Source organism: Oreochromis niloticus, unplaced genomic scaffold (genome assembly GCF_001858045.2).
Source record: "Oreochromis niloticus isolate F11D_XX unplaced genomic scaffold, O_niloticus_UMD_NMBU tig00003078_pilon, whole genome shotgun sequence".
In the NCBI taxonomy this organism is placed as follows: domain Eukaryota; kingdom Metazoa; phylum Chordata; class Actinopteri; order Cichliformes; family Cichlidae; genus Oreochromis; species Oreochromis niloticus.
The window spans coordinates 680-72,768 of record NW_020327780.1 but is presented as its reverse complement, the minus strand read 5'-3'; the positions used below and the strand labels follow the sequence as shown (position 1 = coordinate 72,768).

General features: G+C 39.6%; 1 protein-coding gene and 2 long non-coding RNA genes across 3 annotated transcripts; 2 read left to right on the top strand and 1 right to left on the bottom strand.

The window, feature by feature from the left end:
* Nucleotides 1-18,470: 18,470 nt before the first annotated feature.
* On the bottom strand, nt 18,471-48,268 carry LOC109200303 (lamin-B1-like). The gene is made up of 6 exons (XM_019355815.2): nt 48,213-48,268; nt 44,325-44,378; nt 44,117-44,170; nt 19,035-19,127; nt 18,706-18,810; nt 18,471-18,611 (listed from the first exon to the last, which is right to left on the bottom strand). Exons 2-6 carry the CDS (start codon nt 44,376-44,378, stop codon nt 18,471-18,473), a joined length of 447 nt encoding a protein of 148 aa, XP_019211360.1. The 5' UTR covers nt 48,213-48,268.
* Nucleotides 48,269-57,096: 8,828 nt separating this feature from the next.
* On the top strand, nt 57,097-59,869 carry LOC102077560 (uncharacterized). Its single transcript, XR_002060484.2, has 3 exons — nt 57,097-57,810; nt 58,969-58,997; nt 59,428-59,869. It is a non-coding gene; the product is annotated as an uncharacterized LOC102077560 (long non-coding RNA).
* Nucleotides 59,870-68,752: 8,883 nt separating this feature from the next.
* LOC112845099 (uncharacterized) lies at nt 68,753-69,598 on the top strand. Its single transcript, XR_003217905.1, has 3 exons — nt 68,753-68,866; nt 68,983-69,086; nt 69,191-69,598. It is a non-coding gene; the product is annotated as an uncharacterized LOC112845099 (long non-coding RNA).
* Nucleotides 69,599-72,089: the final 2,491 nt, after the last annotated feature.

Below are 72,089 nucleotides of genomic sequence, written 5' to 3'. Positions count from 1 at the left end.
ACAGACAAGTGACATGAGAAAACAAATAAGAGATGCAGTGTTTATGGAATAGTTTAATATGGGCTCATTAGCTGGCCACTACTGAGCTCATAGTGATAAAATGAGTGGAGTGACATTGCTTAAGGAAAGTCACCGATTAAATTGTGGAATAAATTGGGATGATTCATGATTTGGGACAAATTATGGCAATAATAGTGATTTAATGATTTGAGAAAACCTGTACATGATGCTTGTCTCTTATGCTGAATACTTTATTATTCTTATGATCTATAGTTGGTTGAAAATGTGAAGTTTGATTTAACAGATTTGTCTTCCAGGATATAGGCTCCAGGTGGAGCTGGGAGTTAGACAAGCTAAACATTTACTTGCTGACTGATGTGCTTACACAGGGTTACAGGTTGGAGTATGGCTGCTCCAACTGGGAAACCCTGGAGATTGTTTTAGGGAGACTGTGCAACATTCTATGTCTCATTGGGGAGTTGACACATGGTGAAAGCCATGTGGGGAGAGGAGTGTTATTTTTAAATCTGTAGATGTCGTGAGGTGCCATGACGAGAAGGAGTGACTGAGGAGATCGTCTACAAGATGGGAGCTGAGGCCAGGAGAGAGTCTTCAGGAGGATCAGAGATCACCTTCAGCACAGCAGACATCGCGCAGGAGATCGTCATGAGGAGACTCTGCACAGCAAAATTTTAAATAAAATGAAAGAGTGTCGACGTTGACGTTGAGGAAGACAACTAAGGTGTACGACGTGCTCTGCCTTAAAATCTTCAGCAGCGTTGGAACGTGAGAATCGAGGGATGGAGAGAGCGTGCCAAGCTCCAAAAGTGACAGCGCAGAGGAAGTCCAGCGATGGAATTGTGATTCTGTGAACAGCACAAATGATTTGATGCTCTGCAGAGAAGCCTTCTGCATGGGAAAAGATGTAAACAGACAAGTCTTTCATCTACATTTACATCATGTCAACTTGTCTAGGCTGGTTAAGGGGAAATTGGAGAGAAACGGTAGTGTTAGGTGTGATAATTGTTGCTATTGTAACTGTGATTTTTCTTATAAGTGAATTGCCCATAGACAGACCCGAATCCACTCCGGCGACTCCACCATCACAGGCCACGGCGAAGCGAACCAAACGTAGGGAAACAGGTAAATCAGATGAGTGTTTTGATTATTATGGCGGTATAGAGTTGGACAACGTTAAAGGGTCCACAGCTTCGTATACATTTGATCTTTGTGCTGTCATTAAATGTAAAGGTTTAAACAGTTCATGGCGGGGATATGGTGTCTGGGTAGGTTACAGTCCAATGGTAGATATAGAGTGTAATAATCAGAAGCTTGGCTACCCCTATTACACTTATTGGAAGGGCCCGTGTGAGTACTGGTCTACCATAGTGGAGTATTCTGGCACGTGGCGCCCGTACAAGGACACCACGTGGCAGAAGCTTGGGTTTCAGCGGGACTTCTCAGCTGGGCAGAACCCGTTGACCCTCTCATTGAATCGTTGGCATGACACTGTGTGGCCCGCTCGATCCGTGGTGTACTTATTCATAGGAGTAGACGTCTCAGGGAAGGACCCATACGGTCTGGTTAAAATTAATTTTAGAGATTTTGCACCTGATGTGGCTGAAATAATTAACACCTCCCCCACCATTGTCACTTTCAGAATCGGGCCCACAAATACTTGAGGTAGATTATACAAGACTCAAACCTAAACAGTTCATTTCAATGGCCACTGGCTACCGTGAAAGCAATCTGTGGCCAGACTGGCTCATCCAAAATGCTAGAGAACAAAATGTTTCAGATTGTGTGGCGTGCGCAGCGGCCCCCCAACATCTTTTCACAGAACCAGCTCCTCTATATCCCGAAGACCAGTGGGGATTTGAGTGCATGCTAAGACTCACCAGAGAAGCGGTTTCTGACAGACATGAGCATGAGGCCGGGGAGATTAACGCCGATTGGTGCACTGTGACGTACCTGGCCAGAGGAAAGGTATCAAAAGACACCGGCACCGAAATAGGCCTGTGGGCACATGCTGGTTTGTATTGTTATTGTGGTGGGTACATATTATGTTAGAATTCTTAGTGGGACTTCTGGTCTCTGTGCCATGGTGCGTTTAGGTGCACCTCTCGTTTTAGTAGGAGAAAAGGGGGTGCGGCTGGCTAAGCCTGGCACCGCTCAACTGACAGCCACGTGCAGACGTCATGTGTTGGCCAAACAGTCACCAGGATCGTTTGACCTTACAATAGGATCACCAACATACAGAGATGCTATTGGGGTTTCTAGGGGTGTGCCTAAATGAATTTAAGGTAGCGGACCAAATTGCTGGAGGATTTGAAAAGCTTCCCATAATTTCTGCATTCTTTCCAGTAACTCCTGGCAAGAATGTGGATCGTATTAATTATGTGCACTATAATGTCCTGAGACTGGCGAACCTTACCAGGGCATGCTGAACAGTTGGGTCCAACATCTTTAATGACAGTACAAATCAGATGGCGTTAGATATATTGTTGGGGGAAAAAAGGGGGCGTTTGCGCGATGTTTGGGGATATGTATTGTACTTTTATTTTAAATAACACAGCTCCAGACAGCTCTGGGACTCGAACTCTGGAAGGCCTAAAGACGTTGTCCACCACGATGTATGAGCATTCGGGATAACCTGTGGATAACCTGCTGGAAGCGTGGATGACCTCTGTCTTTGGGCAATGGAAAGGTTTCATTATGTCAATTATGGTTTCTTTGTCTGTTTTTACTGCAATATTAGCGACGTGTGGGTGTCGTTGTGTGCCTTGTATCAGAGCTTTGTTCGTAAGACTCATCAATTGTGCTGTGGGAGAATCTGATACAAAGTCCAACACCAGGAGACCACTTTTGGGAAATGGGGAGTCACAGTATGAAAACATTATGGTGAAAGATTTAGTGTAGTTTTATCTGCCATAGGGTAGATAAAAAGGGGGATTTGTAGAAATGTTTAGCTTATTTTAGAGTTTAGACATGTAGAAATGTTTAGCTTATTTTAGAGTTTAGACATGTAGGAATGTTTAGTTTGTTTTAGAGTTTAGAAATGTGTTAAGATAGAATGTAGAATTATGGTAGAGACACTGACACTGCCCTGGATATAAATAAAGGCCTGATTGTGTCATGAGCTTAGAAGTAGATTTGTAACTGAATAACCGTGGTCTGGAGGGGAGATGGTATTTATGGCCCCTAGGAAGAGACACACACCCACAGTGTTTTAACTGATATACTCCCACACCTATATGCACACTCACTCACGTGCACTCACACATACACGCGGGTACGCGCACACACAGGCACTCACGTGCTCGTGCACATAGACACAGACACAGAGTTTCCAGCACACCATGGGGGATTTATGATGGGGTCGCCTCTATAAAGCTGGCTGTGACTAACAAAGAGGTGAAGATGGTTTCAGAGGGACACCGGCCTCGTCTTCCCTTCTAGAAGTGCATGCTTAAATGAAGATGCATAAAGATGAATAAAGATTTTGTAAAAATAACTACTGAGTTCCGGTGCCGTTTCTGGATCCCTCGACGAATAAAGAACCGGGGTAAAAACTGATTTCGTAACATTAGCCACCACCATTTTGTCCGTCTGTATCTGGAAGTCCCACAGGATCTTAGCTCGGTCATTCTCCATCACCCTTGGGGGCATCTCCCATTTTGACCTCGGGACTTCCAGGTTATACTCGGCACAGATGTTCCTGTACACTATGCCGGCCACTTGGTTATGGCGTTCCATGTATGCCTTGCCTGCTAGCATATTGCACCCTGCTGTTATGTGCTGGATTGTCTCAGGGGCATCTTTACACAGCCTGCACCTGGGGTCTTGCCTGGTGTGATAGACCCCAGCCTCTATGGATCTTGTACTCACAGCTTGTTCTTGTGCTGCCATGATTAGTGCCTCTTTGTCCAGCCACTGGTAGGATTTCTGGATATCAGCCACCTCCTCTATCTGCCGGTGGTACATACCGTGCAGGGGCCTGTCCTTCCATGATGGTTCCTCGTCTCCCTCCTCTTTCTTGGGTTTCTGCTGCCTGAGGTATTCACTGAGCACGCTGTCAGTTGGGGCCATCTTCGTGATGTATTCGTGGATGTTTCTTGTCTCATCCTGGACTGTGGTGGTGACACTCACCAGTCCCCGGCCCCCTTCCTTCCGCTTAGCGTACAGCCTCAGGGTGCTGGACTTGGGGTGAAACCCTCCATGCATGGTCAGGAGCTTTCTTGTCTTTATGTCAGTGGCTTCTATCTCCTCCTTTGGCCAGCCTATTACCCCAGCAGGGTACCTGATCACGGGCAGGGCGTAGGTGTTGATGGCCCGGATCTTGTTCTTACCGTTCAGCTGACTCCTGAGGACTTGTCTGACCCTCTGCAGGTACTTGGTGGTTGCAGCTTTCCTAGCGGCCTCTTCATGGTTCCCATTCGCCTGCGGGATCCCCAGGTACTTGTAACTGTCCTCTATGTCTGCAATGTTGCCTTCTGGTAGTTCGATCCCCTCAGTTCTGACTACCTTCCCTCTCTTTGTTACCATCCGACTACACTTCTTCAGTCCGAACAACATTCCAATGTCATTCCTGTATAGCCTGGTGGTGTGTATCAGTGAATCGATGTCTCGTTCACTCTTGGCATACAGCTTGATGTCATCCATGTACAGGAGGTGGCTGACAACTGCTCCGTTCCGTAGTCAGTATCCGTAGCCAGTCTTGTTAATGATCTCACTGAGGGGGTTCAGGCCTATGCAGAACAGCAGTGGGGACAGAGCATCTCCTTGGTAGATCCCGCACTTGATGGTGACTTGTGCTATGGGCTTGGAGTTGGCCTCTAGTGTTGTACGCCACATCCCCATTGAGTTCCTGATGAAGGCTCTTAGGGTCCTGTTGATCTTGTACAATTCTAGGCATTCCAGTATCCAGCTGTGGGGCATTGAGTCATAGGCCTTCTTGTAATCAATCCAGGCAGTGCACAGGTTGGTCAGTCTGGTCTTGCAGTCTCGGCTGACTGTTCTGTCTACCAGTAGCTGGTGTTTTGCGCCTCTGGTATTCTTGCCAATCCCTTTCTGTGCCCCGCTCATGTATTGACCCATGTGCCTGTTCATCTTAGCCGATATGATGCCTGACAGGAGCTTCCATGTAGTACTGAGGCAGGTTATTGGTCGGTAGTTGGATGGGACCGGTCCCTTCTTGGGGTCCTTGGGGATCAGGACCGTCCGACCTTCGGTTAGCCATTCCGGGTGTCTCTCGTTAACTAGTAGGTGGTTCATTTGTGCTGCCAGACGCTCGTGGAGTGCAGTCAGCTTCTTCAGCCAGTAGGCGTGAGCCATGTCGGGCCCTGGTGCTGTCCAACTTTTCATACTGGAGACCCTTTCTTGGATGTCTGCCACTGTGATGGTTACCGGACCCTGTTCAGGGAGGTCGCTATGGTCTGCCCTCAGATCCACTAGCCACTGAGCATTGCCGTTATGGGTTGCATCCTTCTCCCATATGCTCTTCCAGTATTGCTCCGTCTCCAGCCTTGGTGGTGCTGTTCTCTTATTGTTCCCTTGCCACTGAGAGTACACCTTTGCTGGTTCTGTGGAGAACAGCTGGTTTATTCTCCTGCCTTCTATCTCTCTGGTGTACCTCCTCAAGCGGGTGGCCAAGGCTGTGAGTCTTTGCTTGGCAGTTTCCAAGGCCTCAGGTATGGACAGCTTGCTGTATTTCTTATGCACCTTCTTTGTCGCGCCTTTCTGCAACTCCGTTAGTTGGCTAACCTCCCTCCGTGCTACTTTGATCTTGCCCTCTAGCCTCCTTCTCCATGGAGGGTACAGCCCCTTGTGGCTGTTCAACTTGTAGCCAAGCATCTCACTGATCACTGCTGCCATATTGTAGATCAGCTTGTTAGTGTTGGTAATCGTGGTTGTAGGTATCATCCGTAGTGCTGCATTAACATCATCTAGCAGACCTTCTGAGGGTACTTCAAGTAATCTTGGTAACCGGCTACGGGGGATCCAGGTTTCAAGCTTGGCCATGATCCTATCTTTCAGGTCAGTTCCTCTCGCACTCAACGATCCTTCTCCTATCGCAATAGCTAGAGATTCTCACAGCTAGAGATTGACGAGGTACAACATATATATATATATATATATACGTATATATATATATATGTGTGTGTATGTATATGTATATATGTGTGTGTGTGTGTATATGTGGGGAGGGAGAGGGGTGGGGAGGGAGGGAGAGGGAGAGAGGGAGCACAAAGACACCTAGTTGTTTACATTGCAAAGAAGATCAAAAGCTCGTTCGACACAGGTTATAATGGGAGCATAAAAGTAATGAGAGGGACTTTAGGAATAGTTGCAGGATTTTTATGTTATGTAAATTGCCCAAACACAGTGTTCAGGCCGGATATGCGCTACCCGTTAAAGGGGGCGAAGAAACCGGGCCCAAGTTTTAAAGATGAAACAGGTTAACTCTATAGAGGATGTTTTCAAACGTTGACAAAAGAATCTAGGACATTTTACCAGAAAAGCTAATTGTATCTTTTAGGTCTGTCTAGCACAAACCTATTCGCTGGAACTTTAAGGACAATTTGCTACACAGCAAAAAGCATTAAACACCAAGTAGGCAAAGTTCTTCATGTTACTCATGCATGAGGGAGAGAACCACGACAAGCGCCGTTCCTTCGCTTGACCCCAGTCGCTCTCGTCCGCTCCCCCTTAACACTGCTCTTTTATTGAGGTTACATGAATATACATAGGTTCATTAACATATGACGTGCGGGGTGGGGGGGTGGGGGTCAGAGTGTCAACTTCCCTTTTTAAACACTTGATGTACTCAGCTGCATGAAGAGCATATGAGATTTTCTCTAACACAATTAAATAAAACCTGATGAAGGTCAAAGGTCGTCACTTGTATGTTGAACTACGAACTTGTCATCTGGAATTTTTTCACAGTTTTTTTTACACATAGTGTGTTATTTACCATAAAGTGATTCAGAGTTATTCATACCAGAGTAACCAGAGAGGATCATATGTTTTTAAATATAGAACTTTCTACAGGATTGAATATATTATGTTTATGTAAAAGTCCAGAGCCTCTGGGGAGTATCCGAGTATTTATAACATTACACAAACCAAAGGTCTCCATCACAGTGTTCATGAAATGCTGGGTTTATCCATCTCCTGGGGCGGGACTACGGAGGAGTGCTGAAGATTTCCCTGTGAGGGAGCTGCTGGTGAAGATCATGAGTCCTGCTTCATCAATGCCATGAGCTTCAGTGTTCCTGGTGTTTCTTAAATGAAGCCTCTCTCAGTGGGTCAACAGAACCTATGGCACAGGACAGCTGTGATGAAAGAAAGGGAAGAAGTTTCTCCAAACCTCTGGACTCAGGAAACCCAGCTTGGTCCTGATGGTCTGCCTCACTAGTTTCTCTCCAGGGTGAATGTAGCTGTTGATATAATATGGACGCTATTATTAAATGAAAAGAACAAATTAGACTACACTACTGAAACTTTCTGCTGATGTTTTAAAAGTTTCCATGTTACCAGGCTGTAGAGGGCTCTGAAGATTTAAACTGTTTTGGGTCCATTACACTCACAGTCTTATGTTAAAATCTCAAAGGACAGCATTATGTTTTTGATATTAACAGTAACTCTGGGCCTCTGTAGAGTGTGCAGATGATCTCATTGCTGTCTAAAAATGAATAAAAAAAACATAAGGAGTGCTGAATCATTCAATAATACAGATTATTAGAGTAACAGGTGTGTAGCATCGCTAACTAGCTAGCAACAAGCCTCCAACACAGTGCGTATGCTAGCGGCTAATCTAGCTAACGAATTAACAACATAGTGATTTTAGAACTATAAGATGATAAGCTGTGTGTCTTTTTTTTTATATAACAGTGACATGGTTGTATTTACCTTAATTAAACGAGACGTCAGTCGCGGTAAACCAGCAAAAAACTCGATTCGCCGGGCTACGTAAAAAAGTGTAAAGGGGCGTGTTTGCGGTCACATCCAGCGGGTGTGTGGGCGGGAGCGTTACACAGTCGCTCCACCTCAAGTCACTACTGCACAGACTCTGGCTCCAAATTTGCAAGATGGCAGCCTCCACAAGAGGGGTATTTTGGCTTCATTTTTGCACAATGGTGTCGCGTCGTCCATCTTTTCTACAGTCAATGGTTCCTCCCTGTCCTCATCGTCTGTTGTCTGCATCTCCATTATCAGTCATCATAATTTTACCCTCTCTGTGAAAGTCTGCAAATTTCTTTATTAAATCATAAGATTCTTAAATTCATTAAGTCTCTCTGTGCCTGGGTCCTCGTCTCAAAACATGACATCACTGTTTTGTACATTTTAAAACAATTTAATCCCCACATTTGTGAAAGAAAAGCAAAACACTTTTTTTGAAAAGTCTGTAACAAAACCATCAAATCTGATAAAGGTTATTTAAATGCTGCTAAAGTCGACTACTGCCAAAGAAGAATGGATTGGAATAAAAAAAATACATATCCTAACCTTAATTACTGTGGGAGAATAATGAATGATGCTCACAGTGAGTAAAAAGTAAATTGAGTGCATTTTTTGGACAGAGATTCACTTTTAATGTGTATATATAATATAATACATATACATAAAAATACACTCCAAAAATATAAGAGTCCTTGAAATGTACAAAATATTATTAAAAAATTGGAAAAATTGAGACACCTTGGCCTATGGTACAATGTATACAATGTATGAAAAGATCTTTACTGCAGATACTACTATGGCTCTGCAGTTTTTTTTCTTTTCTTTTAACCTATGTCGCCTCACCTTGAGGTTGGCAAATCTGTCTACCACATTTTGGTGATCAAGTCTCTCAAGCATCTCTTTCTCAACTGGCATCACAGCCAGGTGCTGGAGTCTGCTTTGACCCATGGTCCTTCTCAGCCAGGTATGGAGCTGACTCAAGACACCTTTCACAGCTACAGCTGCTAACTGGGTTTGTTAGGGCAACCTGAATAACAGTTTTCAGTGTGGGGAAGATCTGATTATCCAGAAGATTGTACAATGTTAACATATCTGAAATGGCACCAGCCTCACTCTTGAGCTTCAACCGTGACTTCCTCTGACTGAAGCTCAATATGGTAATGCAGTGCCAGGCTGACAACCCAGTTTGTTTTGCAGATTCTGTACAGCAGCTTTAATATAGGGAGAACACAACTTCCAGATTGTATGAGTAAAATTAGTTGTTTTTTTCTTTGCCAGTTTAACAGTTTCTGTTTTGCCTGTTAGTATTCCCTGCCTGTTTTCTTACCTGGTTCTTCCTGACCTTGTACTTTCTCCTCATGTTCTCCACTTTCCTCTCTCCCTCTTCGGACCAAGGTTATTATCGTTAACGAAAACTAACGAAATAACGAAAACTAGAAGTGAAAAAACATTTTCGTTAACGGAAATAAAAATAAAAACAAAAAAAGGAAAACTAACTAAAACTGTAATGAGTGTTCACAAAACTAACTAAAATTAACTGAATTTATTGCAAAAATGCGTTTAGTTTTCGTTGATGTTTGCGTGTCATACAATAGTCAAGGGTGAAAATGAAGTTTAGTTTCCAGGTTTTTTTCTTGCTGTGTCTCATTATGCCAGCAGGTGGCAGTACGTTAGTCGAGTCGTCTGTGTTGGTGCTTCGTCCACGCGCAGAATCATGTCAGGAAAAGTCTGGAGAAAGCACCAGCTTCCAATTTGGGATTACTTTGAATATGACTGTGTTTTGGATAAAGCAAGTGTCTTGTAGTGGAAAGAGACAAATTATGAGGGACATTTCTAAAAGGAAAAAAATCCCACAAACCTTAAAGTGCACTTGAAAAGCTCACATAAGAAGGCTAACCTAGCTTACCTGGAGAAGGTAAGGGAGCACGCCCAACCCTCATCCCCAGAAACAGAAGCTAACCCCAGGCAAGGCAGCGTGATGCATCCCGAGACAACAGGACTGGGATATCTACATAACTGTGTGAGTCAATTGCCTTAACACCCGGTGCTACAAGAATTAATAGTCTCATTGGGGCCAAGATATACATTTTATAGTTGCCTGGTATCAATGGTTGTTCATCTGCCTTTATTTATTTATTTAAAGAACCCATAGGTGGGAACGTGAGTTGTCTGGCTCTGCGTGTTAGCCCTGCGACAGACAGGCGACCTGTCCAGGGTGCAGGGTATGGTAGCTGGAATAGCAACATACCCAAGGATAAGCAGAAGAGAATGACTGATACGATGAAACTGGGATTTTGTTACACTTTATTGCAAACACAACTAAAACTATAACTGAAACTAATCAAAACTAAACTGAAACTAAGGATTTTCCAAAAAATAAAAACTAAACTAAACTAAACTAGCAAACAATTGGTAAAAACTAATTAAAACTAATATAAAATTGAAAATCTGAAGTCAAAACGAAATAAAAATAAAAACTAATGAAAATTGCAAAACTATTGAAACCCTGCTTCGGACTGACAATCATACACAAATAGATTGTACTCAATTAGATTAAAAAAAATATTATTAAGATCACTAATAAAAAAAAGTCCTCTCTCAGTGTACTTTCAACCAAAGGGCAAATAACCAAAGCACATGTACATCCAATAAAGCAGCTGTCCCCAACCCCCGGGCCTCGGACCGGTACCGGTCTGTGAGTCGTTTGGTACCGGGGCGCAAGAGTTGAGGCTCAGGTGTGAAATGTATGGTTTTCAGGGTTTTTATCGGTTTTCAGCGTTATTTTGTTATCGTTTTTATCGTTAACTCGGTTTTCCTGGGTCTTTTCATGTGTTTTATGAATAAATCTTCTTTTTTTTTTTGTACCGGTACTAGTTTTATTTTGTTGTATTTATCCGCGACACCTAAAAGGCCGGTCCGTGAAAATATTGTCGGGCATAAACCGGTACGTGGCGCAAAAAAGGTTTGGGACCGCTGTAATAAAGGATATAAATATTGAAACACTGATCCAACATTATCCTTTATTGATGGATCATTTGATCTTACACTTTTACCTGAATGTGGCTCCTGTTTTTGAAAAAACTTCGTATCCAATATGAAGCTGGCTGTCTCTCTGTACACACACACACACACCAGGAGTTATAAGGTTAATGGGCATCCAGTCAGTTAGCTAGTTAGTACTTTGGGTTCAATATGCACATATGATAAAATAACCAGTTTCTGTCATTACATTTCAAACAGGACAGTGGTAACAGCAGCAGGCTACGGATAATGTTAAGTTTTAGATTTTAAATAGGCTGTATAAATTTCAATGGGAGCAACATGACAGTCAAATATCGCTTATTTTACTACAGAGTAGGACGGATTGTAGGGTAGCAAACATAGTCGGGAAACACGTTTTCAACACAGCAGGTTACCTGGGTGTAATGTTTTTCAGCTAAAAACAAACATGGTCTGACTCCTACCTAACTATATAAAGAGTAAGTGAAGGTTAAATGCAGCTAATATGTCCTGTTTTAAGGCAGGCGATTCCACATCCGCTCCGCTGCATCTCAGACACCATCGCTCTGGCAGCAGCAGCGCCAGAGCCAGAGCAGGGGAGAGGCGAGCTGGAACATACCATTTTGGGAGGGGGGAGGGGTTATCTATACTTTTGTTGTTAAAATGTTCCATCTCAATTAAGCACTGTATGCTTTTTATATTTTTAGTAGTGTGTCCCACAAACGGCAAATATTGTCAAAAAAGTTGCTTACATTATATAATTTATTGTGTTCAGTACACGTCACTACAATGTGATTTCAGAAATATATAAATATACGGACAACAGGCTCTTCCGCAGCAATCTCTTGTCGTCAATGAACAACGTTTAGGGAGCTCTATAGTATTCAATAGGAGGACCCTGCACGTCAATTCTCGACGCGAGGGAGGTACCCTGCGCGTCGATAAGTGAAGCAGAGGGAGCCTGACCACGTGTCACACATTTGACGAGTTGGGAGTGACTAGTATTGAAAAAACACTAAAGCTATTCTGTTATACCTGTATGAAAAAAATACACTGCACCCAAAATATTTCATAGTTCAGCAATACTGATCAATCTAATAAACTTAAACCTACACCATCCTCCCTATTCTGGTATTTTAAAGAGTAAACAACCTAACTAATATGGTTCTAAAACTCCCAGCAAAAAAAGAAAAAAAACACCCCCCACTCTCCACCTCATGATGCTTAATTGACGTAATCAACTTTAATTTTATGCAGTGTGAAAAAAAATGCACAGAAATCAATTATTTTTCAAGAATAATTAAATAGATTCAACATCTTTCTTCAACAGAATTGCAGACTGCACAGATGGTATCTTCCCAAAGGAAAAAGTACTATAGCTTACTAGGGTATATTAGACTTAACGGTTACTATATACAGTAATGGACTTCTATACATTTTACATCAGATTAAAACTTTGGGTGTTAGATTCAGATAATTATTTATTAAAAGCTAAACATTTTAAATGGGAATAAGAAACAAAAGTATTTCTTTGTGCCCCCTTTTCCCTGTTCATGCACTATCGGCCCCCCTGGCTAAACTTTGCTAGATCCGCCCCTGCACAGTTACCAGCCGTCAGCTACGTAGAAAAGGATCCTGGGGTCCGTTCTTCATACCTCGCTAAGTAAGTTAGCCGGATTTGATTGTTGACGATTTCGCGTGATCTTGGATCATTCGGTTCTCCGAAGCTCATCCGGGACTTGCTGTCATAGCAACAGATCCGTAAGCGTAAACCTGCTTGGGAGCAGGCTTACTTTATGTAAACAGGATTAGATCGCGGCCACTCAGGTATGTCCGCTTCATTTATACAAAAGCAACAGCGATATTTCGCCACTGTTTTACCATAAATAAATATTATCAATGTAACTAAAGATAATGCAGCATTTGATTCTTTTATTGATTTCATACAGATACATACAGGTCATTTCTGAAAAAAAAGGGAAATGTACTATTAATCATTCTATGTCATGTAGTAGATCATATGTCAGATGTAATTCATATTTTAGAGTAGTAATAGTAAATTACTTCGTGTAATCAAGATGAGAGACCACGGCTATAAAAGCGAAGGTGGATTTGGGAAGTCTGTCGCAGCCATGTCCTGTCCGTTTGTACGCGAGCAACCCATTGCGGAAGGTGCAAGATTGATAAGGAGAGTTTTCAGAATTCAGCGTATATTGCGCGATAGACAGGATCCTTTAGCTCAGCGCGACAGTGTGCTCATAGAGAGAGATCGATTTTCCCGTGAGGGTATTATTTACTTTCTTTCTTTCTTTCTCTCTCTCTCTCTCCCTATAGATATATAGATATAGATATAGATGTATCTCCCAACTTACTGTGGATGCTTCAGTCACCCCTTGCATGGGAACAGGTAAAAGTGTAAAGTAAAGTAAAGTGTAAAGTGTGTTGTGTTAGTCCCCGAAGGGAAATTACTCCTCTGCATTTAACCCATTCACCCAGTGAAGCAGTGGGCAGCCACCAGTGCAGCGCCCGGGGAGCAATGTGTAGGGACGGTACCTTGCTCAGGGGTACCTCAGGGTAGCCGTTCAGTGGGGTCGAACCCCCAACCTTCCGATCATGGGGCAGACACTCTACCTACTGAGCTATCCCTGCCCCTGTGATGGAGTGTTATGTAAAACTACACACATAACATTTTTGTGTGTAAAACTACACACAAAAAACCCCACAATGTCAATAAATGTCACAGTACAAAAAGCCGGGGTGTGACGAGGGGGTGCAGGACCACCACCTGTCTTTATTTGCTCTGCCCTTTTCTTGGTTGCTGTTATAAACAAACAAACAGATTATTTCAGGGTCTCTTTTCAAGAGACTAAAAGCAATATAAGTGATAAATATTACCATTCTGTAGAATATTCTTATATTTCACTTTTACTTGTTCCCATGTTAGTGGGTCCTGTTGTGGCTCTAATGTGAAAGAGGATATGATGTAATATAATATAATGTGGTATAATATAATATCACATGATATAATGTAATATCATGGATCACTTACAAGTTTCATTTGTCAGCAACTTTCTGCCAGCCCTCTCTCCTTGCTTTTGCAGCCTTTGCAGTGTTCCCTTGCGTTTTAATTAAACTCTGAAACTCCTGAAATCCCTCAATCAAGAGTTCTTGCTCTGCTGCCGAAAAATACTGAGCGCGCTCCTTCGACATCTTCGCCGACCAATCAAAGGGTTGCTGATCAATGTTTCTACTATCGATGCGTAGCCCCTTTTAAGCCACCCAGTGATCTCAGATTACTTCATCCAGCTATACTAATCGTCAACAACAGGTGTGTTCGGAGAACCGCATTAGCGAGCTCAAAGTTAGCGCGATGATTTGATCTTGGATGTGTCATTTGATCTTGGATGTAGTAAGCGAGGTACGAAGAACGGACCCCTGGTCTAGAAAGTAATATTAAATAAATTCTAACAACAGCTTATCAAGCTTAAACGTGCTGCTGTTGTTCAGCCGCTGGTTTCCTCTTTCTGGTGCAAAGTGAGCGATAAACAAACAAGAGAGACGGACTCCCGACAGAAACCCGATCAGCTGATCAGTTTCATGATTGAAGTATCAACAGGAGAGGGAGAGAGAGAGGCAGTCGCTCCATATATCGGTTGTTAAGCTTAACGTGGGAATGCTTTACAAACATTCAGAGATGAACTTACACACTTGCTTTACTTCTCTCTGGGATAACTTCCTCGGAGATGAAATGCCGGTTTGGTAGCGAGCAGTGTTGGGCAAGTTACTTTGAAAAAGTAATTCAATTATAGTTACTAGTTACTAACTGAGTTAGTAACTGAGTTACAATATTCTAAAAGTAATTAATTACTTGAAAAGTAACTATTGCGTTACTTTAAAAAAAAAATGTTTAACCCTCTGGGGTCCAGGGTATGATTAGCCATTTTTTACTACTTTTGATTTTCCCTCCACATTTTACCTTTAAAAATTATTTACTTTGCCTTCTTTGGTATCATCCTTTTCAGCACAACCTCACGTCTCTGAATTTACAGTCATGTTTTCATTTTGACATACTGTATTAACACAATTGATCTAAAATCAGACAAAAACCATAAAATCAGAGTAGAAAAAGTTCATTTTTTTTACTGTAACAACCACAAACATGTTTAATGAATCATATTTCATAACTTTAAATGCAAATATAAATTGTCAATTTTAAAATTCTATGCAAGTTTTACAAACAACAAAGTTATTTGCAGCCATTTACCTTTTACCCTTTTTAAAATAACCATTTCAAAGTATTTACAGAACAATCAGCTGTTCTGCATTCAATAAGATGCCACACAAATTATTTGTGCCACTACAAGAAAATAATTTCTGTCCAGTATAAAGGAGAACATCACAGCCTGATACCTGCAGGTCTGACAGCAGCAGGTGTATCACTCCTGTTTCTACCTGGAGACAGCAGTCGCCTCATTGTTCTGACACGCAACACAAAACTATCCACAACACTACACACTAACTACACAAGACAACACATTAACGACACACTCCAAACACTGTGATCGTGATTACTGTCCGCGGGAGCGCGCAGCTGCTTAAAGCTGTACTTACGTAGTCAGCTACTTCTGTGCAACTGATATAAGATGCGGTAAGCTGAACACAGCTTCAACCATCTGTTTGTTGAAAAATAGTAACAGACCGTGTTTTCTTGTTAGTAACTGTAATGGCGTTGTAACGATAGGAGTGGTAATTAGTTAGATTACTCGTTACTGAAAAAAGTAACGCCGTTATTCCCATCACTGGTAGCGAGGCTCCAAATACACACAGCTGCACTATCACTGAGCATACTGCTCTGACATGCTACGGTTATGAGCCGAGTTACGCCCTGTCGCAAGTTTTGTAAGGTGCTTTTTTGATATTTAATGGATCGGATTACATTTTTTATTTCTCTCGATATCCGATCCAGTAATTTAGGTCAGTATCGGACCGATACCGGTACGTAATATCAGATAACTAATATCTCTAGTTAGTATCATGTTCCAGATTTTATGCCACACACACACACACACACATACACCTTCCAAATAGTTCAGCTTTTGTCTCATAAGTCCACGGAGTTTTTACCAAAGATGTTATCTCTGGCACTGCCCTTGAGCCTGCTGCACCACCCCTCCACTGCAAGTTAGCTATAGACCAAAAGTATTGGCCATACATACATTCAGAAGTTTACATTTTTCATGTTGGAACTCAGACCTCATACTGCAGATGAGGCCATTCTTTTCTGTCATGAATGCCAAGGGCCATTCAACCAAATTTAAAGTGCCAAACATTCTTTATCATACTATTTGAAATTGATTTTATATTAATGCTATTCTAAATAGTGGTTTGCAATTATTTCTTAGATAATCTGGACTGACTGGCAAAAATCAGGATGGTTTTGGAACAACTTCAGGGAAGGACATTGACATGGTTAACAACTACCTTTCTTGTTGGTCCATTACAACCAGTTACATGACAAAATCTGAAAATAGTTAGCTGTATTTTGTTCAGAAGCCTGACTTTTTTATTCTAAAATTACAATACTTTTTACAAGATTACATGAGAGGAAGCTCCACTGCAGTGGTCCCCAACCCCCAGGCCACGGACTGGTACCGGGGCGCAAGTGTTAGATTTGTATTGTTGATTGTCATTTATGCTTAGAAATATCTACTCATATATGCTTAGAGTTGTATAATCAATGATATGCTGGTAGAGGTTTGATCCTAAATAGTCTGCAAAGACTTTGTGTGCATTCCAGAGTGCTCTGGCATTCACACCCACATCCTGGGAGCATGGGAGAGGCCGTACCTTGTTTTATTGTTTTATGGCAGGATAAACGTATCTATGTCTGTTTTAGTCTAAGTGCCTCTTGTTTAGATGAACAGGTTTAGGGTCACACTCTGACCCCCCCCCCCCCCCCCCCCACACACACACCCATACTTACACAACGCACAGGCAAGGTACTCTTTGTGTGTATGTAGACGTCATATGTTAATGAACCTATGCATATTCATGTAACAACAATAAAACGAGTACTATGGAGAACCTGGCTGAGAGTCCGACGGAGGTCAAGTGGGTGGAACGACATCTGGCTCCGGTCGGTCTTCCTCATGCATGAGTAACACAAAGAACTTTGCCTACTTGGTGTTCAATGCTTTTGCTGTGTAGTTAAACTGTCTCGTTCCAGCGGTGGGCCTGTGCTAGACAGACCCAACAGCAAGAGTTGTGGCTCGGGTGTGAAATTGATGTTTCTCAGGGTTTTTATCATTTTTAAACATTACCTTTTTAAATAGTTTTTATCGTTAACTCAGTTTTCCTGGGTATTTAACCGTGTGTTATGAATAAATCTTGTTTTTTGGTACCAGTACTGGTTTTATTTTGTTGTATTCATCTGCAACACCTTAAAGGCCAGTCCGTGAAAATATTGTATTGACATAAACTGATCCATGGTGCAAAAAACGTTGGGGACCGCTGCTCCATTGTGTTGGTCTTAAGTTTAAAATGACTTGTCATGGATGAACTGAAATACCATGATTAATAATGGGACTTCCCTCTGTCATATAATTTATAATATTTATAATATAATCAGAAATGACTTTTTTTGATATTGGACAGTGGAAGTGCCTTATTGTTGGGTCTACTTTACATTATAAACCACCTTGACTGTTATTATGATTTGGTGCTGTATACATAGAATCGAATTCCACGGTTTATTTATGTATTTGTTTAATTGGGGGTGATTTGTTAATTCATTTAAATAATCTTTAGTAGGACTGTTACCACACACACACACACACACACACACAGTCTTATATACTGTTTATACTGTTTTGTTTTTGTACTACAGGCAGCAATAACATTTGACACTTGCGATGAAGGAAGTTGGCAGAGGAGAAGAGAAAACTCTTTGAAGCAATTAACCACTACAATGACCAGGTGCCAGGAGAAGAGAAGGTGGAAAACAGACTTGCTGCAGTGGGAGGAGAGTGTGGCACAGTCTGATATGGCCATTGGAGGCAGCAGTATGTAGCAGTTTCTCTCCAAAGTTACTGTAAGTCTGCATTATTGAAGCAAACTCATAATATGCTAACAATGCTAATATTTACAAATGCTACAAAGATCATTTTTTTAAATAATAAAAAAGAAACAGCCTGATGATTTTCAATTACAATCCAGCTTTTTTTTCATGTGAAGTTTTCACTCGTGTAGCTTCTGCTTAAAAACAAACAAACGTGATCTTCATCCAGGTCATTGGAGTTGAACTACTTTTGTGTTGCACCTCAAAGAATAGAGCAAACTTTTTGAAGATTTTACCTTTTTAATACGTTTTTAATTAAATGGCAAAAATGTTAAATTGATTTAAAATTATGTGAAAAATATCAAATATAACAACATTATGTTCTTTCATTCATCAAAAACAAAAATCATTCTAGTGAATTTGCATGATGTAATCTTGTTTGTAAAAAGCATCACTGTAGTCTGTGCTCTTCTCCAGTGCTGCTGATGAGGCTGATCTTCACCTTGTCTCCACTATTCCAGCTGCTCATGTCCGCCCACCTCAGGTGAGTGTTGTCAGGATACGGTCTCCTGGTTGCACCGAATCGGTTTAACTGTAAATGTAACCAATAAAAATGTCACAGATGACCAAGTGAAAAGTAATAATAAGAGAGACTGAGAGAAAAATCTAGTAACACAGAGACTCACAGTGAGTCCTTCTCCAGCTTTCAGAGTAAAGTTTTCTTGAAATTTGTATGTGACGGAGTTTCTGTCTTTGATCAGTTTTAGCTCCCAACCTGTCATCAATTTATCCTGTAAAAGGGAATCAAGAGAATGAAAAAAAGGAAAAAGAATGAGGCAATAATAAAGTTCAGTCTGTGTGAAATCCAAAGTGTTTATAAATGAATGTGTCAGTTACGTCTTTCTTGTATCTACAAGTGAAAAGGACCTTGTTTCAGAAATATTTCTGAAAACACAAAACATGTTGTTTGTGTTTAGGTAGTACTCATTGTTCATCAGCATGCAAGCAGCAGTACCTCACTGGAAGTGTTTCTCAGACAGATATAGTTGTAAGTTCCATTGACCTCGTCCAAAATGATGTCACCTTTCTGTGGTTTGTTCATCTGTTGCTGAGAGTAACACAACAAATACAGATTAATGTGTGTGACAGATCAGAGATATAAAATATGTGGGGCTTATTAGAAACAATGTTTTGCTAAATGCTGTTGAAAGATTTAACACACATTGAAAAAATTGATTAAAAACCTATGTGTGTAACAAATTAAGACAGTGACATGACATAATGCTGAGAAACAAAATGTCTTAGAACTGAAGAAGCTCCTCGGATGAGAGGTGAGACGTGTTCAAAAAACTTTAAAAAGTCCAGGTATTTTTCTTTCCAAGCTCTTTGAACTTTATTCTGTGTTGTTTGTCTTAATATGATTCAAAGAATTAGTTGAATATTTCTCCTCCTGCTGGTAAAAATTTTTTTTATCTTCCTCTTTCAACTTCTCTTCATCTTCCAGTGTTTTAATCAAACTAACAGACAAACAGATCAACACGAAGGTTCAGCCTAAACAAAATAATCTGGACTGTTAAACATAACAGTCTGAACATGTTTTCAAAACTGTTCACACATTTTCTACATCTTTCAAATCTCTCTTCCTTAAAGAGTTCAAACAGGGAATCAGATTTTTACCTGTGTCACAGCACTGGATCTGCAACCCAGTGTTTTAGTTTCATTCTTTCATCATTGTGTCTCTGTCATGGTGTGTAGTTTTCACTTCCAATGTGGCATTATGTTCATTCTAGTCAGTTGTTTCCACTTTCCCTGATCACCTCCTGTATGTATTTAAGTCCTCTGTCTTCCTTTTGAAGATATTTTAGCTTCCTTTAGGATTTAGAAATGTAGAGTATTGAATGTAGAGTATTGCAGAGACTGCTCTGAATGTAATAAAGGCCTAAACGTGTCATAAAGTTAGGAGTAGACTTTTAGGAGACCCTCCCCCACCTTGGGCTGTGAAAGTAAAACAAAGATAAGCTACAGCTTAGTGGAAATTCCACAAGGGATACCTGGGTGGAGGTCTCAGTGTTTGCAATCTGTTAACTATGCTTTGTAGAGGAATTTGGTGTAGCTTGGGTGAGGGGAGATGGACTTTTATGACTGGCAGGAAGTCACATATGCAGAGACACATATACACATGCACACACACAGGGACATGCACACGCACTTACATGCTCGCACATACATACACAAACACAGGGTTTTAGTTTTATGGCACATCATATAGGGTTTACAATTGGGGGTCGATTCTATAAAACTGTGTGAAACAGACAAAGGGTTGAGATTTGCAGAGGGACTGCCGGGCATGTACATCTCCCTTCTAGAAGATGCAGAAGTAATTGTGGATGAATAAAAGTTTGTGAAATAACAACTGAGTTCTGGTGTCGTCTCTGGAGGCCTGAGGAATCCAAGAACTGGGGTGAAACTGTTTTAAGGTGACACTTTGTTCAGTGTTAGGTTGACTGTTGTCCCTCCACATCTCGCAATAGTTATCAGAATTTAGTCTCACTTACCTTAGTTTTTCCTAGTTTAGGCATATTTTTGTGAATATGTGTAAATATGACTGTGGATTTATTTATTATTACAGTATGCTAGCTGGAAAGACTTTGGGGAAAAAAGCTTCTTATTTACATAAGAACTCTCGAGTCTCCTTCATGAGAAACAGCAGAGATGTAACAACATGCTTTACTAACAACAGACACGCCATCTTCATCATGGATTCAGCTTCATACTCAGCTTTCTTCTTCCAACTTGTGTGTGTGTAAACATGTTTTGAAATTTGACTTGAGTTACATATGAAAATTGCTGTTCAGTTTCCTACAGTGTGAGTGCTTGAGGTTAGGAAAGGTCACACTGTGATATTTTTAATATATGCAACAAGAAACATTAACACAGATGTATACATTTGACAAAGCACGCGACTGATTACTAAACACAGTGATACATTTTTTTTATCATAATAATAATAATAGCACACCATTTTTTCCCCTGAAGAGTAATCAGTTGCTGAGTCCCTTATGGACTGGCCTCTGCCTCCTCAGCTTTTCAGAAAATGATGGCTGAAATCCTTAAAGACCTCCCAGGTGTCCAGAACTACCTGGGTGACCTTATTGTCTACAGTGCTGCTGAACATGAACATAAACTTAGTGCTGTTCTGCAGAAGCTCAGGGATGCTGGATTTGTGCTTAAAGAAAACAAATGTCATTTTATCCTTATGCTTCTTAGATCATGTTGTCACTGCTGAAGGCATTCTTCCTGATGATCTTCCTATGTTGATGCTGCTTTGAGATCTGGTACTTCACGTTTTTGCCAAACTTTGACTGTTGTAGCCCCGATGTGTGGCTGTGCCAGTGACAAGAACACTTTCACATGGACTTCAGATGCACAAGTGAGCTTTGAAGAGTTAAAAAAGTGGTTTCCACTCTCTCTAATTGCCTCCTGTGTGTATTTAGTCTGCGTGTTGTCATTCAGTCTTTTTCAGGATATCTGTTCTTCTCGCCCAGTCATGTACCTCTTGTCATATTTCTCATAGTTTCACAGTCTCGTCACAGCTTGTCAGTTTTTCCCAGTATATTTTTATTTTAGTTTCGACTGACGTTGATCTTGCCTTGTATTTATGTTTCTTTTGTATCTGCCCAATAAAGGCTCGCCTTTTGTTCAAGCTCAAATTCTGTTCTCCCGTGTCTGCATTTGGGTCCTCCATTCACGCTCCATATGGTCAGCCGTGACAGTTACATTCCTACCACTAATGACTTTGCAAAAAGTGCATAAAAGCACACTCCAAAACAAAAACATTATACTCCAGAAACACTTTTGCAGATCTGATCAGCTGTTCATCACATTGGAATAAACTTCATAACACTGACAAAACAAACCATCACAGGTCCGTCATTAACTGCAGAAACCGGACGTGACGTCATTTTAAAGACAGCAGTTTTTCATCCCCTGTGGGGCCTTTCAAAATCTAGTGGTGCAATTGAGAGTCATGTTTGACTTTGTGCCTTTGTGTATAAACTTTTCTTTTTTCCTGGAACAGTTTATAAAAATTACTCTAAAGAATGAGATAATGGCGGCACTCAAAATAGCCTCTCCTCCACATTTTCCTCATGTCCTCAAGCATTTTACAAACCCTAAAATTATGATTAACAAGGTAACTTTCCCCTTTTAGTGACACCAACAACAAAGAACCCCTTACTGCTCAAGAGACAGAGAGTGAAAGTAAAGTATAGATAGTTTTTTTGTTTTGTATTGTTTTTTAAAACAGGGGCAGCACAACAGTGACTCTCTTAGACTGTTTTTAAGTGTTAATCTTTTTGTTTTCCTCTGAGATATCTGTTCTGTCACTAGTTAGCTAACAAAAACTAATGTAAGTTTATTAGCAGCAACCAACCACCTAACCAACCCAGCGATGTCACATTTTGTACTTGCAAAAGATATAAACATGCTCTAAAAACATTAAATTCTTATTTTTTTTAATCCAGCATTAAATTTATGTAAAATACAGTTGTTAGAGTAGGGCTCCATGGTGTAAATTTGCCTTGATACATAATTGAGTTAGATTTCATTTATAGTCCACCAAATCACAACAAAAATTGCCTCGTGGTATTTTATAATTAAGGTAAAGACCCTACAATAACAGAGATAAAACAAGCAACAACAACGTTTGTTTGGAGAGTTTTTGATATTCATTGGTTCTCAAATGTATTTTTATATCAGAGTTATTTTTGTTTTGTTTTTTATTTGTTTTAGACTAATGCAGTGTCAGGGTTTTGTATGTGAGAAAAATGGCTCTGTTTTAACCTGGCTAAATGCTGAACGCAAAATCTGAGCAGGAGCAGGTTATTCCCTGACTTTTGGTTTAAAATCAGTTTGGAGCATCTTATTTTCACTGATTTGTATTTACAGCATGTTTACAGCTGCATAAAACTGCAGTCATTGGAACACAGGAAACACATTAAGCATACATGTTCAATCAAATTAATTTCACTAAGAAATCAATACGAGGTAAAAAGAGTCATACTTGTTCAAACTTGTCTAATCTCACCCCCAACGGGTCACAGCACAGACCTGCCCCTCCCATTGTGATTTGGCGCTAATAAAATATAATTCAGCCTGTAAGATGATAAGCTTTAATATTTAATAGTTTAAATGACAAGTGCCAGAATAATGTTACCAGCGACCAGGTCTCTCTTGAAGATGAGATTTTGGTTTTCACTTGGATAAATAAAGGAAAATAACCTGATTGAGGAGGAGGGGTCCGACTTGCCCATCGTTACTTGCTCTTCCCTGTGTTGTGTCAGTGGTGTGCAGATGTTGAGAGGGGAAACCTAAGAGAAAACACACCTGTTGGCAATTGGTTTTTAACAATTTTGTTTGTTTTTGTTTTTTGTGGTTAACTTTCTTTCTTTAAGATGCCTTCACTGCGCACCTGGAGTCACATAGGACTGATTTAGCCGTTTGATTGAATTAAATAACATTTGGTCATTTCAAACTCCATTTTCTCTTTAGTCTCCCATCTTTGTCTGAGCTTTGGCCATATAATTATAACATAAACTAAATTATTTTCATTATTTTAATAATAGGCTCCTTAATATCAACATCAATTGGTGTACTGCTCAATACATTATATTATAATTGCATCACTGAGATGAAGTATAGGTACATGTTAATTATGGATTTGACATCAACTATAAAAACAATAATATTATTATGCTATAGTATATAACGTGTTAAAAACTATAATTTGCACCATCTCTTTCAGTGTATAGAATAGTTTGATTTACTTTACATTAAACTCAAAAAGCTATTTAGAGAGGCTGCTTTAGCTCACTTGTATGAGCAAGCGACCACATGCACTATGGCTAAAAGCTTGCTGCATGTCTTCCCCTTTTCCTCTTCCACCACTTTCCTGTCTTCACTGTACCTATCCAATAAAAGCCAGAAAAAGGACAAAAAAGGAATTCAGAGGGTTTATAATAGTGAAATGAACCTCCTGATCCCCGCGCTGTTCTTTCTTCATCGTCTCCCGTCTGTTGGCTTCTTCTCTGGTCTTTATATCCTACTGGAGCTTTGACCTCATTTTCCATATCCTCCTCCTTGCTGCTCTTTTCCAACTAGAAGACAGAAGTAAGATGAAGATTAAGATCATAAAAATATAAAATGGAACTGAAATATGTTTTTTAGTGGAGAAATTATTTTTGTGAAGATTCCAAATACTGCAATATTTGCATTATATACATATACATTTACCACAATATGTTCGTAAATGTACTGAATTGAATTTATTTGTTCAGCCAAATAAAAAAATCACCACCCGCTGACTGTTTTTAGGGTGTGTAACTTTTTTGTCAAATTAATATTTCTTATTACTATTATTTTTAAATATTTATGGATTCATTTTTAAGTTCAATTCAATGTTATTCATCTAGTTGCAAATCACAATAACAGTCACCTCACACCACACAACAGTAATACAAAGAAAACCTCAACAATCACATGACCTGCATTTGGAGCAACAACACAGGGAAGGAAAAACTCTCTTATAACAGGAAGAAACCTAGCACAGAACTAGGCTCAGGGAGGGGCTCGGCCATGACTGGTTGGGGGTGAGGCTAGAAATTAATAATAACTAATAAATAAATACAGGTTGTTTTATGAACATAGAATGTGAAAAAAGGGGTGAGTGAAGAAGAAAATTGATTTGGGTGACATAGATTAGTCTCTTTTAGCTTTTCCTCAGTTTTCTTCATCTCCTCGAGCTGCGTTAACAAGTAGAAGACAGAAGAGAGAGAGAATAAAAAAGATTTTAAATTTTCATTAATGATTCAATTCTGAACGCCCCATGGTTTAATATTTTGTGAGTGGTTTATGCCATTTTTCAGGTCTGCTTATAGAAGGAAAATGATTAAATCAACCCAGACCAATCATATCAGCTGCTGTGCTACCAGCCACTTCACATTAAACTAAGTCACAGAGAGGTAAACACTGAGTGTGTGTAGGTGTAGCAAATGTGTTAAATGCTTATGAATCACACCAAAACAACCTTTTTAAAAAAATTAAATATTTTATCTTGTGTTAATCTCCTGCCTATGTGTTTTGAGTCTGTGTGTGTTCGTGCGGTTGTGTATTAGGTGATCATGTAGGCACTGCATGTGTGCCCCGGTCACAGCTCCTTCCAGCATGGCCGGAGGAGAGCCAGCCTAGCAGACGCACAACACAGTGGTTGACAGTAAAGAGCCAAGAGATCCAGTGCTGGTTTCTGGCTTTTACTTAAACACCAGAACACAACACATCGACAGGCGTAACACACACAAACTGGTTACACAGGTCTGTGATCAGTGTCAGCATGACAGTGATTACATGTGTCCATGTTTATCTCTGTCTTCTGAGTGATGCTTTCACTGACCTTTGATTTGACTATTGACTACTGGAGTTGGGACTACACAGCTCTGAGTGCGTTAAATCCAGTTTATGAACTTGAACCCCCCCAAAAATACATGAATTAATTAATTTAAAAAAAATCGTGGTCCCACATAATTGGAAAACTTATATCTCACTTATTATTGTTGTCAATGTTTATAGAATAATAATGAATTTAAACATAACATAAACATTGTACATCTTTTACAAGAACACTCTAGACCGTCTTGATGCATGCTCAATCATCCAGGTAAGTAAACCCCAAAAAGTTGATTCTGTTCATCTGGACATATTGTTTTCAGTGGGAGAAACGTTTTGTCACACATCCAAGTGACTTCTTCAGTCTCAGGCTACGTCCATACGCACCCGGGTATTTTTGAAAACGCAGATTTTTTTATGCGTTTGCACCTTTCGTCCACACGTAAACGGCGTTTTCGGTCACTGAAAACGGAGATTTCTAAAAATTGGATATTTTCCAAAACTCCGTTTTTGCATTTACGTGTGGACGAGAAAAACGGAGAAAACGCAGCGTCAAAGGTGTGTGCCCTTTTTGACGTCACACTGTGCGCCACGTTATTGTTTCGGTGAAATGAATTTCTACAATACTGTTAATTGTACTCTCTGCAGTGTTTAAATGCTTACATATTCACACACAGTTACTGTCCCTCCACACATACAACTCGGTTCTGCTTCTTTGCCCCATCTTTGTTTACTATTTCCCACCGAGGCTTCTAGACTTCTGATTGGCCAACATTTCTACACGGTTAGGAATATATCACCACCTGTTGCTTTGGCATGTTCCTAGCAGCGTTTTCCTTCATTTCTGCGCTTACGTGTGGACGGGATTATTTTTTAAAACGAAAACGGAAAATCTCTGTTTTCAAAAATACCCGTGTACGTGTGGAGCTTCAGCTGACTGCAGGTTTCCCCAACCTTATAATCAGTACATTTGCATAATGACTGAAAGCAGCCCAAATGTCAAAGTTTCTGGCTTTGATCCTCAACCCGTTGATAGGCAGCTCTGAACATCACATCCAGAACAACTTGGATTTTGTTGAGAAGGTGAGCGACGTCATTATGGAGGCAGATGAGACAATGGTCTCGTACAATGTTACATCTGTTTTCACTAGCGTTCCAGTCAATGAAGCCTTGGAGGTATTTTGTAAGAGATTACAGGATGACCCCAACCTCAGGACGACTCTCAGCACAGAATGGTCCAATCCGTCCTCTGCTTCTCCTTCTGGAGATTCTGCTTTGACCCGCTGTTTTTCACTTTTATGTCTGTAGCCCACAATCCAATCTGCATAACTATTTTTAAAGCAATGGCTGCAGAATTGCAACCAGATAGGCTAGAGCAACAGTATTGTTTTCATATAAACACACAGAGGAGTTTTCCCAACTTATTCCCAGGTCACAGTTTCCTTCTACTAATGGCTTTGCAAAAATCTTGTTAAAAGCACACTCAAAAACAAAAATATTATAGTCCATAAACACGCCTTGCCGATCTTATCAGCTGTTCCTACTGTATCATAGCACCTCCTGCTTTGGAATAACGTTTTTATCAGACTCATCACATGTCCACCATTACCCGCAAAAAGGGAATTGACATCTCAAAAATAAAATTATGACGATACTCAAATTTCCTGTGGTTGGAAACTATTTTGTGCAACTATTTTGCATTTACTGATTTGACAGATGGCTCTCTGAAATTTAAAGTTCAGTACTCAAGCACTATATTTAAATAAAAGTAATGTTATTACAAATCCTGCTCCCCTCTGCCCCACATGACTGTATATTTACAGCAGTGTAATTTCATGGCTGAAATGATGATTGTACATTTCTCTGCTGCTATTATTTCTGTTCAGTATAACCAACCACCTAACCAACCCAGCGATGTCATATTTTGTACAAGCAAAAGATGTAAACATGCTCTAAAAACGTTAAACACTTATTAATTTTTTTTTTAATCCAGCATTAAATTTGTGTAAAATACAGCTGTTACAGTAGGGTGTAAATGGTGTAAATTTGGCTAGATACGTAATTGAATTAGATTTTTTTATAGTCCAAATCACAACAAAAATCCCCTCATGGTATTTTATAATTAAGGTAAAGACCCTACAATAACAATCTGACGACCCCCTATGAGCAAGTACTTGGTCACAGTGGGAAAGAAAAAAATTCCTTTGAACTCTGTGGGGTCAGAGGTATGACTGGCAGGTTTTAAATGCTTTTGATTTCACATTTATATTTTCACTGAAAATGTTTACCTTGCCATGTCTGGTCTCATTTTCTTTCACACCCCCTGCCCCCATCTTATTTTGACAGACTGTATCAACACAGTGAACTTGACATCACCAAAAAATGATCCCCAAAGGAACAAGTTAGGTTTTTCAATGTGAAAACCTCAAACATATAATTTTTCATAACTTGAAATGCAAGATGGAGGGGCCCACCAGCTCAATACCTCCAGGGTGTATGACTCCTCCTGTTGTCCACCTGGAGACAGCTTTTACATTTCAATTTGCTTTTGGTATCTTTTTGCCCAGCATCTGTGACATTCGAGAGATGCCTCATTATTTTATTTATTTATTTTTTATACACAAAGCAAAACAAAAAACAAAAAAATGACTAGACTACACAATAAATAAATGTTGCAATTGTTGTCTTTGCCGCCACTCCCAAAACTTACCCCTATTCCTAAGCAACCAAATGCATTATTTTTGACTGGTTGTTGTGGGAGTATGACAGTGAAAACAGTTGATTTGGCTGACAAAGAAGAGTCCAGATAAAAACTTTAAGACCACTTGAAAAATGGCAAATAATCACATTTGGATCAAAAATTTTGTTGGAACTTAACAAGGTTTTATTAATTATTACGTTATTTACCACCCAGGTTCTCTGAGCTATACAGCTGACTGTCTCGTCTGTTTCTTCCCATCTCACGTCAGATGCAAAATGGTCGCTCATATTTTCTGCTGCCATGTCGTCACTTCCAGTTGCTGATTTTGACTCTGCCTGTTCGACTTGACCTGAACTGTTTGCTTTGCGCTCACAAATACAAAGTGTTTTGCCTGCTGCAATCAAATCACTTGCACCTTATTACAACATCAATAATGAACTCTCAACTCTAAGTAATGATATTATGAGAGGCTCAAGGCTCACTGCATTGTGAACACAAAACACAGATTAAGAGACCTCTACTGGTGGCATTGACTGACTACTACTCCAAATGGCCTGAGCTTGCCTTTTCATGTTCTGCTACCACTTATGATGTTATTAAGCTCCTCTCGTCTGTCTTTAGTCGTCAAGGCAACCCAGAGAACATTGTAACAGAAAAAAGTACAAAGTTTACCTCTGAAGCGTTCGACTCATTCCTCCAAAATGAAGGCAACTCTCACAGCAGAACATCTGTCTACGACCCAGCTGTAAATGGAGCAATTGACCGATTTCATCGTGACCCCTGCACCTGCATCCAGACAGCAATCCAGCTGTGACAGCCATGGAAGCAGGCTTCAAGTTTATGGGACGACACTGCATATGACCACTTCCTTCTTTCCCTATAAACTCCTGCATGGAGAAAGATGCATACTAAACTGGACATACTCCCTTTGTCTTCTACTGTGTCTCCACTGGATGACTTTGCACCTCATTCAGTTAATAAATATAAGCTGGAAGTGACGGAAGTGAGAGGTAAGTGACGGCGGTAAGGTAAGGACCCATGTTGTAGGTGACGTCAGACGCCGGAGATTTGGCGGAAAAAAACAAAACAAACGAATGGTAGCCTAGAATTTAACAAAGTTTCTTTAATCTTCAGTATTGCCAAATAAACTAACCAACTGTCATATAACTAACAACATCTGTCCTATCATCTCTAACACCCTGGAGGACAACGAGGAGAGTTTAGACGCTCTCCAAGAATACATCGACCGGTGCTTCGAAGATTTAGTAATGAAGAAGGCCCAGAGCATGTCTTCCCCGGCCAAAACTGAGACGCCATCATCTAAAAGATATCGCCCGGCAGACTCCCCCGGCACAACATCGCCTGCCGGCAAAGATATCGTCGACATCCTGGAGTCAATCGATAAGCGATTGTCCAGTTTTGATGCGAGGCTGTCCCTGGTGGAGATCTTACATCGGGAATTTCAATCTCTAAAAGAATCCCTGGAGTTCAGCCAGAAGCAGGTGGAAACACTTGCTGCAGAAAACGCCACGCTACGGGACTCGGTCAAATCTCTAACCGAAAATGTGACCCAATTAAACATAGAAAATAAAAAAATAAAAGAGACCGTTATGGATTTACAAGCCCGTAGCATGAGAGATAATCTTGTGTTTTCTGGTATTCCAGAGTCTGCCGGAGAGGACCCGGAAACGACCGTGAGAAGCTTCATTAAAATCCACCTGAAGCTGCCGGAGGACACGGTGAAAAACATAGGGTTTGAAAGAGTGCATCGCATCGGGGCTCCGAAGACAGGAAGCGGGAGACCGCGTCCTATTGTGGCCAAATTCGGCCACTTTAAGCAGAAGGAGCAGGTGAAGAGTCGCGGCAGAGAGCTGAAAGGAACGGACTTCAGCGTGAACGACCAGTTCCCCAGAGAGATCCTGGAACGACGCAGGGTCCTGTTCCCAGTCCGACGTAGTTTTATTCAGAAAGGCTCCCGGGCTGTCATCGCCGTGGACCGGCTCTACGTGGACGGACAGCTCTACCGCGACCCCGGCATCACTCCATGGCTGTATTGACCGCACACCAGATAAGAATCCGCTACGCTATTCTCTTCACTCACACTCTCTTGTATTCAGGGGCGGATCTAGAGAAATTTTCTTAGGGTGGCATGAGGGTGGCAAAGAAATCAAATGGGGTGGCAAAATCAAAGCCTTTTTTTTTCCCCAAACACATATGCAGGTGGTTACATATGGTTAAAATGATTCAAATGCAGTAAGTATACACGTTTTTCATATAAATATAGTCTATAACTTAATTATTGTCTGTAGCCCACATAATTACACACTTTAGTTGCATAAAACATGTGAGTTTTGATGTTATGTACTGTATAGCCTGTATAATAAATAAATATGTAGCCCAATAAGTATGAAATCCAGAAAGCTACACAACATGGGGCGGTTCATTTACAAACACAAGTCTAACTTAAGTTTCACACTGTTTTTTGTTAGAAAACAATCACATTGTTACAGCTTAAATTACACAAAATGTCAGTAATCTGCACTGTCATGAACAAAAATTTAAACCTAATTTTTCATGATTTGTTGGATTAACCCACTGAGGTCTGAAATACAACCGGCCATTTTTGACTCCTTTTGAGTTTACGTTTGTATTTCACCCTCAAATTGTTTCATTTGATTTTTTTCCCCTTGCCTTGTTTGGTATCATTCTTTTCAGCTCAACTGAATTCAGTTGTTTTTTTTCACTGACATACTGCATTAGTATTACTGATCTGAAATCACACAAAGAACTTAAAATCCTAGTAGTATTTTTTACTGTAAAAAAAACAGACATGTTGAGTAAATTTTTATAACTTGAAATGCAAATATAAATTGTACATTTTGTAAACATATACAACTATTTATCTAAAAATGCAGCCAATACACCTGCCGTTTTTTTCATTTTGTACAACCATTTAAAAATATTACTAAAACTAAAATGAGAGAACAATCAGGTGTCGCAATAAGATGCCCCACAAATGATGTGTGCCAGTAAAAAAAAAGTTTGTCCACCAAAAGACAGAGGAGAACAGCACAGGGACAAACCTGCAGGCCTGACAACAGCAGGTGTATCACTCCGCTGGTTTTCTACTTAGTGACAGTGTTTACATTACAAATGTGCCTTTGTGACATTCATTAGTGCCCTCACTGACACACAAAACAAAACGACTACACAACAGAACAACTACACAAGACAACACAACACACTAAGTATACACTCCACACTAAACGTCACAAATCTCCCACATCTAAAAACTCTCTCTCTCACTCTCTCTCACTCGCTCGCTCTGTCTCGCTGCCGTTACCGTCACTCCCAAAACTCTCCCCTCTTCCTAAACAACCAAATCCCACGTGTTGACTTTTTTTTTTAATTGGTCGACATGGTACATTTTTCCACCGATAGGAAAGAGGTGGCTTGTTTTCCTTTCTTTACTGTTTTCGCGCTGTCCTTAGAAAACGCTTAAAACACACACACACACAAAAACGTGGCGACAGTATTTAGTAAAAAGCATGGCTTATATATATCATCATAACTCTGGATTTACTGGCCTGTAATTAAAATTTAAAAACTTTGAACTCCGAACTTTCAATATGGGCTGAAATAGAGACTCCGCGTGGCTGCAGCTTGTTATGTCAGCTTAAAACAGTCATGTGATTTGGAGGTGCAGCGTGTCCGTGGACCCCACAGGGTTAATAACACTCACCTTCCTTCCATTTCCAGAGTGTAACATCCAACCAAATGTGTAAAATCCGAAATTCCCATGGTGTTGTTCAAAATGTGCTCTGGCACAATCATAAGCATCGCTTGCTACTGAAAAAAAGAAAAAAGCCGGTCCTGCTATGGGCTGAACCATTTGTTAATGGTGGAGGGGGGGAACACTATGCAATATATTCAGTTTTAGCATTTATATTCACTGTTGACTGTAACTACGCTCAAACTGTTAATGCTATCTTATTTTAATAAACAACACTGTCATATGCAAAACTGGGGTGGCACTTGGGGTGGCAAGGGATCATTTTAGGGTGGCAGTTGCCACCCCATGCCACCCTTCTAGATCCGCCCCTGCTTGTATTAACTTTTGCTTAACTATGTAATATCAGTTTGCTAATTTAGTGTAACGTCACCGTCACTCTCGGCCAATGCTTTAATTGGAATGTTTCCGTTTTTATTTCTTTTTCCCTCTCTCTCTCTTGTCGCTCACCTTGCTCTTTGGTTTCCTTGCTTCTCTTTTCTTTCACTATGTCGATCACCTGTTTCCCTATCCATCCACAAACGACACTGTCTATTTCTACATGCTCACTCTGCACGATCACGCACACACATGCGTTTAAAAGCAACACATTTACAACAGCCACACAGTGCACACAGATATAGGACACACACGCACACATTTGCTCATTTTAGTTATTATGCACACACATAGTCAGACCTATGGAGCTTCACGCTGCGCATTTTCTTCTCTTTATTTACAAAAAAAAAAAAAAAAAAAAAAAAAATGATGTGTTTCCATTTTCCTCACCCGTCTAAGCAAGACACACAGCATATGTCATTAGCCACAAACACACAACTATGGGCACGCTAAGGTTTGTCTCATGGAATGTTCATGGAGCTGGCTCTAGGGAAAAAAGGTTAAAAATACTTAACCAACTTAAAAAACTACAGGCAGACGTTGTTTTATTACAAGAAACCCACATGCCTGTCACAGGTTTGAATAAACTTAAAACACCTGAGTTTCCTAATGTGTTCTCAGCTTGTTATAATTCTAGACAAAGAGGAGTAGCAATTCTAATACATAAAAATATTAATTTCACAGTACTCGATACAGTTATAGATCCAGAGGGCAGATTCCTAATAGTCAAACTATCTATACTTAACCAAAAGCTAGGTATTGTAAGTATATATGGTCCAAATGTTGATGACCCCTCATTCTTCCACGGTTTTTTTAGTACACTCTCCGAACACCTAGATTGCACAATTGTTCTTGGGGGAGACCTCAACCTGGGACTAAATGAAGAAATGGATAGGCTCAATACAACAGGAACTCAGCGTAATTGGCAGTCCACAAATATAATCAAACAGTATATGAGCGACTTTGGCCTTTGCGATGCATGGCGCTCCCTCCACCCTAACAGTAAGGAATATTCTTTCTTCTCACATGTTCATCACTCCTACTCTCGTCTGGATTATTTTTTGGTCAGCAGCTCACTGCTGAGTGACATTTCAGACACTGAGATTCATCCTATAGCTGTCAGCGATCATGCTCCTGTATCTTTAACACTAATGCAGAAGAATAATACCACACCAAGTAAAAACTGGAGATTTAATACATCGCTGCTCAAAGATGAAGAGTTTATCAAATACTTTAAAAAAGAATGGACTTCATATTTAGACTTTAATGACATTCCCGGAACATCAGCATCTGTTCTATGGGAAGCAGGGAAAGCTGTGATGAGAGGTAAAATAATCTCTTTCTCATCACATAAGAAGAAAGAAGAAAACAAAAATATTCAAGAACTGGAAAAAAACATCAAATCCTTAGAAAAAGCCTATGTATCACACCAAGATCAAGAAATATTAAACAATTTACGCAAAACAAAACTAGAATTAAATGAAATTATTAATAAAAAGACTAAATTCTTAGTACAAAGACTTCGCCTGCAAAATTATGAACACGGTAACAAATCCGGACAATTTCTTGCTAACCAGTTAAAAATCAATAAAGAAAAAACAACTATATGTGCTGTTAAAGATTTATCTGGGAATACAATATATGATCTTAAAAAAATAAACAAAATTTTTAGGGATTTCTATGAAACTTTATATACACCACAAATAAACCCATCTAAAAACGAAATTGATCAGTTTCTGGACAACATAACTCTTCCAAAATTATTAGACACCCAAGAAATGGCACTGGATTCGCCACTGACGCCAGGTGAACTCCAGGAAGCCCTGATAAGTATGCCCAATAATAAGGCTCCAGGTCCAGACGGCTTTCCTGCAGAATTCTACAAAGAATTCTGGACGATTCTAGCACCAGTTTTTTACAGAATGTTGCAGGAAATCAAAGAAAATGGTAGACTACCACCAAATATGAACTCTGCAAATATCAGTCTCTTACTAAAACCAGGCAAAGACCCTGTATATCCCTCAAGCTATCGTCCAATATCCCTTATTAATGTAGACCTTAAAATAATCTGCAAAGCTCTCTCAAAGAGATTAGAGAAAATGACCCCCCTTTTAATTCATCCTGACCAAACTGGTTTCATAAAAGGTAGGCACTCATCAACAAATACACGTAGATTACTTAATTTAACAGGCTACTCATGCAGTAAAAACATTGAAACCATAATATTGTCTCTTGATGCAGAAAAAGCATTTGACAGAGTTAACTGGAAATTTCTATTTGCAACTTTACACAAATTTGGTTTTGGAACCTCTTTCATAAACTGGTTAAAAATATTATATAATTCCCCAACAGCTTGTGTCAGAACAAATGACCAAACATCCTCCAGCTTCTGTCTCCTGAGGGGCACCAGGCAGGGATGCCCACTCTCCCCTTCACTGTTTGCAATTTTTATTGAGCCACTAGCAGCAGCAATTAGACAGAATTCAGTAATTAAGGGCATAAAATGCAAGAATGTAGAACATAAAATCAGCCTTTATGCGGATGATGTGTTACTTTTTCTCCAAAACTCACAAACCAATATCTCTGAGGTGATTGAATTGATAAATTCTTTTTCAAGAGTCTCAGATTATTCAATCAACTGGTCAAAATCTACAGTTCTTCCGATTAATTGCTCCTTCCACAATTCTTCTCCTACACCACTGCAATCTGGAAATATAAAATATTTAGGTATTAATGTCTCTCCTAAGCTCTCAGAATTAACTAAATTAAACCACATCCCGCTTTTAAAGACAGTAGAAAGCGATCTGGCTAGATGGAAATCTTTACCCATATCACTCATGGGAAGGGTTGCTGCTATAAAAATGATGGTCTTGCCAAAAATAAACTATTTGTTTTCAATGATCCCAAATAAGCCATCACAAGATTGGTTCAGATCTCTAGACTCATGTATTTCTAAATTCCTTTGGAAAGACAAACCCCCACGTATCAGCTTAAAAACATTACAAAGGACCAAGGATAAAGGAGGATTAGATCTGCCTAACTTTAATCACTATTTTTTAGCCAACAGGCTTCAGTTCATCTCTAGATGGTTTAAACACAGCTTCTTAGATGAGCCCTGGCTAGATGTAGAACAGGCACTATGTAATAATCTAGAAATTTCAGACCTACTATTTATCAGCTCAAACATCAAAAGACATGAATGCTTTAAAAGCATCAACATCAGCTCTTCTCTGACAGCATGGTGGGAGTTTCTAAAAATGACAGCGTCCTCATTAATCCCATGCAAACGTACACCTATCTGGAATAACCCTGACATATTACAAAACAATAATATGATTAATTTTCCAGAATGGAGTTGTAAAGGAATTAAATACTTGGAACATATATTAGAGGGAACAGAATTTATTCCATTTGACAGACTAGTTACACAATATGGGATCAACAAGAAAAGATTTTTAGAATATCAACAAATTAAATCCATAGTAAAAAAGAGATTTAACCTCAGTCAAGCTGAATTACAAACACCACCAAGTGCGGTACACTTTCTTACTCTTAAATCCCCCAAATTATTATCTAAAATATACAGAACACTTTCTAAAATAGATGAATCAATATCCCTTCCTATTGCAAAGTGGGAAGCAGATTTATCACTAAGCTTAGACCAAAACTTCTGGTCTCAGGTATGCTTAAAAACCTTTAAATTGATTAAAAATCCCAGTCTGCAATTAATACAATACAAAATACTACATAGAGTGCACTATACTGGTCATCGGATGTTCAAGATGGGCTTTACATCTTCCAACAACTGCTCACACTGTCAAGGCAATACACCAGACAATTACATCCACGCCCTTTGGTTCTGTCCACCAGTGCAGAAGTTTTGGCGTGAGATATGTGAAGACTTATCAAAGTGTCTGAAATGTAACATTCCAGCCTCCCCTTTAGTATGCTTGCTGAGCAACTTGGATGAGGTCACTGCAGAAATAAACACAGCCCACATTGTTTTTACAGCCCTATGCATTGCCAAGAAAACGGTCCTCCTTAACTGGAAAAATAAAAATAATCTTAATTCTAATCAATATAAAAACCATCTAATAGATCACATTAGTCTTGATACAGCCTCTGCCACCACATTTGATCAATCCCTTTGGGCTCCTTTGATCGGCTTCATCACCTAGTGGGGGTGGGGGGTCATGGTTTGGTCCTGCCTTCGCTATTGTGGTTGATGTGGAGGTTGGGATGGGCTTAGGGCGCCAGGAGAACCCCTAGAGACGTTATCCCTGGAGGGCTCAACCCGGGGGGTTGTGGTCATAACCTGGTTAGTGGCTCTGGTCGCTCCTAGAGGGTGTTCTCCTCGTGGCTGCGTGCAGCGGGGCTGGGGGATGGTCTGTACTGGCGGACGTAGGTTACTGGCCTGGTGGCCTGGCTGCCCCTGAGTGGATCCGGGGCAGGCGGGGGGGCTTGGGGTTCGGGGGTGCTTCGTCTCCGTGATGGGGCTCTGGCTGGGCCTTGGGGGCTTCGGTCCTCGTCGGTGTGTCGCCGAGGTTGTGGGCGGGTGGGTGCACGGGGGCTCATCCCTGGCGCAGGGGGCCTCTGATGCATCGGCCTAACTTGGGGGCTCTTCAACTGGCAGGGAGGTTGTTCCATCCTTGCAGAAGTCCACTCTGCAGGTGGGGGAGAGACACAGGAGAGGTGGAGAATAAACCTAACCTGGGTGTCTGTTGTCTTGTGTAGTCTGGAGATGATTGAATGTTGGGGTGGGTATAGTTTCCTCTGCGGTGGGGTGGGGTGGGCTTCCCCAGGTCCTGTGGGGCTTAGCGGTGCTGCTGCCATAGGCCCCGGTCTGGATGGGCCTGGGCTCCCTTGCCTTGGTGGGTACTAGAGGACGGGGGTGCCTACTGGGGTCAGCGGGGGAGCTGGCCCTAAGGAGGGGCATCTTGCCCCTCCCTTCTTTTCCTCCCCATCCCCGGCTGCCTCCCTCTTCCCGCTCCACCACACCCACCCACACAGGTAGGGCCTTGGGGTGCGGGTGTGTCACCAGGGTGCAGGGGAGGCATTCCCCCCCTCTGTCCCCTTCTGGCCACCTGTGCCTCAATTTTATTTCACAACTTAGACATCCACATTATTCACACTCTCATAACACACACACACAGGCCCTATATATATATAGGGCCTTGAGGGTGACCACGTTAACGGCGTCCAGAGGACGGTCTGTGTATTCAACCCTACCTCTGGCGCCGGTGCCCACCTCTCAATTTTAAATCCATGTAGACATTGAGGGTTCTCGGGAGGGGCCGTGCTAACACCTGCTGCTCTCTGGCAGCAGCACCATGCCCTCCCTTGTTTTAAATGCACCTTAGAACAACACGCAGCAACACTACACATGAGCGGGAGGAGGGAGGTATGGGGTCTTCACACACCCCCGTTCTCTACTAGCCATCGGGGCGGGGGGCTGGGAGGAGGTGTGGGCTGTCCGATTGGCCTCCCTGCTCCTGCGGAGCCTGGGGCGGTCTGCTTGCCTCCACCCCGGGGGAAAGGGTCACATCTCTTGGGTCTGGGTGCCGTTTCCCCCTCTGGGGGCGAGGGTACCTGGACCCGGGGCATAGAGTATGTTTGGGGAGTATGATTGTGTGTACATGTCTATGTATGTCTATCCCTACGTTGGGTGAGTGCTGAGTGTTTGTATATGTGTGCATGAGGGTGGGAAAGCATGTTTATGTCTGTGTGTGCCTGTTTGTCTGTGTCTATATGTCAGGTCGGGTCTTAGACTCCACCTCCCTGGGTACTCCCAGGCCCTCCAAGTGTGGAGGCCTATCTCCCCTCACCACACTCCCTGCTGGTAACTGATGCCCTCAGGGGTTGGTGCATTGGTGGTTCTTGGTGTCCGGGGCTGGGCGCTCAGGTATGCACCAGCTCACTCCCGGTGGCTACTTGGCGGGGCCTGGTGCCTGTCGCTCGGTCAGGCCTCTTCCGGGGCAAAGGGGCCCTCGGGCCTCCGGCCTCGGGGCCTGCAACTCGGTTCACTCTGGCACAGCTGGCTGCCGGCGGAGCCGGCGGGCACGCCGGTGCAGCCCCCTCTGGCTTCTGCTCCGTGGCTACTGGGTGACCCCCTCGTCTGGGGATCTCCTCAGCCCTTCCCAGGAAGGTGGCACGGATGCCCCTCCGGTGGTACTCCTTGGGCTCTCGCACTCTGGGGCCTCTTGATGTCTGGAGCCTGGATCTCCTCCATGCCTGCTTCATGCCCTGGGGGACGGGGCTATGGGCCTCCACACCCTCTAGCAGACCGTTACATGGGGAAACCTTTTGTATACAAGCGCGTTGATCCACACAGGTGTGCACACGGGTGTTCACTGTTCGTAGACATAAACTACACCTTTCTTAGCTGCTACTTCAAAGCACATTGTGCGCTGTCTGTCCTGCGTGCTGCACAACAACTTTCAATATTTAGTATTTACTGCTGTTCACACTTAGCTAGATTAACGTGATGGTGTTGTGTTTAGTATGTTGCTTTGTTTTTGTTTGGGTTTTTTTGCTTGTCTTCTCTTCTTTTTCTCTCAACAGGTGATCCAGGAGATTTTTTTTTTCTTTCTCTTTGTCTTTGTAAGTGCCCTTTCTCACTGTCCCTTTTCCCTTCTGTTTTTCTTTTCCTTCCTCTCTTTCTTTCTCCCTTTCCTATCCCCCAGTCATGTCTGTCCCATCTGTAACAACTGAAAATAAAATAAATAATAACAACAAAGTTTGATCAAATGGACCAATACGGCAATGCCATGATGATCCATTTGGCAAAATAAATCCATTTGGTATCCTTGTTGGTCTTCAGACAACAATTCTGACGGCTAAAGAACCAAATGGGACAGACAAAAAAATAAATAAATAAATAAATAAATAAATAAATAAATAAATATAAGCTGAAGAGGCAATGTTACACTGATGCTAAGCGTAATGCACAGAAGCATTAAAGGAGAGTGAGGATGATGAAAACACATCACGCTGTTAAAGGACCTCAGATTTCCTCCTCCTGTAACAGTAACAAAAACCAAAGGCTTCTTGCTGAGTGATGGAAAGATCTGGAATGACACTCGTTTTGTACGCTGTCCCTCAGTGACTGTCCCCAAGACTGCCACGTGTCAAGTCCAAGCCTCGCTGTCACAAAGACCATATTGTGCCATAATAGTTGTGCTTGTTGTACTTTAGTTTAACAGAATGGATTTACTGCCAACAATGCACTAAGAACTACATTAAAAACATAAAGGGGAATAATAATGTAATTTTCATTTTGCATAGCAGTGCAAATAATTACAGGTTTATTCAGCCTTACTGTTTGTAATATTCTGATCTTGTGACTGTTGTTATGGTTTAAGTTACAAGTGTATTGTTGATTTGTTAAATGTTGAGTTACTTTACTTTGCTACACTCTATTTTCTGATCATTTGTTTGCTCTTCCATCATCTCTTGAGATGTTGTGTCCTGTAATGTTATATACCAAACTGCACCACTAGAGGGTGGTGTCATAAAAAAGTAGAAGAATAATGTCGTCCAGGAACATAGTTAAGATAGAGAACTGATAAACACACATGTGGCCTCAGCCATCTTCTATGGTGTGGTCTGCTGGGGCGGCAACATCTCTGCTGGGGACAGGAAGAGACTGAACAGGCTGATCCGAAGGGCCAGCTCTGTTCTAGGATGCCCTCTGGACCCAGTGGAGGTGGTGAGTGACAGGAGAATGGTGGCTAAGCTGTCATCCCTGATGGACAACATCTCCCACCCCATGCATGAGACTGTGACAGCGCTGAGCAGCTCCTTCAGTGGGAGACTGCGGCACCCACGGTGTGGGACGGAGAGATTTCGCAGGTCTTTCCTCCCCACTGCTGTCAGACTCCACAATAAAGACTTTTGCAGCTGATCAAACACACACATCCACACATGTGCAATAACACTAATGTGCAATAATCTTTTCTGGCATCGTTGTATTTTTACTCAGTTGTATATAGCATTTGTATTCTATTTTTTATCTTATTGTATATTTTATTCTATTTTATTCTACTGTATATAGTATTTTATTTTATTCTATTCTGTACAGTTGTGTACTGTATTTATTCTTATCTTATTTTATTCTACTTTTTGCTTCATAACTTTTGCACTGTCCACTTCCTGCTGTGACAAAACAAATTTCCCACGTGTGGGACTAATAAAGGTTATCTTATCTTATCTTATGTAAGTTTATGTGCTGGTTTCTTAAAGGGAAAGGCAGCATCATTAGAAGACATAGCATAAATTTTCACTGCTATGCAGATGACACCCAGCTCTATCTATCCATGAAGCCAGGTAACACACACCATTTAGTTAACCTGCAGGAATGTCTTAAAGACATAAAGACCTGGATGGCCGCTAACTTTCTGCTTCTTAATTCAGATAAAACTGAGGTTATTGTACTCGGCCCTGAAAATCTTAGAAATATGGTATCTAACCAGATTCTTACTCTGGATGGCATTACCTTGGCCTCCAGTAATGCTGTGAGGAACCTTGGAGTCATTTTTGACCAAGACATGTCCTTCAATGCATGTATTAAACAAATATGTAAGACTGCTTTCTTCTATTTGCGCAACATCTCTAAAGTTAGAAATATCCTGTCTCAGAGTGATGCTGAAAAACTAGTTCATGCATTTATTACTTCCAGGCTGGACTACTGTAATTCACTATTATCAGGAAGTCCTAAAAACTCCCTGAAAAGCCTTCAGCTGATCCAAAATGCTGCAGCAAGAGTACTGACAGGGACTAGAAAGAGAGAGCATATTTCCCCTGTTTTGGCTTCCCTTCATTGGTTTCCTGTGAAATCCAGAATTGAATTCAAAATCCTGCTCCTCACATACAAGGTCTTAAATAATCAGGCCCCATCTTATCTTAATGACCTTGTAGTACCATATCACCCTATTAGAGCTCTTCGCTCTTGCACTGCAGGCTTACTTGCTGTTCCTAGAGTATTTAAAAGTAGAATGGGAGGGAGAGCCTTCAGTTTTCAGGCCCCTCTTCTGTGGAACCAGCTTCCAATTTGGATTCGGGAGACAGACACTATCTCTACTTTCAAGATTAGGCTTAAAAGTTTCCTTTTTGCTAAAGCATATAGTTAGGGCTGGACCAGGTGACCCTGAATCCTCCCTCAGTTATGCTGCAATAGACGTAGGCTGCCGGGGATTCCCATGATGCACTGAGTTTTTCCTTTCCAGTCACCTTTCTCACTCACTATGTGTTAATAGACCTCTCTGCATCGAATCATATCTGTTATTAATCTCTGTCTCTCTTCCACAGCATGTCTTTATCCTGTTTTCCTTCTCTCACCCCAACCGGTCGCAGCAGATGGCCCCGCCCCTCCCTGAGCCTGGTTCTCTTGGAGGTTTCTTCCTGTTAAAAGGGAGTTTTTCCTTCCAACTGTCGCCAAAGTGCTTGCTCACAGGGGGTCATATGATTGTTGGGTTTTTCTCTGTATGTATTATTGCAGGGTCTACCTTACAATATAAAGTGGCTTGATGCGACTGTTGTTGTGATTTGGCGCTATATAAATAATATTGAATTGAATGTCCACAATTACCTGCAAAAAGTAGGTCAGTCTTCGTACTGGCCAAACCGCTCCACAGAGCGATGTCCTCTGCTTGTTACCTGAGCTTTACGAGAACAGTCACGTATAAATGCTGTTTGTTAGTTGACCATCCCCCAGGAGCTGGTGAGAAAACTGACCCCTCCCACAGTCACTCAGTGAGAGTGGGAAACTGGATCTTAAGCTCCACCTGTCTCTCCATTGGCTCCCATCAGGGCTGTTCACTGAGCCAACTGCAGTTCATGCTGCTGACACATGACTGCAGTGCTGCAACTTCATCTAATCGCATGATTAGGAACGCAGATGACACAACGGTGGTGGGTCTCATTATGGACAACATAGATCTGTCCCATAGAGGACCGGTGTCAACAATCCTGAATGTCAAGAAGACCAAGAAGTTGATCATCAACTTCAGGACAAAACAGTCCAGTCATTCACCACTAATCACTGACAACAGAGCTGTGGAGGTAGTCAGCAGGGTCAACTTTCTGGGGGTTCAGATAACTAAGAAGTTAGACTGGTCACCAAACACATCAGCACTGGTTAAACAGTCTCAGCCGTGTCTGCACTTCCTGTGTCAGATGAGGAAAGCACACTTTTCTCCTCCATCATCTCCACTTTCTCCTGAGGCAGCATCAAAAGTGTGCTGAGAAGCTGTGTCTCCATTTGGTTTGACAGCTTCAAGGCCTCAGAGAAAATCATCGGGACTTCTCCTCCATCCATCCAGGAAGTCGAGCACAGATGCTGTCTCAGCAGAGTCCATAACATCATCAGAGACTCCGCCCACCCCCACCATGCACTGTGCTACCTGCTGCCCTCTGGAAAGAGGTTTAGCAGCATCAGGACCAGGACAGCCAGATGTTACAATAGTTTCATTCTCCAACCATCAGCACACCAACCACCCACCCTGACTGCCTCCCCCCTCCCCTCTGTCCCCCATGACTGTATATTTACAGCAGTGTCATTTCATGGCTGAAATGATGATTGTACACTTTTCTGCTGCTGTTATTATTGTTCAAGATATTTAAGATCCTGCACAGCTTTCCCTTACTAATAAAATATTTCATAATTCTAATATTATATTTCATCTCCTATATTCTTACGCATGTATTCTAGACTCTTTTTTTATATTTTAAACATTTAGACTTCTTTTTATTGATTTATTTATATTCTACAGTCTGATGATGAGCAAATGCACCAGAAATTCATTCTGATGTGCACCAACTATTCTGAATGACGATAAATTTAGTATTTGTGAAATTTAGATGAATGAAAATAGGTTTTGCTTACTTCACTTAACTGAGTCTTCATAGAATAAAGTTTTACAAGTTGAAAAACTGACTATTTAAACATGAATCATTGACATAACAGACATCAAGTTTCTCCATGATGAAGCGCTTTGACCTCAACCACTCCTCAGTTACATGTTGAGCAACTTCTGGATTAGTTTTGATTGGATCATCTCCGCACCCCAAACCCAAACATAATCCACGACTGCTCTGGGAATCCTGTTGGCAGAGATCAGTTCGTGTTCTTCCTTTTTGTAAATGGAATTCATCACAGCTGTAAAAACTACGGTCACTAAACCTGTAAGACAGATTTAAAGTTTTGGTCCTCTAATATTAGTTTGATTTCTATAAGAAAATATAAAGTTCAGTGATTATAAGATTAAAGGTTTATCACAGTACTTCATCAGATGCTGTTAGAATGATGAGAAAAAAATAAAAGAAATGCAGGAACACAGACTGGCTGCTCAGAATTTTATTCTGAAAGCAAAAAGAACCAAGTCTGTGTGAACTCCAAGTCACTTGTTAAAATAACCCCAAAGTATGAGGAAGTAACAACAGTAAGTATGGAGATAAGAAATAAACCAAACAGAGCAGAATTCTTAAATCTACGTAGATGGCTAAGTTGCTATGGCTAAAGGAAAAGAAATTCAAGGATGTTGGAAAGAAAATTAACCTTTAGCAAACAAACCAAAGGACATCTAAGGTGAGTGTAAGATGATGAATGTAAGGATTCCCAATAAATAGACTTTAGCTACTATTCAGGCGAACCTCCAGTGCACCTGACTCAAACAGCTTCTTCTCCACATAGTCTTCATATACAGTGGCTTGCAAAAGTATTTGGCCCCCTTGAAATTCTTTCGCAAGCCACTGTACTAGCAGGTGATTGATTTGGGTGACAAAGATTTACCTCATTGAGTGTTTCCTCAGTTTTCTTCTTCTTCTCCTCGAGCTGCTTTACCAACTAAAAGACAGAAGAGAGATGAAGAAAAAGATCACAGCTATGAACTGAAATATGTGGCAAATTTATTTTTGTAAAAAAATTCCAAATTTGGATTGAATACAAAGAGATAAAAGAGAGATGACAGCAGCTAAACGCTTTGGGTGAAAAGATTTACCTCTTTGAGTTTTCTGTCAGTTTCCTCATTTCTCATCTTCTCAGCCCAGAGCATCTTTTCCAAATAGCAGACAGGAGAGAAATTAAAACACAAGTATATTTTTAATGGAAATATTCTTCTAATTACTTTTGCAAAACCCTAATTTATTTAGATTATTTTATTTCTTAATGTAGTAAAATAGATGTCATTCTTAATATAGATCACCAGTGAAAGGTTTTAGAACACATGTTTAACTGACATTTAATGAGCTCCTTGATTATTATTAACACATGATTTTTTTTGTCCGTTTTATTTATTTAGTTTTTGATGGATGGATATTTATGGGCTTGTTGGTTGGTTTATGCTGGAATTTAAAACCATCTGCTTCAGTAAATACAAATTCCTTATTTACAAAAATAATCATCCAAAAAAAAGATTCAATTCTAAAATTTTCTTTACATTACAGTAATAAACAAAGTTGAATAAACAAATCCAGGAAGCCGATAAAGGAAAGTTGAACCTCATCAACTTTAACTGGTCCCTCAAATTCTATATTTTCCTCTCAGCATCTCGTCTTCTCTTTGTGTCACGTTCCTGGGTCTATTGACCCAGCTTTTTGACTTTTAGTTTATTTGGATGTTATGTTTAAGTTCTTTAGGTTCTGAGCTCATTTGTTTATTTCAATTCCCCTTGTGTCTTCTACAGCTGTGTTTTAGTCTCCCTTTGCCGTTTATGTGTTCAAGCTGTATGTCTTATGATGTCAAGTGTATATTGTCATGTCTGAGTCGCATGTTTCCTGTTTTATTTTGAAAGTCTGTGTCCTATGTCAGTGTAGTCAGCTTCCTTTGTCTCATCATGTCAGTCTAGTGCAGGGGTGGGCAATCTCAGTCCTCGAGGGCCGGTGTCCTGCAGGTTTTAGATGTGTCCTCGAACCAACACAGCTGATTTAAATGGCTAAATTAGCTCCTCAACATGTCCTGAAGTTCTCCAGAGGCCTGGTAACGAACTAATCATGTGATTCAGGTGTGTTGACCCAAGGTGAGATCTAAAACCTGCAGGGACACCGGCCCTCGAGGACTGAGATTGCCCACCCCTGGTCTAGTGTCCGCTATTTCCCCATGTGTTTCCACTCCCCCTAATCAATGTTCCCTCTAATTTTTCATGTGTCTGAGTGAACACACAAACTCCCTGAGCGTCCCTTGGACCACTGTGAGCAACAGCAGACGTGTGCACTGTGGTCACGCCAGCATTGAATCCATCCAAGTTACATGGTTTATTAAAATAATCAAATTACAGCGTTTACATTTATGTTAGACTACTTTTAACTGCTTTAGCCCACTTACAATGAAAATGTAAAACAAATCTAGTCATTGACCTGTGTAGTAACAATAACTTTAACTCCAATTTTTAAAACACAACTTTCTTTTTTTTTATATATAAAGCTCTGACTTGTATTGTGAGTCTGTGGTCTGGGAGAGAGTCCTGTAACTCTCTCTCTGCAAAATACAGTAAATAATGACCAATGTTGGGCAATTTATTATATAGTTACTTGTTCAAAAATGTTTTGCAAACAACAGTTTTTGCAGCTGTTTACCTAAAAATACTTAGGTAAATACTTAGGTAAGGCTTTTTTTAAAAAAAAAAATAAACATTTCTAACTATTTACAGAACAATCAGCTGTTCTGCATCAAATTTGATGCCACACAAATTATTTGTGCCACTCCAAAAAATAATTTCTGTCCACTATGAGATAAAGGAGAACAACAGCCTGATACCTGCAGGCCTGACAACAGGAGATGTATCACTCCTGTAACACCTGTAACATTCAGCAGTCGCCTCATTGTTCTGACACACACAACAAAACTATTGACGACACTACACACTAACTACGCAAGATTTGGGCTAAACGTGGCAAATCTCTCACATCTCAAAACACCGCCATCACTCCTAAAACTTTTTTTTTTCACTCCTAAAACTTCCCTCCTCCCTAAACAACAAATTCCATGTTTTGATTGGTGGACATGGTACATTTTTCCACCAATAGGAAAGGGTGGGGGTGTTTGGTTTTGTTTTTGCTCACAGGCGGAGAGTGCTTTCAAGCGTTTTCCTTATAAAACGCCGTTTTTACCGTTTCTTCCCGCAGTAAATATAAACAACGATAGTATTCAGGAAGAAAACCAAACATTGCATATATTTATATCATAACTCTGGTTTTACGTGGCCTATCAACACAATTTAAAAACTGGTATAAAGTCCACACTTTTTCCGTCAATTGTTCCGTCTGTCCTGCTCACATCGCCAATGGTTGTACACGTTGTCATTAACATGGCTTCACTCCACATCAGCCACGGCGCTTTGCTAGCGGTAAAACACCGGTGTCGGCACATAAGAACGCTATCATAGCCTGTCAACGACGTTGATTAGCTGCGTATATACGAATGTGAATCGCATCATTGGCTGGACTATGGGATAAGGTGGCATCGTTCTAATCCCATACAGGAGCAGCCAGTCACTTACTGACTAACACTGCAAAACAGAATTGTTAAAGTTTTAATTTTAATTTCAATTCAGGTTAATTTTTTTTGTGCGCAACGCAGATTTTTTGTGCGCAGAGACCATGCCAGCAGTGCGCAGTTGATTGTTACTGAAACAGTATTTAGACGTACAGAATGGAGTTAGTTGTAAAAGCTGGCTGTGCAACAATTTGGGTATCATTGTAATTTTACTGATTGTTCAATACTGATTACTTGCAACACTAAATTAGGCAGGTCCAATCATAAGAAAATGTATTTAAGGTGGACACTTTCAAGTTGTGCTTCTCTTAGACACTGAACACTGACAGCATTGGATCCTCAAAGTAATTCTCAAAAGATCTGAAAACAAAGATTGTCAGCACTGTGGTTCAGTGGAAGGCTGCAAAAACATATCTCTTTAAAGTCAGTTTCATCTATAAGGACAGTAATCAGAAAATAGAAGAGCACAACCACAGCTGCTGTTAAACTCAGGTCAGGCCAAGAAAATTACAGGAGCTACATATGCAGCTGACTGTCAGAATGAATCACCTCCAAACCCTGCAGAGCATCTTGCTGAAGATGTGTATTTGTACATATGTATGGGAGGGTAATGAAAAGAAGGCTTTTCTGCACTCACACCACAAACAGAATCGCTTGTTGTATAAAAGCTCATTTAGATGAGAAGGATTGACACTGTGCTGTGGAAGAATAACACCACATTCCCCTGACTTGGATGTCATTGAAAATTTGTGGGATGATTTGAAGCAGGCTGTTGATGCTTTTCTGCTTTTTTGTATGGAAGAAGGATCAAACATGCCTTCATCTAGGATCCCGACACTCATCAAAAGCTATCCAAGGTGTCTTGAGTTATATTTGCAAATGAAGCTCAATGAAGTGTTGATGTAATATCTCTGCTGGGGCTCCTAAATTTATGCACCGTCTAACTTTGTTATAATTGTTGACATTTTGTTGTTGTAATTGTTGTGATTTTTTTCTGACACATATTATCTGTTAATATCAACTGTCACTGTTGAAATGATACAGTTTCCATAATGACAGATCAGCCAACGATGAACCAAAATCCAAAAACCTTTTATCTTTTTATCCTTTTATCTATGACTGTGTGTTTGCACTAAATAATGAGACATTATGATCATCTGGATCTTTGCATCAAGAAGTTTTCTCTAACTGGACTCTCTAAATTTCACTTTAATAATAACAATAAAATATCAGTGTGTGGTGGGGTAATGTTTATTTATATTGTACAATTTGATGTAAATACTGACACTAACTGTATATGTTCTGAATGACAATAATGTGGCTATTCTGTTCTATTCTGTATTACCAAAGAGAGCCGAGTCAGCAAATTCTCATTGAGTATAAAGGAAAAACAAACCTCCCAATTTTTGGACTCCACCTGCTTCTTCAGATTCTCTGCTGTGTCTTTCACCTCCTGGAGCAGTTTGATGATGTTACTATCTATCTCACCCTGGAGCTGAAATGTTACATGAGGAAAGAGCAGAAGAAAGAAACAATCATGTTTAAGACAATAATGATAACACAACCAGAGTCAAATAAAAGCTGCATTATGTAAATATTGTTCATCAGTGCTGCTGATTTAATGAATTATGTAAAACGCTGCGTCCAGATGATTTAAATTTAATATAAATTTATTCATTTATATATTAAAGAGTCTGACGGTGAGTAAATATTGATATGTGCAGTTATTCTATTCATAAATAGAGTTCAGTAAATTCAGAATGTTTATAACAGAAAGACAAACCTGAAGCGGCTTCAGCTTCTTTGCTGTTTTTTTATCCAGCTGGAGCTGTTTGATGATTTCACTGTCTGTCTTACCCTGGAGCTGAAATGTTACATGAAGAAAGAGCAGATGGAAGAAATGTTCATGTTTAAGACTCAATATTAATACCACAATAGGATTTAAATAAAGCTGGAAATAAAAGCTGTATTATGTAAATATAAGTTGGAAAACGTAAATTAATATTTGTAAATAACACTAAGGAAATATCTTAGTTTCAATGTAGTGTCTCTAAAACTAAAAACCAGGTTTTACTTTTTACTTACTAATACTATGCACGCACAGCCCAATGTTCATCAGTGCTGCTGTTTTAATGAATTATGTAAAAAGCTGCGTCCAGATGAACAGAATCAACTTTCTGGGAATATGCATGGACAATTTTTTTCCTATATACTTACATATATATATATATGTCCTGGATTTTTTTTTTAATTTAACTGAGACACGTAGATTTTAATTTAATATAAATGTATTCATTTATATTAAATAGTCTGACGGTGAATAAATATTGATGTGTGCAATTACTCTATTCATAAATAGAGTTGGGTCAGTAAATTCAGAATGTTTATAACAGAAAGACAAACCTGAAGATGCTCCAGCTTCTGTTTTGTTTTTTTGTCCTGCTGGAGCTGATTGATGATTTCAAGATCTGTCTTACTCTGAAATGTTATATGAAGAAAGAGCAGATGGAAGAAATGTTCATGTTTAAGACACAATATTAATACCACAATAGGATTTAAATAAAGCTGGAAATAAAATCTGTATTATGTAAATATAAGCTGGAAAACATCAATTAATATTTGTAAATAACACTAAGGAAATGTCTTAGTTTCAATGTAGAGTCTCTAAAACTAAAACCAGCTTTTACTTTTTACTTACTAATAATATGCATACACAGCCCATTGTTCATCAGTTCTGCTGATTTTGTTTAAGTAATTATGTAAATCTACGGTTTATAAAGTTGGGGAAACCTGCTGTCAGCTGAAACTGAAGAAGTTACTTGGATGAGTGACAAAACATTTCTCCCACTGAAAACGCTGCGTCCAGATGAACAGAATCAACCTTTTGGGATTATGCATGCACACTGTTTTTTCTTATATTCTTACATGTATATATCTGGGATTTTTTTTATAATTGAGATGCTAAGATTTTGATTTACTGATTCATTTATACTGTACAGTCTGATAGTGAGTAAATATTGATGTGTGCAGTTATTCTATTCATAAAGAAAGTTGGGTCGGTAAATTCAAAATGTTTATAATGGAAACACAAACCTGATTTTTCTCCCCCAGCTGCTTCAGTCTCTCTGCTGTTTCTTTCGCCTCCTGGAGCTGATAGATGATTTCAGTATTTTTCTTCCACTGCAGGTGAAATGTTACATGAAGAAAGAGCAGAAGGAAGAAATGTTCATGTTTAAGACACAATAATGAAACACAACCAGAGTCACATTAAAGCTACATTATGTAAATATAAGGGAGCTGATGTAGCATGATGTTAACAACATTAAGTGTTGTGGGATGATGTCAACAATCTTGCAGTGTTAGGATTTCAAAGTTGTGTTTGGTTAATGACACAGAAACAGCTGCTGGACAAAACTGCAGGAATATAAGTGCACAGGTCTGTGATCATTGGGAGGATGACAGCATCACATATGTCCATGTTTACCTCTGTCTGCTGAGAGATGCTTTCACTGACCTTTGAGCCCAGTGCAGGAAATATTTCCATCAGCTTCTGAATGATTTCATCCTTCTCCCTCTCAGATTTGATCATCTGTCAGAAATAAAGACAGACAGATGTTGATGTTTCTGTAGCGCTTTGTTGATAAAGTGACAAAATTATTGAAGCTTCACACTGTGAGCAACATGTTTCCAACTGTACTGAGTCTAATTGGTTTCTTTTTTTTATGATACACACTGTATAGAATAGAATTTCTCTACTTGTCTAAGAGAAACCAAGATTGCGTCAGTGTGTACGGCCTGCCATCTGACTCTGTTTGTACTAGTGTTTTATTTTTTTTATTAAGTGTGCCTATGCCAAGAGGCACACTTATTACTATTCGTCGGATTTATTATTGTGTGGATGCCCTAAAAGGGCTTCCACACTATTGAGTTCCTGTTTCTCTTTATTCTTTATTCCACCATAATCTAGTTGCTTCCGTACGTTTTTCGGCACTTAACTACTCCCTCAGTTTTCAGCCGATTTTCTCCGTTCAAACTCTAAACTGTTCTGCTCGTTCTGCTAATTCCTGCTATGACTTTTGCTGTTTATTACTATTATACTTTTTAAAATATTACACTTTTTTCCTTTAATTTGTCCCATTGAAATGAATGGAAAACTTCCACAATTCTGCTAAAACTTGCTTGTTTTTGAAACTTAACTACTTCCTCATACTTTCACCTAGAAACTCCATTCAAACTTTAAAATGTTCTCAGATTATTGGGCTATTCCTGTCTGATTCAGCTTTTTCAGATCTTCTACCGTTTTAATCTTATACCTCTTTAAGTTTTCAGTTGCAAAATTGTGATTTTTCAGAAAATACATGCGTTGCTATGGTTGCTATGCAATTAACTCAGAGTGAGGGCTGGTCTGTTCTGAATTTTCTCTTCATGTCTGAACAACTTCTTGCTACTCGCTCAATTTCCACTCAACCCCCACAAATTATACATCAAAACGTAGGTATTTTTGCTGGCTTTCAGAAAATGTCTCTATCATTGTTGTGGGAGTTACATATTTTTTGCAAATCTCCTCAGAGCAACACAAAGTCTGAAAACTCTCCATAGAAAGTCAATGGAGAGTTTGTTCAAAATCAGCGCTGGATTTCTCTAATGACAGGCATTTTCAAATCATCATATCTCCTTAACGAAACAAAGTTCAGACATGAGGCTTGTGCCAATATATCTTCAGATATCCCTGATGCTCACAATTCAAGAATTGTTTTCTCACCTATTACCGTTTGGCCATGAATTACACTTGTTTGAGGATAGGAAATTTGTCTCTCGCTCAGATTTCTTCAGATTTCAAACTCTAGAAATGAGGCACTTTTTTCTCTCATCATATCTTTTTGATGGATTTCCACAGAGACCTGAAAATTTCCATGACTGTTCACCAAAGCCTGCTGTTTCTTACGGTGAAAGAATGATTTTGATGCTCCATATAGATTTAGAGTTACAAAACGTTGTTTGAGGGCAGGTCAAGGCAGTTTTGCTTTGCCTCTTCTCAGTTACAGTGTATTACAAGTCATATATCTTCAATAATTTATATTTTATCTCTGAATTATGAAGACCTGCAGATTCCCCCATCTCTTCTGAACAAAACAATGTCAGAATGACTGTTCTAGCCCCTACGGTTAGGAAATTATGGCCATTTGTTTGAGGTGAATCCTGAATGTGAGAAATACACTGCAGAAAACTTATACCTCTCTCTGTCTGTGTGTGTAAGGGCTGATTACAGCAGGTGGAGCTAATTTAACTGACCTAGGTATACCAAGCCCAGACTCTTAACAGCCACTGTTCCCTTTGTGCTCTGTGTATGTGTATGTTTGTGTGTCAGTATCAATATTTCTCCCATGTTGAAGTATTACTCCTCCATAATAGTATTTCTGCTAAATCAAAGTACTTCTACTACATCTTTGTACTTCTGCTCAATCATAGTAATTCTGGGAAATCACAGTATTTTTGCCAAATCATGGTATTTGATCCAAATCATGGTTTTTGTGTCAAGTCATGATATTTCTGATATGTTATAGTATTACTAGTAGGTGGAGGTATTTCTGATATGTTATAGTATATGTGCTGAATATAGTATATCTGCCAAATCATAGTATTTATCCCAAATCATAGTATTTATGCAAAATTACAGTATTTCTGCTAAAAAGCAGAAATAGTACCTTTTAGCAGAAATTTCTGTCAAAAGATATTATTTATGTTAAAACATAGTATTTCTGCTAAATCATAGTATTTGTGCCAAATCATAGTATTTGTACTAAGTCATAGTACTTGTGCCAAATCATAGTATTTGTACCCAATCATAGTATTTCTGCCATATAATCGTTTTTTTGCCAAATCATGGTATTTTTTTGCCAAATCATGGTATTTGTGCCAAATCATGTTATTTGTGCCCAATTAAAATTTCTGTTATGTTATAGTATTACTACTAAGTCGTAGAATTTCTGTTATGTTATAGTATATCTGCTGATTATAGTATATGTGCCAAATCATAGTATTTACAGCAAATCATAGTATTTGTGCCCAAACATAGTATTTCTTGCCAAATCGTAGTATTTGTGCAAAAACATACTATGTCTGCTAAATCACAGTATATCTGTTATGTTATAGTATTACTACTAAGGCATAGTATTCTTTCAAAATCATAGTACTACTGCAATTTCATAGTATTTGAGTGAAATCGTAGTATTTGTGCAAAAACATACTATGTCTGCAAAATCACAGTATATCTGTTATGTTATAGTATTACTACTAAGGCATAGTATTTCTACCAAATCATAGTATTCCTTCAAAATCATAGTATTACTGCAATTTCATAGTATTTGAGAGACATCGTAGTATTTGTGCAAAAACATACAATGTCTGCAAAATCACAGTATATCTGTTATGTTATAGTATTACTACTAAGGCATAGTAATTCTACCAAATCATAGTATTTCTTCAAAATCATAGTATTACTGCAATTTCATAGTATTTGAGCGAAATCATAGTATTTGTACGAAATCATGGTACTTGTGCCAAATCATAGTATTTGATGCAAATCATAGTATTCGAACCAAAACATAGTATTTGTATGAAGTCATAGTATTTCTTCTAAATCATAGTATTTCAATCAAATCTCAGCAGGTGTGCTAAAACGCAGTATTAATGCCAAATCATGGTATTTGTACTGAAACATAGTATTTCTGCCCAATCATAGTATTTCTGCCATATTGTGCTATTTGTGGAAAAAAATAGACTGTCTGCAAAATCATAGTATATCTGTTATGTTATAGTATTATTACTAAGTCGTAGACTTTCTGTTTTGTTATAGTATATCTGCTGAATGAAGTATATGTGCCAAATCGTAGTATTTATAGCAAATCATAGTATTTGTGCTAAAACATAGTATTTCTGCCACATTATAGTATTTGTGTAAAACCAGAATGTCTGCAAAATCATCATATATCTGTTATGTTAAAGTATTACTACTAAGGCATAGTATTTCTACAAAATCATAGTATTTTTGGAGAAACATAGTATTTCTGGTAAATCATAGTATTTCTACTAAATAATAGTATTTCTGCCAAATCATAGTATTTGTTTCAAATCATACCATTCCAACCAAATCATAGTATTTGTGCCAAAACATTGTATTTGCACCAAGTCATAATATTTCTTCTAAATCATAGTATTTCAATCAAATCTCAGTAGTTGTGCTAAAACGCAGTATTATTGCCAAATCATAGTATTTGTACCCAACCATATCAGTTCAACTTATTTAACTCTTCTCAAGACCCCAACACCTCTTCTTCATCCCGTTTCAGCAGAATTGTGAGTTTTTTCATCCCTTTTCAGCACAAATACCAGCTTTTTCGGTTGTTTTTAGCAGAAATCTCTTTTTTAGCGGAAATTCTACTGATTCACCTGTTTTCAGTGCAACGTTCTACAACTTTCCCTCTTTTCAATAGAAATTCTGCTGATTCACCTATTTTAAGCACAATTTTCAGCCTTTCATCTCTTATCAGTACAAATCTCAGTATCTTCTGCTCATTTCAGAAGAAACCTTTTCACCTCTTCAGGACAAATTTGAACCTTCTTACCCCTTTTAAGCAGAATCTTTGCCTTTTCAACTCTTTTCAGCAAAAGATTCTGCTTCTTCACCTGTTTTCAGCAGAATTTTTCAGTTTCTTTACTGCCATACATTTTTTTGCAGCTTTTCATCTTTTTCAGTCATTTTCAGCAGACAGCTTCAGCGTTATGGCATCCACACAGCATTTTCGCAGGAAATGCAAATTTTTCTAGTTCTTATTATTATTGTGTGGATGCTTTAGGCATCCACACTATTGAGTTCCTGTTTCTCTTTATTGTGTGGATGCCCTCAAGGGCTTCCACACTATTGAGTTCCTGTTTCTCTTTATTCTTTATTCCACTATATTCTAGTTGCTTCCGTACGTTTTTCGGTACGTAACTACTCCCACAGTTTTTATCCGATTTTCGCCATTCAAACTTTAAAAAATTCTGCTATTTCTGCTCTTTCCTGCTATGACTTTTGGTGCTCATAACTTTTATACTTTTTGAGATATTTAATTTTTTATGCAATATTTTTTGCCCATTTCTGCCACATTATCAGTGGGGTCACTAGTTTTCCTTGCCGGTTTGAGCTGTGTTTTAGCTCAGTGAGATAAGCAGCCGTTCTCAGACTGGGAGGCCGGGGTTCAAATCCCGCTTATGGCAACATTTCTTTCAGTTAACAGTTAAACTTTTTTAACTCTTTTCAACACAAATTTCTGCTTTTTCACCCCTTTTCAGCAAAATTTCCAGTTTTTTCACTACTTTTCAGCACAAATCCCAGCTTATTCAGCTATTTTCAGCAAAAACATCTTTTCAGCAGAATTCTGAAAAGGGTTCTGCAGAACTCTTTTTAGCAGAAATTCTGCTGATTGAACTCTTCAGCAGAATTTTCAGAATTTTCACCTCTTTTCAGCCCAAATTCTGCTTATTCACCTCTTCTGCAAAATTTTCAGCCTTTTCACCTCTTATTAGCACAAATCTCAGCTGTTTTCAGAAAAAACTCTTTTGAGCAGAAATTCTGCTGATTCACCTCTTTTCTGCAAAATCTTCAGCGTTTTCACCTCTTATCAGCACAATTCTCAGCAGCTTCTAATCATTTCAGCAGAATTGTCAGTCTGTCCACATCTTCTTTGTGAGAATGAGTTTAGGTCAGTGAGATGAGTAGCTTCCTTGAGCCCAGGAGGACCAGGTTCAAATCCTGCTCAGGGTGACATTTTTTTTCCACCACCATACAACTTTTTGCAACTTTTTATCTTTTTCAGCTTTTCAGCAGACAGCTTCAGCGTTAAGGCATCCACACAGCATTTTCGCAGGAAATGCAAATTTTTCAAGTTGTGTGGATGCTTTAAGGCATCCACACTATTGTTTTCCTGTTTCTCTTTATTGTGTGGATGCTTTAGGCATCCACACTATTGAGTTCCTGTTTCTCTTTATTCTTTATTAGTGTGAATGCTTGTAAAAGCATTCACAGTATTGTTGTCGTAATCTTTATTCTATTTTATTATTATCTATTCCGTACGTTTTTTGTACTCTATCTCCTTCAAAACCGTTCAACTTAGAAAAACCATTCAAACACCCTTAGATTCCTCTTCTTTTGGACATGACTGCTTGTATTTTTCTCATTTTTAACATTTATATTTTTAATTAGCATTCACAGTATTGCTGTTGTAATCTTTATTCTATTTTATTATTATTAGTGTGAATGCTTGTAAAAGCATTCACAGTATTGTTCTTCTAATCTTTATTATTCTATTTTATTATTATCTATTCCGTACGTTTTTTGTACTCCTACTACTTCAAAACCGTTCAACTTAGAAAAACCATTCAAACACCGTTAGATTCCTCTTCTTTTGGACACGACTGCTTCTATTTTTCTCATTTTTAACATTTATATTTTTAATTTTATTCAACTTTTTTCAACAAAAATTTCCCATGTATTTCAATGGGGAGACCCTTCAAATCCTCATTCAACTTACTCATTTTTAAACTCCTACTACTTCCACATACGTTGACATAGAGCCACCATTCAAACTTTAAAACGAAGACAAGACATTCAACTATTCAACTTGTATTTATCTTTTCAATATCTATTATACTTTTTCTTCAGTTCCAGTTTAAGTTTCATGATGATTTTTCAGCCATTTCAGAGTTTATAATGGGTGTGTATGGGACGGAATGTTGGGGCTAGAGTGAGACAGCTCAACTGCTAGAGTGAGAGGAGCGTAAAAATTAATCTTAAAATATTTTTTAAAACTGCTGCTGTGTCCACAGCGTTTGATCTACAGGTATAATTTTACCCTCAAAACGTAGCCATCGCTGTCCTCTTTCATCCAATGTGTTTACTATTGTAATAGGTGTTATGGTTCTTTCATAAATGTCACCAAAGCACAGCCTCCTCCCTCCAACTCCTCCATAGACTAATGTTAAAATGGCTCAGAAGGTTCGTTTGAAAATCAGAAGAGCATGGTGTTTTTACACTGTCACCACGTCCATATAATAAACTCCACAGGCATGAAAACTGAGAATTTGGTAGACTGGACATTGCTGCCGCTCACGGTGAAAGAATTTCGTCAATAGGACCTGTACTTTTCATTTGGGAAGGATTTGTTTGGGCCTGACTTTTCTGTTCATTTTAAGCAGCAAAAGTGAGGTGCATGTCTGTGCGTGTGTATGGAGCCATTGGGTGCAGTCACTATAGCAACCAGGCTCACACCTGCCTGCTTAACGAGCTCTCTCTCACTCTGCCAAGGTTAAACCTAAAAATGTCTGCTGCATCTAAGCAGTTGTAGTAGGATTAACTTTTTCAATAGGTACAATAAGACAGATTTGACAGGGGTCAGTAGTTAGTATATGCCAACTAAGTAGAGCATTGTGATTGGCACACAGGTTTTTCAGATCTGGGCAGTTGGAGTCAGTTGATGACTTTAAAATCATCCTTTCTGACTGGATAATTAAAGCTTACAGCATCTACCTGTCTGTAGTTGATTTTCCCACATTTTAACTAATGTTTAACTAATCTAATCTCATTTAATGTCTCTGTTTATAGTCTGTATAGTTTATCTCCCCACTAACAAACTTAAAGTAGTCTTAAAATAAAACCCACATAACAGTTCAAGATGAAATACTTTTTATTTGCTCATGTAATGCCAGTTGCCATATTTTTCTGTATGTCACTCATTCGCTTATACAAAAAGTACCAATTTGTACACTAGTCTAGTGTATTTTTTCCCTCTATCTCTCTATGTCTCTCACATACAGAGACTAACACACAGACATGTATATACTCATTATTGCTGTTCAAATTGATGGTCAAATTTCCAAGCACCACCTGAACGCCTCATCTGTTTTCAACCCATCACTGGACCAACTGTCGTCATTCCGCTTTGCTCTCTGCTGTGGTAAGTACAGTACACTCAGTACTGCACTGTTTTATTTTTATGATGGTAAAAATACATGTTTGACATTTAAACTCACATATCAAGTCCAACAGAGTTTAAAAGAGTTCAAAGAATAAAGAAAGAAAAAAAAGAATAACCTTCACTATCATTTATATAGGTTTATGATGTTTTGCTGTTAGCAGCAGTGCTAACGCTAGCTTCAATACTAATGCTAGCAACGATGCTAATGCTAGCAACAATGCTAACGCTAGCTATAGTGCTAACACTAGTGTTAGCAGTTGTTAACTGACAAAAAGAATATTACTGTGATATTCCTGTGATATTTATTGGCGGTCAGTGAGACAAAAGTAACAAATGAGCTTTATTATTGCCATTGTGGCTTAGTTTTAACAGTAAGAGTGCTTTATGACTTTTGCTGTTAGTAGCCGTGCTAACGCTAGCTTCAATGCTAATGCTAGCAACAATGCTAACGCTAGCTATAGTGCTAACACTAGCCTTAGCAGTTGTTAACTGACAAAAAGAATATTACTGTGATATTCCTGTGATATTTATTGGCGGTCAGTGAGACAAAAGTAACAAATGAGCTTTATTATTGCCATTGTGGCTTAGTTTTAACAGTAAGAGTGCTTTATGACTTTTGCTGTTAGTAGCCGTGCTAACGCTAGCTTCAATGCTAATGCTAGCAACAATGCTAACGCTAGCTATAGTGCTAACACTAACCTTAGCAGTTGTTAACTGACAAAAAGAATATTACTGTGATATTCCTGTGATATTTATTGGCGGTCAGTGAGACAAAAGTAACAAATGAGCTTTATTATTGCCATTGTGGCTCAGTTTTAACAGTAAGAGTGTTAGCGCTAGCAGCAATGCTAACACTAACTGAAGTGCTAACATTAGCAGGAATGCTAGCGCTAGCAGCAATGCTAAGACTAGTAACAGTCTAACAGTAGCGTTACATAAGCCTTACATAAGTGGAAATACTTCAGTTAATTAGTTTGAATTACAAAATGGCTGCTGTATCAGCTGGTGTGCTATATTACTCTATAATTACCCTGCTGACTAAGTTCAGTGTATCATGTCATGTGGGTTATGTATTTCTGTTAGTCTGATAACACTGTACAGACAACTAACATATTATTTCTCGTCTTACACTTTCAGGAACTTGACTGACCCCTGTGCTTTGCCTGGTAGGTGTGCACATACTGTAAGAGAAGTAGACCAAAATAAAAAAATAATCTGACTAATATAAGCTATAAAGTGATGGGTTCAAACTTTGTGCTAGACCTTTTAAACACAATTTTATAATAAATACACATAAGTGCAGCTTAACAATTGGGCTAAAATATTTTTTTCATACATTTTTGTAGTCACATTACATGTGAATAGTTAATGATTCACTCAATCATATTTGTATTTAAAATATTATTGCTGAATTTAATTAAATATTTATTCTTTTAAAAAGTGCCCAATTATGCAACTTTTTGCACATGGCAGCCAACAACAGTTTAGCTTGAATATTTGTTTTGTCCTTTTTCAGTAGTCACAATTAGTTCATACAATTACCATGTGATATCATTTTAATAAAATTATTATTTTTTTCTTCTTTTTTGTTCACAGTGTGCAGAAGAAGAACAAGGACCAGATCTCCAGTCTTCTCTCTCACATCCCAACCCCCCAACCCCTCTATCCTCTGTCCTGCTCCACCTGTTGTCTCTGCCTTCTTTCCATCTGTATTTCACCCTGTGGTTTGTGAGAAATTTTGCCAAACCAAGAATCTTATTGCGGTTTGATTTCAAAGCCGTGTCTCTCCTGCTCTGTCTGTTCTCTCTGCTAAATTTTCTCTCTACCTGTTTTTCACTCTTGGCTTGCTGCTGAAAAATGCCAAGCCATTAAAGCAATAAAGAGTGCATATATTGCCTCTACCTGAGAACAAACTGAACAAACAAAGAAAACTCTAATTCACGGTTTGATTGTGATTTCCCAGCCGTGTCTCTCCTGCTCTGCCTGTTCTCTCTTCTAGATTTTCTCTCTACCTGTTTTTCATTCTGGGCTTGCTGCTAAGTTGTGCCAAGCCAATAAAGACAGTACATAATATTCTCTCGACTGAAGAACAAACTGTCAAATGAAAGACAACTGTTTCAGACAAATAAAAACTGAAATATAAAAACAAAGACAACATCTCCTGGTGTGTGCCACTCTTATCTTGTGAACATATTTTCTGAAGACTAAGAAACACTTGCAGGTGTGTGAAAATGCCAAGGAAGCAGAAAAAGTCAAAAGCTGCAAAACAACGCTGGAAGACGTTCCATGAGATTCACAGTGTACCAATATGTGAACAAGCTGAGTGTGATTTTCCTCAGAGCTCTGCAGAAGACAGTGTGTCTGCAAAGACCAATTCTGACAGTGTCAAACAGGCAGGTCAACATGTTCCTGCACATGTACAACAGGTATCTTATGCTGATGCTGTAAAGAGTGGACTGCAGCATGAATTTAGTGAACAACATGAGGTGTCAAGTGCCCCACAGGTGGGTTATGCTGATTTGTTGAAAAGAGGCCATTACAGTGATGTGGCAGGACCATCTCATGCAGAAAGAGTGAACCTTGAAAACCAGCCCTCTGTAACACATGTCTGTGCATCTCACAGCCAGGCACATCCTAAATATGGAGACTCCAGAAACCACCAGTGCACATGTAACTCACTCACATTTCTTGCATTCCTTCATGAGAATGAAAACATGACTACAGCTGACCTTAATCTGGTCTTGGATAAAGGTGATGTGATGTACAAAGAGGCAAAGAAAAGATTCCCCAAGAGTATTCATTTGGCAACCGATGAGCTGCCAGACAAAGTTGATGCTCGCAGGTCTATGTATCATGTCGACATGACACAGCCTTCCCGGTATGGGACATTTGAAGAACCTCCAGAGGAAGCAGTAGATACCTTTCTCAGCTTAGAAGCAGGACTGAGCTGCCTGTTGTCAGATGTGCAGTATGCCTTACTGATTATGAGTGGATTGTGTATTGCAGTGTTCAGATCCACATCAGGCGAATATGGGTTCTTTGACCCACACTCCAGAACACCCAGTGGTCTTTCTCTACTACTACAGTCACGTAATCGTGGTACAGCTGTGATGCTGAAATTTACACTCCTCAGTGACATGATTAAGAGGCTACAAAATTCTTATGAAATGATGGAGATATCACCCTCTTGTAACTATGAGCTGAAGCCTGTGCAGTTCTACAGTATGAGCACAGTCAACCTGAGTGATACTATCACAGACACAGTCTGCAGACCAACAGCTGCCGCTGCTGTGGCACCTACTCACGCTGATACAACTGTTGATGAAGCAAACCCCTCTACTCCAAGGAGAAACACAACCACTGGTCTGACTGAGAACATCTTTTGTCAAATGTCCATTTGTACGCCACTGGTGAAACAAAAAGAAGTCCACATGACTCAGTTCACATCATATGAAGATCAGAATGAACCTCCTAATATACCAACTGAAGAACTATGCAGTGAATTAAATTTCTTTCCATCGAATGATGCTTTTTCATGTCAATCAAATGCTGCAATAACAAATGTTGCTGCCTGTGATCTTTCTGATATAGTTTTACAAAAACTGAAAAAAGTTAATAAACAACAAAGGCAAAAAATGAAAAGAAGATTAATGGCATCAGAGAAACCCAGAAATCAGAGAAAAGAAAACCAAAAAAGGAAAGAACGACAAAAATATGCTTCAAATAAAGAGTACAAAGAAAAGAAAAAATCTTGCACAAGCGAGGCATATAAAAACAATCCTGAAGTTAGACAGAAACAACAACGGTATGTTAAAAGACGTTACTGTGAGAATGTAGAATTCAGACAGAAACAACAACAGTATGTTAAAAGACGTTACTGTGAGAATGCAGAATTCAGACAGAAACAGCAACAGTATGTTAAAAGACGTTACTATGAGAATGGAGAATTCAGACAGAAACAGCAACAGTATGTTAAAAGACGTTACTGTGAGAATACTAAAGTTAGACAGAAACAAAAACAATATATTAAAAGACGTTACTATGAAAATACTGATTTCAGAGAGGAGAAAAAAAGCTATATCACTAAAAGGTATCGAGAAAGCCCAGAATTCAGAGAGAGACAGAGATCTCGAGTGACTCAGCGTTATGCACGTGACAACGCATTCAGAGCAAGACACAAACAACTGATGAAACAACTAATGCGAGACAGGTATCAAAGTAATCTTGCATTCAGGATTATGCACAACATGAGATGTGCCATGAAAATAAGAAGGAAATACAGATGGGTGAACAGACAAACCCAAGAGAGTGACAACAGTGTGATCAATGAGGCCATATCTGTGTTCAAATCACAAATCAAAGCTGGACCATCATACCCATGTACTGTATGTTTCAAGGCTTCATTTCCAAACCAAGTACGACCCTGCATAAGGTCAAATTATGTCAAAAACCCACATGTGGTTGCAACATGTTTGACAGGAAAGTTTGTTCATGTTTGTGATGAAAACTGCAGAAATGAGCAGTGCAATGTGCCTGATGAGAGAAAGAGAGAGTGGATTTGTCACACCTGCCACACTCATCTTAAAAATGGATTCATGCCAGTACTTGCTGTTGCCAATAAACTGGATCTTGCTGATATTCCAGCTGAACTGTCTGATCTCAACATCCTGGAGAGGCATCTCATAGCCAAGTGCATACCATTTGCCAAGATTATTCCTCTTCCCAAAGGCAGACAAAGAGCAATTAGAGGAAATGTGGTCTGTGTCCCATCAGAGGTACAGGAAACTGTTGAAGCATTGCCTCGATTAAGAATTAATTCTCAGGTCATGAGAGTAAAACTGAAGAGACGCTTGTCGTACAAAGGTCATCAGCTGTTTCAGACTGTAAGCTGGTCTAAACTTGTGCAAGCACTGCATAAACTCAAGCAGATTCATCCACAGTATAAGGATGTGAGCATCAGAGATGATGCTGAGCTGTGTGATCCAACACTTCCTGATGAAGATGATGAGGATGATGATGATGAAAACATGAATGAGGACGATTATGATGAGGCTGATTTAATGGAAATTGACAGCTGTGAGAAAAATGCACTGAGTGAAGCACAAAATAAAAATGAACAAGATATTGACATGTTATCCTGTGATGGTGAACAACCACATGAGCAGATGAGAGATGATTCAGAGCAAGCAGATGGACTGACTAATGGTGGTTTTGCACTCGAGTCCTGTTTGCAGCCCCCTGACGTGGCTGAGGAGATATTATGTTTCAGTGAAGGAATCTACTCTGTTGCTCCTGCAGAGAGAAACAATCCAATAAGTTTTTTCAAAACACCTAAACTGGAGGCCATGGCCTTCCCTGTGCAGTTTCCTACAGGCCAAAACACACTTGATGAAAGAAGGCTGATCAAAGTATCCCCCAGTGGGTATTTCAAATCAAGACTTTTCTGCATTGATGATCGTTTTGCCAAAGACACAAACTATTTGTTCTTTGCACAGTTTGTGACTGAAATACACTTGGCTACTTCCAGCATGACAATCCAGTTAAGGAAGGCAAAGCCTTTGACCAGAGATGGGAGAAAAATAACCTCAGGCATGTTACAAGATAAACATGAGGTGGAGAAACTGGTGCGAAATAAAGATGCAGTGAGATTCATGCAGCCTCTGAGAGGAACCCCAGCCTATTGGGAGAAAACAACAAGAGATCTTTTTGCCATGATCAGACAGTTGGGAACTCCCACGTTCTTTTGCACATTTTCAGCTGCTGAAATGCGCTGGCCCGAAGTGATTGAGGCAATAACAAGGCAGCAAGGTGAACAAGTGAATTTTGAAGGACTCGACTGGTCAGCAAAGTGTGACATCCTGAGAAGCAATCCTGTCACAACAATGCGCATGTTTGACAAGAGAGTTGAAGCATTATTCAGAGATTTACTCTTATCTCCTGCACAGCCACTTGGCAAAGTTATTGACTACTTTTACAGAGTTGAGTTTCAGCACAGAGGAAGCCCACACATACACTGCCTCCTGTGGGTAGAAGGTGCTCCTGTGTTTGAGGAGGATGATGAGCAAACTGTTGTGGATTTTATAAACAAATACATCACAGCTCAGCTGCCTGATCCACATAAACAACCTGAACTGTACAAGAAAGTTACAGAAGTGCAAAAACATAGTAAGAACCACACAAAGACGTGCTTTAGGAGTTTAAGCTCTGGGTGCCGTTTTGGTTTTCCCAAACCACCCTGCAATGAGACAATGATCACAAGACCCAGTGAGGATGATGAACTGGAGGTAGAAACAGCAAAGAACAAGCTCAGACCACTGAACCAGCTACTGAATGAACCTGAAACTGCTTCCATGAGTTTAGAGCAGCTCTTGGCAAGATGCAAGTTGACGCATGCAGAATATGAGCGATACCTGAATAAAATGAACACAAGGAGTACGATCATACTAAAGCGTGATCCAAAAGACTCTTGGATAAATGGCTATAATCCATATCTGCTTGAAGCCTGGAACAGTAATATCGACATAAGCTTTGTTTTAGATGCTTTCGGCGCTGCAAATTATTTAATGAAATATATATCAAAAAAAGAGGGCGGGCTATCTGAGTACCTGAAAACTGTCATTGAGAACTCCCATAAGGACAGTGTAAATGAGTGCGATGAAATGAGAGCCGTCATGCAGGCATATTCAAAGAAGCGAGAGATCAGTGCACAGGAGTGTGTTGCTCGTGCATGTGGTCTTCACATGAAGCAATGTTCACGTGCTGTAATATTCATACCAACTGATGATAATCCAGTGAAAATGAGTCGTCCCCTGTCAGTTCTGGACAACACAACACCTGAGTCTTCCAATGTTTGGATGACATCTTTGAATGACAAATACAAAGCCAGACCTGAAACTCCAGAGTATGAGGAGATGTGCATGGCAGACTTTGCTGCTACTTGCAGGATTGTGTATGGCCAACAGACGAAAGGTAAAGATGTTTTGCCCCTTCTCAATGAGATGGGATTTGTGCAAAGGCGCAAAAATGATAAGCCTGCTGTCATCAGATTTCACCGCTGCTCACAAGAAAAACATCCAGAGCAATATTACGGAAGACTGCTTAAACTGTACCTTCCTCATCGTTCAGACCATGAACTGAAAACACCATCTTTGCCAACCTATCAGGCTTTCTATGGTGCTGGCTGTGTACAGCTACCAGGTACTGACCGTCTTGAATACGTGCAACACATTGTCAAAAGAAACAGAGAAAAATATGAGAAAAACAGTGAGGAGATCGAGAGCGCTGTTGAGGAATATGAGCAGAACAGAGGTGTGACTGACGAATGGTGTAATCTGGCACCTGAATCAGATCTCGTAAGGTTGCCACTTGTTGAACAAGAAAGAGAGCGAGACAATGAAAATGAACAGGAAGATGTGCCCGACTACAGCCGTCAGGCTGATGCTTCAACAGAAGTCAGAGCCATCAGGGAGCCCCCTGCTATTGATCCCACATTGTTACGTCAGATGTTTCAGAATCTGAATAAGAAGCAAGCCTGCATATTTTATGCAGTTAGAGACTGGTGCATTAAAAGAGTCTGTGCTCTGAATCTGGAGCAGTTTTTCTTTTATATTAATGGTGGTGCTGGAACAGGAAAATCACATCTTATCAAATGCATCTACTCAGAAGCATCTAAGATACTGAGCAAAGTGCCCAGATATGCAGACGACGTTGACATATCAAAACCCACTGTCCTGTTAACTGCTTTCACTGGGACTGCAGCTTTTAACATTTCTGGAACAACACTGCATTCTCTTCTCAAGCTCCCTAGAAGCTTAACACCTCCCATTCAGGGACTTGGCAATCAGCTGGATGAAGTCAGATCAGAACTTTTGAATGCTGAAATAATCGTCATTGACGAAGTGTCTATGGTGTCAAGACATCTCTTTGCATACGTAGATGCAAGACTCAAACAGATCAAAGGGAGTCGGAGACCCTTTGGAGGAATGTCAGTCATTGCTGTCGGAGACTTCTATCAGCTACCCCCAGTGCGACAGTCTAAACCTCTCTGTGTGCACGACCCGTCCGAGATCGACCTGTGGCGGGAGCATTTTCAGATGATCACTCTGACTGAGATTATGCGTCAGAAAGATGATGTTGTCTTTGCTGAGATGCTGATCAGAATTCGTGTGAAAGGAAAGTTGGATGAGCTTTGCGAAGCAGATAGAAATTTGTTGTCACAGGCCATAACTGAACCAGCCCTTTGTCCGACTGATGCGTTGCACATTTTTGCAACTAACAAAGAAGTGGATGCACACAACTCTGCAACACTGGCTCTGCTCCATACTCATATCATTGACATCCATGCAGATGATTATAGAAAGGATCCTAGAACTGGCAGAATGGCACTTCAAGACAGACCATTCAAAGGAGGTAAAAACGAGTTACCAGACACACTGAAAGTTGCAGAAGGAGCTCATGTCATGCTCACCAGAAACATTGACATACAAAGTGGTTTGGTTAATGGAGCTTTTGGAAAACTACTTAGAGTAGTTCACTCTGAAAACAACCAACACATCATCAACCTTGGACTTAAAATGGATAATGAGACATCTGGAAAGAATAACCGCACACCAGCAGACGACATGGTGTACATTGAGAGAGCAGAGGAGAATCTAAAGCAGAAAGGAGTGGTACGAAGACAGTTCCCAGTGAAGCTGGCCTTTGCATGTACAATACATAAGGTACAGGGTATGACAACCACATCAGCTGTTGTCTCTCTTAAGAGCATTTTTGAGCCCGGCATGGCCTACGTAGCTGTCAGTAGAGTGACGTCTCTCAGTGGACTGTATCTTCTTGATATGGAGGAGAAAAAATATTCACCAACCCAGAAATCACTGCAGCGCTTGAGAACATGAGACAAGCCAACCTTGATGACATGATGCCTCTTCTACACGTGAGACAAACACTGAGCAGGTCAGACGTTTTCACCATTGTTCATCATAACACAGAGGGACTGCCAGCTCACATTAATGACATCAAGAGTCACCATGAATTGTGTCTAGCAGATGTTTTGTGCCTAACAGAAACACACCTGCGGGGCTCTTTTGTCGCAGAGAATCTCCACTTGGAAAATTACAATTTGTTCAAACGCAACAGACACCTGTCCTACACAAACTTTCCCCAGATGGCAAACAGAAGTGGTGGTGGAGTTGCTGTTTATGTGAAAAGTGACATTCAAGTGCATGAAAAACAGTACATCCATAATGTAACTGACCTTGAATTTCTGGCTTTAAAGGTTGAAGCACCAGTCAGTGCTCTGATTGCAGTTGTATACAGACCTCCAGACTACACTCTGAGGCCATTCCTGAAAAACCTGGTAAGCCTATTAGACTCATTAGAGATCATGGACTGTCATCCCATCATAGTGTGTGGTGATTTTAATGAGAATGTTTTATCCAGTGCAAACAAACCAATCCTGGAGCTGTTTGAGTCTAGGGGATACGCACAGGTCATCACTGCCCCTACCACAGAGAAGAACACACTGCTTGACCTAATTTTCATTTCTCAGCCAGAGCGATGTCTCCATTCTGGAGTTATGAAGACCTACCATAGTTAACATGACCCTGTATACTGTGTATTGTCCTGTGATGATTCATGATCTAGATCTTTGACTACAGTAAGTAATTTCTATATTTTTGAATGACTTAAGAAAGTAGAGCGATATTTAAAGGTTGACTTAAGAAAAAACACCCTGCATTGCGGGATAATGTTTGAATTGTTTACATAAAATACAATTAAATGAATTAAGTAATGATATCAGTAAAATATGACAATTTTATTTATTACAGAAAATCTAAAAATCAGTAATCTATTAATGTCAGAAAAATCAAATATACCAGTTTAAAACGAAGAGTGTAGGCATATCCTCTCTGCAACCAGGCTTCAAAATCCTGCCAGGCTGCCCCAGTCTCACTGTGGCTGGGAGGGAGGGAGGGTGGACCAGAGGATTGCCCACACAACACATAAATGTTCAACAGCTTCTTCATCGTTTCTGAGAGAACAACACAGACTAAAGGTTGCTTTTTTTTAAAAAAAGAAAAAAAAAAGAAAAATCTAATTACAGCAATAATGACAATTAAGCCAGTTTATCTGTGCCTCTATTTTGAAATACTATTTACAAAAGTGTTATTGATTTTGGTTTGTTATAATCTTTAAACTTTTTCAAAACTATATGATTATATTTTTGGACAAATCTTTCGATGAAACATACATTTTTATGAGCTTTTATCATGTTTCAGCCAGTGCATTTATCAGGGTGGGTCTGGGTCTGGATGATAAATGCACTGGCTGATAACTGCACATTTCTGGCCAGAAATGTTTCAGCAGTGTCACATATGTACTACATATGTTACACTTGTTTTTTGTTACCAGCTGATACCCTACATTTGTATAGACATTGGATGGTGTGAGGCTGGGGAGTTGAGTGGAGTGGGTAGGTGGGAGTAGAATGGGGGGTTACGGTGGGAGGTTGTTAGGTTTCTTTTTTTTTCTTTTTTTTGTTAAGAGAGACACAGTCCTCCTGTGTCTTCTCCAAGCTTCACATGTAAAATCCAACAGTGTGAAGCACATAGCAGCCAGAAACTGTAATGCCACAGATCAGAGAGGCTTCATCATCACCATCTTCGCCATACGATCAGAGCGTGAGACTTCACATCTGGAGCACAGGAGAGATTCTGTGATAAATCCTCCTTCTAGCTTGTCCCACAAGCAGTCGGTGAGATTTACTCACAACAAAAAGGGTTAATGACATTATTTCCATGAAAACATGTATTAATTCTTTGTAATGTGTTTAAATTGTGTTTTCACTTGACCTTAGGAGTGTTAGAGTGTATTGTAATGTCTGTACTTAGGTTTTTCCCTCTGTGATCCATCCCCTTCAGATTGAGACACTCAGGACTGAACAGACTGCACAGTTTCTGTGACTGAGCCTCCAAAACACCTTCTTTGAAACCACACATGATAGAAGGGCTTTATATTTGCAGCAGCACTACTAAAGGTATTCAGTTTATTACAGGATGTGTTTGTTTCTTAGGACCAGCTCTAAGTGCACACTACCTAACATATAGACCTTTCTGTTCATTACAAACCAACTACTCTGGACCATATGGCCAGTTGGCAGGAATGTTGCTGCAGGAAAACATCCCTGGAGATCACCACCATTGTCACACTGACTGTGCCTCCTCTGTGCAGTGTCAAGATCCTCCCTAAATGAGTGTGTAAGTTAACATTTTCATTATTTTATTCCCTTTGACAAGACAAGTATCACTGATATTTACATTTACAACTACATATGTTCCTGTTTTCTGCTCTTCTTTTAAAGTCCTCAGCTATCCTGCTTCTGTGCTGCTTGCCACACATCAAACACTGGCCGGATGACAGGGAGGATCCACTCTGAAGTCACTGGACATGATGAGCATCATCTGGGACTTTATAGTTTCACAGAAACGTTGTGCTCTTTGATTACAGGTTTTAAATGGACATAATGACTGCCTCTCTCTGATCAACAGGCTAAAGGATTGTTTTCATTGTTAGAGCTCTGTACAATGTATGCTTATTTAATATTTCATCACAGAGCAAACCTTTATTTATTTATTTAACATATTTTTTATTTTGTTTTAATGTTGAATTAACTGTGGGGATTTTTTTAACTGGGCACTCGGGATGTCATATGACCAGAAATGTGGTAACTTCAATTCTACAGTATGTACAAAAAATCTGCTAAGAACGAGACACAGACAAAAAACCCCAAGAGAACTCAAATTCATTCCATGTAATCCAATCTAAAACATTTTAAACTGCTGAACAGCAACACAAACAGTGTTAAAAACCAGTGTTAACAGAATGATTATGATGGGTTTGTACCAAAGTTTCAGGTCACATGGCACACCTAGTGTGTAGTGTGGGGTATCAGCTGGTAAGTATAGGTTTTTTCATATTTGTGTCCTTAGAGTTCAGATAGATAAAGCCTTCTGTATAATAATTAGTCATAAACACAAGTCAAAGTCAGGGACTAACTAAATTTGGGACTTTGTGTCTGAGCCCAGGTTAAAACAGTGTAAAAAAGCATTTAGTGGCATGGCTGAACAATGCTGTAAACTAATGATACTTATTTATCAATGTTCACAAAATGAGCTAATGTGTTTATTTGATTATTTGTATGTGTTAAACTGTGTCACCACCTTAGGCTTTCGTTTGAGTTTACTCAAAAATCTCTATACAGTTCTCTTTTACCACTGTGTGGACACTGTTTACATTAAAACATAAAAAAGAATGAGTAATAAAAAGATGTGTAGACAGATCAGTGGATTAAGTAGACCGATAGAAACAGCTGTTCAGCCATGTTCTAAGAAACCAACACAATTTAAAGGTTCAGGATTGTGGTTTTAAAAGTTGAATTTTCGTGTATTTCATATGTTGCTTATTATTTTCATTTAGTTATTTAATTTAGTTATTTTTATTTATTCTACTGTGAAGTGTTTAACAAAAAAAAGCTACTTTAATTTCAATTTTATTTGTTTATTATTTTGCAATTTGTTCTTTAAGAATGGAGTCTGTGCCAAAAACTAAAGTTGAACAGACACATGACATGATCAGATTATTAACACCTTAAAACATTCCAAACGTCTCTTTTTAAAATGATTTTTATTCTATTTTGAAAAAAAAAAAAAAATTTGTTGAACTAATTTAAGTCCTTTTCAGAAAGAAGCTGTACAATATGACTTAAGATTTTTATGTTATTTTCTATGACATACAAAACACATTGATGTATGTAATACCATTAAACATGATATACATGTGTATATGTCTGAAAAACATTATGCTGTATATTAAAGCTTGTATTTTCTCCAGAATGTTTGTTCATCTTTTCAGTTCAATTCAACAAATTTGTTTTTACATTTATTTTTATTATTTTTTTTTATGAATTAGAGATTTATAATACATAATTCCACTCTTGAAGTGATTAGAAGAATATGAACTTTTGTTATTCATTCAGAGGTTTTCTGACTAAATTTTCTTTTCTCATTACTCATCTTTTTCTAATTTACATTTTAAACATGTTCAGCTATTTTCAGCTATTTTCTGTGTGAAAATTAGCTTTCAAAAGTTCTGCACTTTTGTTTTCAGTTTAAAAACTCTGTATTTTCCAGCTAATTCAGCATTTTTAACTTAAAATTCAGCAATTAATTCATTTCAGTGCATACATTCAGATTCAAGCATTCACACTGCAGTTTCTTCAGAAAATGCACTTTCTAGTTATTATTATTATATGTTCCGTACGTTTTTTAAAGTCCTACTACTTCAAAACCGTTCAACTTAGAAAAACCATTCAAACACCGTTAGATTCCTCTTCTTTTGGACATGACTGCTTGTATTTTTCTCATTTATAACATTTATATTTTTAATTTTATTCAACTTTTTTCAACAAAAATTTCCCATGTATTTCAATGGAGAGACCCTTCAAATCCTCATTCAACTTACTCATTTTTAAACTCCTTCTACTTCCACATACGTTGACATAGAGCCACCATTCAAACTTTAAAACGAAGACAAGACATTCAACTATTCAACTTGTATTTATCTTTTCAATATCTATTATACTTTTTCTTCAGTTCCAGTTTAAGTTTCATGATGATTTTTCAGCCGTTTCAGAGTTTATAATGGGTGTGTATGGGACGGAATGTTGGGGCTAGAGTGAGACAGTTCAACTGCTAGAGTGAGAGGAGCGAAAAAATTAATCTTAAAATCTTTTTTAAAACTGCTGCTGTGTCCGCGGCGTTTGCTCTACAGGTCTGATTTTACCCTCAAAACGTAGCCATCGCTGTCCTCTTTCATCCAATGTGTTTATTATAGTAATAGGTGTTATGGTTCTTTCATAAATGTCACCGATGCACAGCCTCGTCCCTCCAGCTCTTCCATAGACTCCAATGTTAAAATGGCTCAGAAGGTTCGTTTGAAAATCAGAAGAGCAGGCTGTCTTTACACTGTCACCACGTCCATATAATAAACTCCACAGGCATGAAAACTGAGAATTCAGTAGACTGGACATTGCCGTCGCTCACGGTGAAAGAATTTTGTCAATACGACCTGTACTTTTCATTTGGGAACGATTTGTTTGGGGCTGACTTTTCTGTTCATTTTAAGCAGCAAAAGTGAGGTGCATGTCTGTGTGTGTGTGTATGGAGCCATTGGGTGCAGTCACTATAGCAACCAGGCTCACA

Excerpts from the sequence above, each read along its gene's own strand:
- LOC109200303 (XM_019355815.2), bottom strand. The coding sequence starts at position 44,378 with ATGCTCTGGGCTGAGAAGATGAGAAATGAGGAAACTGACAGAAAACTC. Across the intron at positions 19,128-44,116 it reads CTGAGGAAACACTCAATGAG|CAACAGATGAACAAACCACA; the intron begins GTAAATCTTTGT and ends TGTTACTCTCAG. Across the intron at positions 18,612-18,705 it reads AAGCTGGAGAAGGACTCACT|TTAAACCGATTCGGTGCAAC; the intron begins GTGAGTCTCTGT and ends TTACATTTACAG.